General features: G+C 44.0%; 2 protein-coding genes across 5 annotated transcripts in view; one reads left to right on the forward strand and one right to left on the reverse strand.

Annotated features, from left to right (window-relative positions):
* The first annotated feature begins 21,276 nt into the window (after positions 1-21,276).
* Positions 21,277-59,728, forward strand: runx1t1 (RUNX1 partner transcriptional co-repressor 1). 3 transcript variants are annotated; one of them, XM_086136569.1, is made up of 11 exons: positions 21,277-21,449; positions 39,061-39,198; positions 41,505-41,746; positions 44,289-44,378; positions 45,641-45,822; positions 47,690-47,964; positions 48,214-48,311; positions 49,040-49,244; positions 49,584-49,652; positions 52,134-52,324; positions 53,031-59,728. In XM_086136569.1, the coding sequence occupies exons 1-11, from the start codon at positions 21,422-21,424 to the stop codon at positions 53,373-53,375; spliced, it is 1,863 nt and encodes a 620-aa protein (XP_085992695.1). In that variant the 5' UTR covers positions 21,277-21,421; the 3' UTR covers positions 53,376-59,728. The 3 variants fall into 3 exon arrangements, with proteins under 3 accessions (XP_085992695.1, XP_085992696.1, XP_085992697.1); XM_086136570.1 differs by having other exon boundaries at positions 48,214-48,302; XM_086136571.1 differs by having other exon boundaries at positions 21,347-21,424.
* Positions 59,729-70,541: 10,813 nt separating this feature from the next.
* gmnn (geminin DNA replication inhibitor) overlaps positions 70,542-72,089 on the reverse strand; it is a 2,770-nt gene continuing 1,222 nt past the window's right edge. For both annotated transcript variants that reach the window (XM_086137615.1, XM_086137616.1), the window contains exons 3-7: positions 71,990-72,089; positions 71,764-71,899; positions 71,612-71,694; positions 71,131-71,241; positions 70,542-71,037 (exon numbers count right to left, since the gene is read on the reverse strand). The exon at positions 71,990-72,089 is cut by the window's right edge and continues 2 nt beyond it. In XM_086137615.1, coding sequence (XP_085993741.1) covers positions 70,876-71,037; positions 71,131-71,241; positions 71,612-71,694; positions 71,764-71,899; positions 71,990-72,089 — 592 coding nt within the window. In that variant the 3' untranslated portion in view covers positions 70,542-70,875. The remainder of the gene's footprint in view (positions 71,038-71,130; positions 71,242-71,611; positions 71,695-71,763; positions 71,900-71,989) is intronic.

Raw genomic sequence — 72,089 nt, forward strand, 5'->3', positions numbered from 1 at the left:
CTCCGTGGTCACAACATGTCAAACTAGGAGGTATACCGGGCACTAACTCCTTGAGAAATATGAGCAGGGTGAGTATTTTCCCGTGTTGTCAGCGAAATGGAAGACTAACGCCTTCAAAATGACCATAAAATAAATCAACGCCTCCGTAAAGCGATTCAATAAAAAGGCAACATTCTAATCCTGCAGATTTACGGCGCGGTCGTGACATCGGACCGCATTAGTTAACCGTGTACATACTTGTCATGGTTTGTATTTTTTGACATATTGGACGAGGGAGCGCACATAAAGGGTTTATTTTTTATTTAAATTTTATTTATTTATTTTTATGACCAGCAGATGTGCCTGGTTTAAGATGTTGCGTTTAGCCCATCGTACGCTAGCGTTAAACTGCAATACGCGTGTGATGGATGTCCTTGCAAGATGTCCGCTTGCTCGCGCCGATGATGTTTGGCATTGGCTTTATAAGTCACGTTTATGCCGCCCGCCCCCGGGGAAGATTAGATCTTGGCTAAAGCTTTTATGACGTGCTGCGTTTTGTGTGACGGAAGCTAACTGTAGTGCAAGGTAATTTTTAAAAAGACGGTGATGTCGTGACAAGGATGCGTCTTTTCAACCAATTTGGGGATCAAGAATAACTTAAGAATTTGAGCAATTTTTCCACAAATTTACAATCTTTGTATAAATTTTGTATCATTTACGCTAACATCAATGGAACAAATTCCGAACGGTTACATTTCAGTCGCCGAAGTTTTCAATGACTTAAGAAGTGTATTTTTCCAGAAAAGATTCTTTTTGCTAACGTCTCGTCAATAGCATAAATTCCCAATTTATTATTTATCTTTTTTTGGGGGGGGGGGGTCAAATTCAAAGTTTTGATTGTTTGACTTTCGAAGCTGATGATTCTCACAATTATGTTTTATGCCAACCTCTCATATTGACGTCACGGGTGAAAATGATCCCAACCCGAAACTGGAAACACATTTTGCATGACTGTTGATGCTTTTTCTTTTTTTTTTTTAATGTCCATATTTGCCACTAAAGTCTTCTGGGATTTTTTATTATGTTTTGTATCGGAGAATTCCCAATTCTTGACTTTTTTTTTTCTTCAAAAGCTCTATTTTGTAAGATTACATTTTTAACTGCAAATTGTTGAATTTTTAGCCAAATTCCACACTGGATGACTTTGGCAGCATATTATGTATTTTTATTTTTATTTTTTTACTCTGTCTTGTGTTGTTGTCATCTGGCAATTTTCTGTTAAAATTCCCCAAGTGGCTGCGAACTTCGGGGGGGTTGAAATTTTGCGGTTCGTTTTTATGTTTCGAGATCAGCGCAGGTACTTGTCGCCGCTGTGCTATTGCATGTACAAATTTAGCAGTCACGTCAGTGTGACATGTTATTGAAGTGAATTTCCAGAAATGCAGCGGGTGTAATGGTTGTAATCACCTTATATATATATTTTTTCTTTTCTCTTTTGCTATGGAGCCGCTTGGCACGGTGTCATTTTTGTGAAAGGCAGCGGCAACTTTCAGTAGCCAATCAGCCCAATGGGCTGTCCACGGCTCCCGCCAGAGAATTGGCAAATTGCGGCCCAAAGTGCATCAGGAGTTCAAATTGCTCAATCTTTGTACATAATGCCGAGGCTAAGTCATTGTTAATAAACGCAAGCGGGCCTTTTTTTTTCCTTCTTCTTCTTCAGCCCCTATATTTGCGCGGCACAATGTCCGCCGCGAATAAAAGCCGCTACGGGAATCTTATTTGTGCTTTTTTTTGGGGGGGGGGGGTGCTCGTCTCGAGCGACACCAGCGTTGCGGCGTTTCTTGCAGGTCACTTCCTGCGCCGTTGGTTGGTGCCGTACCACCTTTGCGGTTAAACCATACAAATAGCCGTTCTCCAAAACGTTACCAAATTATGATGTAATTATTTTTTTAAATGGAAACAAAATGTGTGTGTGTGTGTGTGGTTTTTTTTTTAACCTTAAAAAGGGTTCAATCCTAATGACTTGTACAATGACGTATTCAAAAGTTACAGTTGCCAAATGGAAAGTCATGTCGTCAAATTTATACAGTCACATTCGTCGTCAACATGAAGCGAATTCTAGTGGAATGCTTATCGGCACTCCAGCCTTTTTTTTTATGTCCCTCATATGTAAGTAAACAGAGCGCTTGTTGCATAATAGCGACGTGGGGTTCCGGAGCCAAAATGTTGGGGTGACACAGGTGTTCCTTCTAAATGATGGAGCGCCGCAGCACCACACACAGATAGGAGATGGCAGGCAGATGGCGGCCTCCGGGCCCGCCGTGTCAGGCGAAGCGTGTCAATGAAAGGTTAGAGCCTGCAGGTTTGAAACCCTGCCAGGCTGGTGGCGGGGGCGGCGGCTGTGGCGCCGTACCCGGCCCACCTGTTTTTTACGCTCTGGGACATCTGGCGAATTCTTTTTTCTTTTTTAAAATTTTTTTATATACATTGAAAATTCTGAACATTTTATGGGAATCTTTCTCTTTCCGTGTATTTATTTTTTTATTTATAGATTTTTTTTGTGGGAGGGTTTATGCAAATATTTTTATTAATTTGCATTTTATGACAGGACTTAATATCTTCTATTTAGATTTGAGAAAAAAAAATTATGTAGCTGTGCAACAATTTTTTTTTTGTACCTTTTCAAGTACAGTCAAACCTTGGTTTTCGAACGTCTCTGTTATCAACCAAATCGGATTTTGACCAGAAAATTTGAGATTTTTACACCTCAGATTATGACCGAAAACCGTTTTTCGACCAAACTGAGCAAACCCGAATACACCACTCGACCCCTCTTGGCTTCCTTACACGAGGAAGTGATGCTTCCACGTGTAGCGTACATTGACGTCTTTGTTGTGATTTACGCAAATCGGACTTTTTAAAATTTCTGCATCGTGTATTAGCCCCGAATCATGGGCTAATAAAGTAATTTCGGATTTCGAACAAATCGTTTTTCGAACAGCCTTCTGGATCAGATTATGGTCGAAAACCGAGGTATGACTGTAGATAGATACATAAAAGATAAATTAACAGACTCAACATAAAATGAATGCACTTAACACCTCTTTCCATATTTGCACAATTCATTTGTTGTGAATTCCTTTCCAATACGAATGGAGAGGACTCCCCTTCAGCGGCATGTTAGCCAACAATGACTCGGCGCTTAACCGTGCCAAACTTGGCAAGCCAAAGCGCCTCGCAAATCTCTCAGGCCCCGAGGCTTGCCAGGTCCCGGACGCGTTTGCCAGGTCAGGCAGGCCGTCTGCGAGGCTGAAAGAGAGGGAGACGCGTCGCCGGCGAAATGGTAGCGTTTGGCCGGGGGATTGACAATGCGGCCTTTTCTCAAAGCCGCCCCTTAATGCCTCCGCAATATGTTTGGACCCGCGTATGCTTTTGCTCGCCGAGGAGCTTCGCAGATGTTACGGCATATTTGCGCTCCCACCCGCACTAAAAAGAGACATTACAAGCACCTCGGGGAACCACTGACAGTCATGATTGGAGGTGCTTTCCATGAGGTTTAAACGTGCCAAGTTTTGGGACAAGAGTCCAGATTTACTTTCATGATGAAGCCACTGAAATAGGCCGTTAACTATTATTAGGCAGTAAATAGTGTTTGTTTACCTCTGCGTGCCAAAATAAACCTTTCGCGCTTCATGTTGTGCCATCTTGAGTCGATAAATAGGCAGCATGTTCGCAAAAGTTGTTGAAATGGAAATGCTAACTAGCTTAGTAGCAACACGAAAAGTCAAATCACAAAATTGGCTGAATTCCTCACTTAAAGCAGCATTTCAACACAACAAAGATCTTTTACCAGGGCCTCGATATGCTTTGCTGCCAATATGTAAGTCGCAGAACTAAATCATTTCATGATCCAGAAATGCTAACGTTCTTAGAATAAGCTGAGCAAAAAGCGATAATTTTGGTCGCTACAATTGACATGGGCTTACTTGACACAGGGCTATTCTCCACACCCCAAGATGTCAGCAACATTTTATCAGGCAACCCAAAAGTCAAAAGAGTCAAATAATTTCTGGTAAACGCTAACTTCCTTAGCAGGAGCGGAATGAAAAGCAGCGATTTTTGTTAATTTTTCAACAGAATGCAACCAGCTCAGAAACTTGACACATGAGCAAAAAGGAAAAACCAGAAGCTCGCCGAGGGTGTTGACACGCGTTGGGGCCGTGAACTTGGCGTTGAATTCCGTCGGAATTCCGCTGCACGTGTTTGTCACCATTTGGATGGAAACAGACTCATCCTGGAGCATTTTTCCACCGACTCTGTTGAAGCACTTGGGCTTGATGGGAAAAGCAGGATTCGAGCCAGATTCAGGGCCACTGGTTGGACTGGAGGATGATTGATTTTGAAGGTCGATATCGGATAGTGGAATTTTTTCCCCGGGTTGAATGATTGTGATGTCTTCTGGTGCCCTGAAGGCGTGTTTCACAGAAGATTTCAAAGACGACACAATGTTGCTCGTCAACAAAAGAGATTGATTGTCGGCCATCTTGGTGGTGTAGGTGCCGTTTTAGGGCCACTTCCATTTGTTGTACGAGAGCCAACCACTCCCAAAATGGAAGCTAATATACTAAATGAAGGAACACGAAAAACTGTGAAAAGTGTAAATATTTGACAATGTTGGTGGAGCTCAGTGTCCAAGTTTGCCGATTTGCCATGAAAGTCGTCAAATTGTTGCCAACTCCAGCGCAGCATTTCCGACCCTGGCAGAGACTTTGTTTATTTATGCTTACATGCTCCTTGTAGACCCCGCGGCGCTGCAGCTGTCACTCTTACAGTGAGACCAAGACCCTCACTGTAAAAATCCTGCAGACAGAGAAACAATGGCGGTCTGTGACACAGCTGGTAAAGATCAAATGTTTAGCCCCAAGGATTTTTTTTCCGCCAGCACTCTTGACCTCTGACCCTCCCAACTAAAGGACTTTCCATGCCCACTGAGCTCTAAACGGCGGCGCCGAAAAAGAAAAAAAGCATTGTGTGTCGCTCACTTGAAAAGGGAAGGAGTGCCGCGGGGCAAGTTATCAGCCACTGCGAGCTCCCAACTCGTTGCCGGTGGCGCTTCCAGACTGCGTCCCGGCCTGACAGAAAGCAGACGGTGTCTGCCGGCGAAAAGGTGACTAGGGAGGGCGATGACGTCCAGTGTTTTGCTACATGCGCAGAGCCGGCCGGGATGCTGGGCAGCGATGACAAAGTGCCCTTGATAACAACCGCAGATGTGACATCGCAGGAGAGTCACGGGAAGTTTGACTTGGAAATGCCCAAGTAGTAGACTGCTGCGAACGGAAACCGACATCTCGGCTCAATTCATCCGTTTTAAGAAAGCAAAAACTTTTAAGGCATATGGGATGCTTCGGTCTGGTTTCTGCCGGCAAAAGTCCCAAAGGAAAATGGAATCCGCAAAATAAAATATCGCCAAGTGAAGTTGCCCCGCCCCCTTATGCGCTCCCCCAATCACATTTAGCCACCTTTGCTGCAGGAATCCACAAAACGTCATCGACTCAACACAAATGCGGACGTGCTACTCGCTACAGTATAATTGTTTAAAAAAATTTTGGGATTCTTGACGGATTCGTACAAGTTCCGACAGCCCGCGAGGCAGTGAAGGTGTTTTGTGATTGGATGAGCGAGCGCCGCTTGTACTCGCATGTTTTGTCGCATGAAGTCAGTCGACACAAGGGCCGCATTCCTGCGTTATCCGAGCGAGCCGCCAAGTCGGGCCCGTTCCGTCTGCTCTCCATCACGTCGCCGTCACGAGTTGGCAGCTCCCAAATTTGCCGGCCGGTCACAACCGTCTGCACGGCATTTCGAGCGCTCGGTGAGAGCAGCACTTGTCGCTCGTTCAATACAACCCCCTCCAAGCCGCAAATATTATCACCTTTTAATCCCATGCCTTTTCTGATAATTCCTTAATTTATTAATCGCAACATTTTCAACTAAAATCTGCCCTTTCGTTGCTGCGTTTCTTGTATTATTCCAATTTTGTTCTTGTGACACGACCTCATTCTGACTTTATTCTTAGCTCGGCGGCAGAATACAATCGTAATATTTTATCCCTGTAGCTTTCACCTGATGTGAATTTAGGAAAACTTTATTCTCAAAATTGGTCCCATCTGGATTTTTTTGGGGGGGGGTGTGTGGCCTATAGTGCTGACTATCAGCACAGTATGTCACCAAACGAAGGTTAAATAACGAGACGAAGCAAAAAAGATGGCGAGCAGCAACGTGGCCAGCCATTTTAATATATATTTCTTTTGGAAGGTGTCCTAAAAGTGCGTCACGGCGGCAGCTGTTTGGGCAGACGGCGTTCGCACGCTGTTGTTTTTGCATGCCGCCATACGGGACGCAGCGTGACCGCCCCAATAACCGACTGCTTGGTAACACTTGCTGCGCGGAGGCACGCCTGGCCAACTTCCACCGGGGGGCAAGGCGCACCCGCCGATGGAGACGCACCTCCAGTAATGACTTCCGTCTTGGCAACCCGAGCTGGCTTTTTGGGCCGAATGGCTTCTGGCGTTGACGTTTCTTCTCGGTGATGTAATTGTGCTTTGATTGCACTTTTCTCCTCTCGCCTTTTCAAACGCATAAAAACAAATCCAGTGGGATGCATTGTGGTCGCCTCCCACGATGCATCTGTGCCTCGTCCAGCACTTAGTGCACAGAATGCAATTTAGATCAATTACACCGCAAAAAATAAAATGTATCAGTTAAGAGAAGCTGCTGTAATGATGTCTGTTTGAATTGATCCTACATTTTATTCGAATAGAATAAGATCAAGTAGCTCATGCAACTCATCAGATCAAAACATCAACCTCCCAAAAAGTGAAAAAATCCCAAAATATAAAATGCACATAACGGCGGATAGGTTTGAAAAAATAAATAAATAGGCACATTTGCGAATGGTGAGCGATGAAGACGCAGGGGTCCTCTTCAATTGATGCCCACCCAAATTGGTTTGTCATGACCTAGAGCTGCCTCTAGAGGGCAGGAAAACACTTCTATTATATTAGACAAGGCTACGGCCGAACTAATTGGAACTCCTCCTCCTCACGTCAACACGCTTCAAGATGGAAGTAAAGCTATTGGACAATATATATTTTACCTGAGAACAAAAAAAAGGTTTTTCACCCAAAAGCGTAGGACCAAATTGACTTGAATTGTCAAAGCCAATTTCAGTTGATGTGGAGTTCATGGTGTGGGGGGCTGATGGGAGGTGTCCATCTGTCCGCTGTCCCAACTGAGCCTTACAAGATGGCCGCCATCACCTCACTTGACTTTTTTCCTCCATTTGCAGATGCTGGCGTCAATCCTCATCTTTTGTCTTTTTTTTTTGTTGTTTGTTTGGGTGTGGGAAGCGGAATGTTAATTTTGCATTCGTGAACATGGATCCATTTACATGTCGGCCTGTGGTGTAAACGAGCTCCTGGAGATGCTCCAGGTGGCCAACGAGGGGGGTCGGGTGGTGGTTGGGGGGAACAAGCGAGAGTGGAGGAAGAACAGCAGGAAAGGCTGAAACAATCTCCTGACCTCTGTCGCCCCGCTAAGCTGTCGCATCAATCACACACAGAGAATGGGAAGTGGAGCGGGGGGGGGGGGGGACACACCGGTGGACAAGCACCTGCTAAAAGTCTACATTGGGCAGGTTCAGCTTCACACATATTTGAAGGAGGGTAAACGGCACCGCAGTCCAAATTTCGAGTTGTGAGCTTCCAGTGTAGTACCAAATTGGGCCACAACATGCCAGGCAGCACTGAGCCCGATACTGCCTAATTACAAGCATGAAGAAGAGGCATGAGCGAGAATATACCCGTGTTTATTATGTTGATTGTCATAGGTAAGGTGCTGCTTGATGTACCGGTAGTTGTTTGAAGAGTTCCTGCTACTGTAACATCGATGCTAATTTTTGTTCGCATTAAGCTAACAAACTGAAACAATATGCTGAGCATTTTCAATGTATAATTCTCTTTTTTTTCTTGTTGTTTTTACAGTAAACCAACTGGGCGGCACAAATTAAAACGCAGAGTGTCTTGTTTGGAGAACTTGGTGAGTGATTCTTTGTTTCTTCAAAGTGATCTGACATCACATATCTTAATTAAGAGGGAAAAGACACGAAGGAATGCTTTTTAAAAATGTCTGAATGACTTGGAATCTTTTTGGATACCTTGTGGTTTGTTTATCATTGCCTGTATTATTTTAAAATCTCAAACTATGACCCCAAAAACACTTCAATATCATTTCATACTCATTTTACAACACTGGCGTTATTTAATTTTGCAAGTGCAAGGATGCCGGGGCATGTATGGAGCCGCTTCACAACTCATAAAAATACAAATGACGACGTCCCTTTTAACCCCTGGAGGTTTTTGCCATGCTTTGGTAGGGAGCGGGGTGGGGGGGGGGGGTGCCAACCCGGCGTCCCCCAAGGCTCAACTCTCCTAAAACAGGCTGCCATCTTGCCTTAATACAGTCAATAATCGTAATGGCCACCGTGAAACGGCTCCACAGCTGGCAGGGGGGGGATAGGTGCACGCCGATGAATTAGACCAAGTGACAGAAGAAAGTGTGGAGGAGTGGAATAGAAAGGTGGAGGCTTTACGGCAAGGCAGATGGGACGATTGATGATGTCGGGAGGGAAAAATGGAGGAGGTGGCGGGGGGGTCTTAAAAGTGTAATATAGGCATCCCCCAAGGAGGAGATTAATGGCGTGCACCTCTTCAGCACGCTGGCACCGCCTCGTAAAGCAGGGCTGCACATCTGGCACAAACGGAGGTGGGGTGTGGGGTGGGGGGGCGGTGGTGAAGGTACGTGCCCATCCCTCGGTGCTCTGCTTGAATGTCTGCTGTACGTTGTTGAAAAACCTGGACGAGATTCATTTTCTGTTTTTGTTTTCAAATGGCGCCGGTATTTTCCGCCAGTGTTCGAAATTCACTCACGATGCGTGACAAGAATTTGAAGTCATCCTGAAACACAACATTTTCAACTTGTTACTGTAATCTCGGCTCAGGATGTTCAATACCACTTTTTTCACCCACAGATCAATACAAGTAGAAGTACTTAACTCTTGAGTATCCACCTACAGCAAGTTTTTATTTATTTAACAGAAAGAGCATCTATTACCCACGCATGCCATTTGCTTTCTGATAGTGGAATGGTCATAAGAGCCTGCCAATGAATGGTGTTGGTGACTAGTATCCACAGACTTTGCAAACACTCGATACCTTGAAGTAAGGACGGTCAGCTGAATACCGATACCTGGTATCGAGATTAGGCCATCCCTATTTTGGGCTGAGTGAATTTCTGACAAATCAGGAAATTCATCTGATCCTCCTGACCGCAGTTAAAAAAAAAATCAATCAGTAAATCCACCGAACCAAATGAGGCCTAAAATTTTTGACTCACCGATGCCCAGAATGAATAATACTTTCCAAAATCAAATGGGGAAGAGGTACAAAATCAACCAAATTTCTATGAAATGGCGCTTCACGTCAGGCCGAAGTGCCGCTTTTCTACCCGCTTAAACGGCACTCCCCCCCCCCCTTGCCTCTGCCGCCGCATTCCGACACAGACGGCGTCATTAAACGGGGGTGAGGCGGGGAGGGAAATTTATCTTTGATCAGCACCTTCCGCCTCCAGATTGTCATTGCCGTTGCTAGCGCGATAGCATCGCTAACGCGCCCGAGATGGATGGAGGACGGTGAGCCGGGGGGGGGTGAGCGTGCCGTCGAGGCAGCCGTCCGTCCTTTTGTTCGCCGCGTGCTACCGCAGCCTCCTGCTGGGAGGAGGAGTGCCGCAACGATCTTTGCAGAGCTCTTCAGGGGGAATCAGACATGCTTAAACGCAGACTGCAGACTGCAGGCTGCGTGTGCATGATGCACCTTTTGGCTGCAGTTCATTCTTTTTTTTTTTTGTTGCTTTTTTCCCCCAATGCAAAGGGCTTTGATCTCTTCACGTTAGCGCCCTTTCATTACTTTTCTTGGATTTTCTACACAACGCCTATCAGAGTATAACTTCACACTTTCGGTGAGCAAATTTATCACGGTTGTTGATATTATCGCAGTATTGCTCAACAGAGTTGATGTTTCACCAACGGTTTGTAAAAAAAAAAAAAACTAAGATAGTTTCACACAAAATGGCCGACTTCCAGTTCAATTTTGCGTATACCTGTAGGTGCGTGGGACTTTTTCATGTCCATTAAATTTCAGGTTGATTTGTGAAACTGCTGAAGGGGGCTCTTCTTTTTTTCACTTTCCGAATCCTTGAAATGATTTTTGGAATTTGCCAAAAATGACTGCTTCAAATCAGAATGGTCAACTTTCTGTCTTTTTTTTATTTTTGCTTCTGAGACTTTTTTTTGTGTGTCCTGTCACGACAGACCCAATGTCCTAACGATCAGAGAATCGGCTGGAAAGTTCGAGAAATTAGTTTCTCGAATTTTCCCAATCACCCAAAAATGATGATCAAATTTACTCCAAATGGCCCACGTCCTGTTCAAGTTTGGCCATGTCACTCACTGAAACTGTTGTCTGCGACTCATTTGTTTTCTAACTTAACACCACCGAAGGAATTTAGGAGGTCCTGTTTAAAAAAAAAAGAATAAATTACCCCTTTCATGCACCCTGTAACCTGACAACATGACAAGCTGTCCACTGGACTAACCGCTGTCCCTGAAAGGGTTAAACACAGCGCTCACTCCCACGCCCCCACCAAAAATCAATCCTCTGCACTCGCGTCCATCCTTGCGATGTCAAACGCGCACTCTCCCGTTTTCTATTGACACTCTTCTCCCACCCTAGCGGAAAGCATCTCATTCATATAGGCCAGCAACTCTATTAGTATGCTGAGAATTTATCACGTCATTAAGATGCATTGGAGGCACTAATGCTAAATGGCCCCCGCACAGCTCATCTGTGTAATGCATGGCAAAGCCCTTCACAATTAGCAAAAACAGGAGCACATGTGCCGAATGTTTGAGGGTTTATTGCTGTGGAGGGGGAAAAAAATGTAAATAAAATCATTTATGATGCACATAAATACGCTGTGTCACTCGTTTCATCCTGCTTGCTGTTATTTAGCTGTTGCTTATGATATCTGTCGAGCCCCCCTCACCTCTCCCCCATCACTACAAAAAAAACAAAAACATCCACATAGCTAACTAGCTAGCCACATCAGCCACCGTTTGACCGCCGAGTGGATAATTGCAGCAGGGATAGAAAAACGGGTGTGGGGTGGGGGATAGGAGGGAACAAAAGCAAGGGCTGGTACAGTACTCACTTAACTGCACCATTCTTGTGATACTATGCTCGCGGTAAATTGGGCCCCCAGGTGTGTTACCCTAAATGGCGGCAATACACCTTGATAAACAATTTTGAAAGCTTTCACAAGTTAACGAGCAAAGAAGCTCATGGAGAATTTTTTTTTCTCGATATACCGTATTCGCCCGAATATAAGACGGCCCTGATTATAAGACGAGCCCTTCTTTTTCGACACTCAAGTTTGGAAAAAAAAGACTTTTTGAACACCAAATTAATTTTTATACAGAAAATAATGACAGTACATCTGAAACAAATGATTCTAACAATATATTTGAGAGAAAAAGCATGTTATTTTGCCTCATTCAAATCTTAATATCTGAACACTTAAATATGTAAACTAAAGTTTAATCACATTTGTAAATGAATGGCTTCTGGTTTTGAAATGTAAATGATATCCTAACTTCTCCTCAACTGCCGGTTAACCTGGCCGATCTTTGACCCACTTTTCTCCAGATTGTCGCTACGTTTCTCCATTTTCTGTTATCTCTTCTATTATCCATCCATCCATTTTCCGAACCGCTTGATCCTCACTAGGGTCGCGGGGGGTGCTGGAGCCTATCCCAGCCATCTCCGGATTGCCAGCCAATCGCAGGGCACACAGAGACGAACAACCATCCACGCCCACACTCACACCTAGGGACAATTTAGAGCGTCCAATCAGCCTGACATGCATGTTTTTGGAATGTGGGAGGAAACCGGAGCACCCGGAGAAAACCCACGCAAGCCCGGGGAGAACATGCAAACTCCACACAGGGAGGCCGGAGCTGGAATCGAACCCGGTACCTCTGCACTGTGAAGCCGACGTGCTAACCACTGGACTACCGGGCCGCCCTCTCTCTTCTATTATTTTCTTCTCTTTTCTTTCTTACCGCTATTTTTTATTTTTCTTCTTCGTGCTACCGTTATTTTTATTTTTATTCTTCGTGGCAGGGGTTCGCTTTGGCCTGGGGAGTCAAGTTCAGCATTCGCTTCAATGATATCTGGCGCCATCTAGCGTCGGGAATGGGTATAATGTCTGGACCCGAATATAAGACGACCCCCACCTTTTCAGTCCTATTTCAATGCAAAAAATACCGTCTTATATACGGGCCAATATGGTGTGTGTGTATATATATATATATATATATATATATATATACATTAGCGACTCGCTATATACACAGCTTGGATGCGCAAAGTGTAAATTCTGAGCAGTTTGCACCCCCAAAAGAATTAACAGGGGAGGTCCCGATTTCTTCGGAATTGAAATCAATTTTCTCTTCATACCTGTAGGTCGTCCGGCACTTGGCACATTATATAAAAAAAATTATATAAAAAAAAAAAAAGATAAAAGGCGCCTATTAGCTGAGACTGAAGGCATTAGCATAAGGTGGTCTTTATGAATGTGTGCAGCAGGGGAATTGAGGAGAGAATATTTCCGCCCCCCCCCACCCCCCTCACCCTCCAACCACCCGCCACCCTTCGCCTTGTCTCTGCACTTTCTAAACAGCTGGAAGAAGGTCGCAGAGGGGGCAGGGAAGTTGTCGGTGAGCGGAGTGTCACGCTTGCGTGAAACTGCGAAGCCATCAGCTACATGTCAGGGCATCTGGTAGCACTAAAAAAAACACATCGAGTTAATATTTTATTGTGTATGATGTATGCTTCTGTGTGTGTGTGTGGGGGGGGGGGGGGTGCACCCCCCCCCACCCCCTAGCCAATGGTAAAATGCGGCAGACAGTTATGATGGGAAGATAAAGCCTTTTTTTGTTAGTTTTTGTTTGGAAGTCTTGAAAGACAGCGTTGAGTTGATAGTGGCTTTTGTGATTGCCAATATGGCATGACTCCTTCTTGTGACTGGCTCCAGATCAGCCCTGTTGAACCTCCCCGACCCCTCATGGGATGTAACTCTCACCCCTATCCCAACCCCGAGTCTCGCATAAATGCACTTGACGTCGGTCCTGATACCGCACCGACTCAAAGCCTCCGGCGAACCTGAATGACCAACACAAGTCATCAACATCAACCTCAAACGTTTCCGTGATTGGAGCGTGGCTCCCAGCCGAGGCTTTGAAGCCACCCGCAATCTTCAAGCAAAAGAAAGAAACGCCAGGCAGTACGTTCCCTCTCAAGTGCTTCTATTCGTCATAATTATGCGGTTGTAAAGATGGGGGGGGGGGGGGGGGGTGGAGACTGAAAAAGGCTCTAATCAATCAGATTTAATTAAGTGCAGTCAGTCGCATGAAACGGGCAGAATGGAATTAATAAGCACATTGTGGATTTGCATTTTAAAGTGTGTAAATATGCCAATGGCGGCAGCCTTGCCTGCGCACCTTTTCCACCACCGGGACAAAAGAGAAATTCTCTCTTGATTTGATCTGGCAGCGGAAGAAATGCGAGCGGTAGATGTCGGCCAGTGGTTTTAGGATTGTCGCGTTGAACAAACATACATATATATATATATTTTTTTAAATCAACATGACAATTGCAATTCATTCATTTCCGTTAAATGAGATCACCTTAAATCAGGGGTGTAAAACTCATTTTTTGTCGCGGGCCGGTGCAAAATCTCAACGTTATTTATTACCCATGACAATTTACCATTTCGGTACAGATTACAGCAAGACTCGCGATACAGTAGTTGACACACATGATTTGCTCCCGCGGGCCACATTAAATGATGTGGGGGGCCGCATCTGGCCCCCGGCCTTGACTTTGACACCTGTGCATTAAGTTGAAGGTTGCAAAAATCAGACCTTTCCAGTTTTGTGACACGCTTTCAAACATTTTGTTGGCTTTTTAACCCGAATCCAACCATAATTTGGAACCTAACTTGACACTTTCATTAGCCTCATCCCAACCTCACCCAAGCGTTAGCCTCACTCAACCTACCATCATTTCCACCTTCCCCAAATTTCCAGAATGCAGTGCGCCCAAAGCAGTTTTCTGTCGACTTGTTGACCAATCTGTATTATTTTCTATTTTTGACATCCATTCAACCGCTTCGTCGCCATTTAACGGCGGGCCGATTTGCAAACGATTGGTCTCCGGTCTTGTCACTTGCGGAGGATGCCGGTTTCGCCCGGCCGCCGCCAAGCCATAAAAGTGGCGCTCGGCTGTGCCAGGGCGCACGAGCACAGCGGCGTAGCATATGGGGCAGATTTAATCGCCATCATTTCATTTCCCGCTTTCATCAGCTCCGCGCCAGATAGCGCCGGTCTGGGAGCACCGCCGCGCTACCACCCAGGAAATATGACAGATAAGACCACTCGTGTAATAAAATAAACATATATATACTGTATATATTTTTTGTCAATCTCTTAAACAGCCATGGGTTTTTTTTCTTTGCGGTGGCACAGAAATGCAGCTCAAAAAATCCAAGAAGCAAATTAACTGTGTGTTGATTAGCGGCAAGATGGTTGTCAGCGGCATCTGGGAAAGCTGGCGGGAACGACGGCGATAACGTTGATGTGCCAGACAGTGTAAATCCTCGTTGCTGTGACCAATCTTATCATCTTTCTGTTAAAAGGGGCACACACACACAAGTGTGCATACTGCCTAATGGCTTCTGAAATAAACGGCAAGGTTACCCCCCCCCCCCCCCCCCCCCCGGACCATGATTGCTGAAAGCGGCCGCGTTGCTTGCGGTCCAAGGATGGCGGATGATAATAAAGGTCCAAACCCCGCCCACCTGTATGAAAGGCCATCACGCTAGCTAGCATTCCAAGTGGCCACGTGTCGGACGCTCCTTCGGCCTTGGAAAGAGAAAAGAGCGCTTTGGATGTTATTTCAGCGGTTTTCAAATGCTGTGCATTATTTTAGCAGGCGATTGTTTGTGTTGCGTGTGGGAAGGGAGGAAGGACGACGCGCTTTGCTGTCCTTCCATCCCAACACGGTCATTGAATGGCAAAGTGAAGCTTCAAGTTGGGGTTTCAAGCTTAGGTTAGGTTCATTTAAAAAAAGGGAAATATTTTTGAAAACATTTTTTTTTTGTGATTGTCCTCCTCCCTTCCAATGTATATTGAATTGTATTTTTAAAAAAAACTAATGTTCCATATTTAATGAATGTAAATGCACGGCAGAATGCGTTAATAGTCGGGTGAAAAGAGTCCCCCGTCTCTTTGTCAAGTGTTTTTCAGAGCTTTGATTGCAATTTGGCACAAAGAATGATTTCATTGGTGCTCCATGGTGGTCCAGGGTGGTCCCACAGTGACGGCTGTGTTGCCCTTTGTTGTCGCCAGTGTCTCTCGCATACATCCGAGCATCCGCGAGCATCCGATGGAACAGGATATGACACGATACGATCGGATGATATATGATCCGATGTGATCTCGTACGTGAAGCTAGGAATTGGCCGAGGTGCGGTGCGCTGCGATACGATCAAGCAAAGAAATGCTCCATCAATTTGCGGCGGTAGCAATCGGCAGAGGTCAAAACTCTTTCAAGACACTTTCGCATGCTATAAAACTTAAGACGACAGTAGATCCAATCCCATAACTCCTTTCATGTTTTGTCCTCCGCGCACCACAATGATTCTTCTGTGACAGGTTAATTCAGCAGGATTTTTTTCTTTTTTTTAATCACCGTCCCTGACTTTCTTTCTTTCTTTCCAATTAACCTTGCCAGGCCTTTCAATTAGAACTGGTCGCCTCGTTTTTTGTCTTTTTTTTAGGTCCCTTGTTTTTAATCAAGCATTCAAGTCAGGCTGAATGACTTGAGGACAACCAGGGAGGGGTTTAAAAAAAAAAAAAAGTTGTCATCACCTTGGCCGCAAATTGCCATCTCCAAAAGGATTTACTTACCCGCCTGCAAAGCAATTTTCTCCCGTCAAGTCGTGTCAGTTCTTTGTGCTGCCGCACAGGAATTTGGCCTTACAACACTGAATGTCATCCATTAAAATAAATGACACGGCATTTAGGTGTGTGTGTGTGGGGGGGAACTTAGATTAGTTGTAAAATATCATGACTTGTTTGATTCGAGCCAAAGGAATGTCAAGGTCCAAATGCAGCTTCTTATTGTTGGTGGGTGAGAGGGTGGGGGGCGGGTGCGTGGAATTAAAAAAAATTGTAAAACAAAAACAAAAAACGACACAAGCCCTTTCCCAAATAAATAATTAAATAAAGTGGAATGACGGAAAAACATCAAAAACGATTTTCACAAAGCAAAATTTGAACCGGCTTGAGCCCAAAAAAAAAAAAAAACCCCTCATTCGTTAGTTTGAGTGTCGGCATTATCATGCAAAAACAACAACAACAAAAAAAAATTATTTACTGTTTTAACGTCAAAACGTCCAAACCAATCCCCACAGCACAACATTTGTAGTTTATTTAGCAAGATTGTACAATTTAGTCACAACTACGAACTACATTACCATTTCCCACGAAACTAAACTCGTAGTTTAACTCGCAGGTTTAGATAAAAATTACATCTCTGACTTGCACGAAAAATTGTTGTTTAACAGGATTACGCGAAAGTTACAAAACTTGAATTAAGGCAAGTCTGTTTTCGGTGTGAGGGTTTGCTAAGTAGCAAGCTTACAGTTTGTGAACACAACGTGAACTTGTGTGAAACAAAACTCGAGCTCATTCGTCAGTTCCTTGATTTATGTGACAACCAAATCGTGTGAGTGAGTGACATCGAAAAGACTAAAGCCACTTCTGTGGGGGGTTTTTTTGGAGGGGGGGTTAGATGAAAAAAATGATTTGGTTAACAAAGTTACACAAAAACCATGGTATTAGCTTGCCATAGACTACTCAAATTTGAACCATTTTTAGTCCCTTCATTAACAGGATTACGCAAAAACGAGAACTGGCTTCCACCAAACTCTAATTTGAGTCTATTAGTAAACTAACAAGATCCCGTAAAATTCCTTAACTCCTTTATTCCACAAGACGTACTTGTACGTCTTTTTAAAATTAGGCCCCGCCTACCAAGGACGTACTTGTACGTCTAAGTCTTTTTTTTTTTGCGTCATAGAGAGGAGGAGGGTCTGATGCAAAGTGAATGAGAATAAGCCGTTTGCATTGTAAATCATGTAAAAAAAGCGACCAGTAGGTGGCAGTGGTGCCTCACGTGCTTGAAATGCATGCTTTTACAAAAAGCTCCTTTTCTCTGTTTTTTTGCCCAGGAATCGCCATTTTCATGAACCTTAAGCATTTTGTAATGCCGATTGCTGAAGAATGGAAAAAGATAGAAACATTTTTTTTCAGCTGAAAGAAGAGATTCCAAATTTTATTTTGTTTATATAGCATTAGAACCAAATATGCTGTGGGCAAGATCAGTCAAAATCAAAACGATGGGATTGAGGGGGTTGCTCCAGTGAAAATGGCTGCGATTGAATGAGTTAGAGCATAAACTTGTACTGAATGCTACGCTAGCTCAACCGTGAGAAAGTTCATCTGACATGATATGAAAATTGACGTACAACCATCAAAAAAATAAATAAAATACACCCACCCACACACAAACACACTTACACAAACAAACAAACAAAAAAGTTCAACAACAGGCTGTGCGGATACCGTTTCTCTCCTGACAATCGCAGCGAAACATCTTGACGGCCGGAGGCGTGAAGAGGATAGGCGGTGAGGAAACCTGTAATGGAAGAGCTAAGAACGGCTTTGTGTGTCTTTGCATGTGTCTTTACGTGTGTGTGTGTGTGTGTGTGTGTGTGTGTGTGTGTGTGTGTGTGTGTGTGTGTGTGTGTGTGTGTGTGTGATATAGTGGTGCAGGGGCAGCAGGAAACACACAGTGCCTGTTTTTGCTGCCGGGGGGGTTCCTGGAAGTCAAGCGCCCGGTGCGATCGGAAAGGCGCACGCACACACATGCATGCACAGGATATCTCGCCTCCGAAACGGGAAAAACATGCTGCGTGCGATACACATGCACACAGACAAGCAGACTTCCTGCATTTTGCCACCTACTGGGCGGCCACCTGTGTCATGAAGTTGTCGGACCCCCGCGCGCGAGGAAAACAAGCGCCCTGTTGACAGTAAACAAGTGTCATTCAAAGACGGTCCCGGGTCTCGTGGCCTGTGGCTGAGCGACCGTCGTCTGACCAAGGAGGAAAGCGAGCACGGTGCGGCTTCAAGATGGCCGTTTCCTGCTCCGTATACATTATAAAGAGGGAATGAGCGTTAAAAGACAACCGTAACAAGACTTTTCATATAATTCTGTGTTTTTAAAAAAAATAAAAATTCCGCCAATTCCTACCTTAATAAAAAAGTACCGTATTGGCCCAAATATAAGACGGCCCTGATTATAAGACCCTCTTTTTCAAGACTCAAGTTTGAAAAAAGACTTTTTGAACACCAAATTTCTATGCAGAAAATAATGACAGTACATCTGAAACAAATGATTCTAACAATATATTTGAGAGGAAAAGCATTTTATTTTGCCTCATTCAAATCTTAATATCTGAACATTTAAATATGTAAACTAAAGTGCAATCACATTCGTAAATGAATGGCTTCTGGTTTTTGAAATGTAAATGACATCATAACTTCTCCTCAGCTGCCGGTTAACCTGGCCGATCTTCGACCCACTTTTGTCGCTACGTTTCTCCATTTTCTGTTTTCTCTTCTATTATTTTCTTCTCTTTTCTTTCTTACCGCTATTTTTTATTTTTCTTCTTCGTGCTACCGCTATTTTTATTTTTGTTCTTCGTGACAGGGGTTCACTTTGGCCTGGGGAGTCAAGTTCAACATTCGCTTCAATGATATCTGGCGCCATCTAGGGTCGTGAATGGGTATAATGTCTAGACCCCGAATGTAAGACGACCCCCACTTTTTCAGTCTTATTTCAATGCAAAAAAACACAGTCTTATATTTGGGCCAATACGGTACTTAAATACAATATATCTCTCTTGAATATAATATGCTAATGCTTGATTTTGATTTAGCCCGCGACATTTTTCAAACCGCGCCAACGTTATCGTCGGAGGGTGCGCCTCGCCTGCCACCCCGTCGCCTGCAACCGCACTCTGCCCCGCCCCCAAACATCTTTGTCTGCATGCGGACGAGGCAACAGACGGCAAGATAGAGAAGAGGAGCGGCGCAACCGTTGCCGCTAATGGCGTCGTCTTCCTCCTTGTGGAGATGCGGCCGAGGGAACAATCCGCTCCGCCGGGGAGGCAAAAAAAAATAAATCTGCCCAATATTTCTCTGTGCATCTGCAGACAAAAGCGCTCGCTTGACAAGTCGAAGCATCTCGCTCGACCTGCGACGTGACAAAGAGATCAATCTGGGACATAGGGTGGGTATAAAAAGTCTACACCCCCCTGATGAAATGGCAGGGTTTTGCGATATTGAAAAAAAAAACAAAAAAAAGACAAGGCTAAATAATTTCAAGTGTGTTAATGGGCTTACGGTTGGCAGCTGCTTCTGAAAGTCGCCTTTGACTGACTCTGCGGACCAGATGATTTCCAGATGGTGAGGCCAACATGTTTGCCTGAGGTCACTCGCCCAGGCGTCCACATGCAGTGCGTGTGCGCGGGGCTGTGACGCGGTGCGCAGTGGACAGATACACACCAGTCAAAAACGTCCTCAAGCTTCCAGCTGGTTCTTGTCCGCACCAGCTTGGCCATAATGAGTGATAATTCCCCACTTAGACTTCCAATGTGATTCCCGAGCAGATGATGAGTGACGAAGCTCTCGGGCTGCGACCTCCCGCAAGGAAACACGTTAGGAAACGACGACGAGGTGCTAGCGTTGGAATGGTCAAAAATCCAATTCTCAACTCCACCCTCGGACTCATTTGAAAACATGAACGAGCGAGTAAGCGCTGGGGCGATACAGTTCCACTCCAGTCCTGTGGGGGGCAGTGCACATTACAAAGTTGGTGCCACCTGCCATGAAACGAGAAGTTAACCTTTAAACCTGTAGCTTTGTGGAAATAGTGGTAGTTTTTGCGCTATCCTGCAAATAAGACTTTAGCTTCTTCTTTTTGGCGCCGTTATCTTCATGAAACTCAGATATTTTAACTTTATAGAAATTGATTGGGGTGGGTTTTTTTTTTTGTTCATTCTGTCAATGCCATTTTTCCCTGATTATAAATAATTATCCATCCATCCATTTTCTGATCCGCTTTATCCTCACAAGGGTCACGGGGTGCGCTGGAGCCGATCCCCGCCGCCTTCGGGGAGTAAGCAGGGGACACCCTGAACCGGTTACCAGCCAATCGCAGGGCACACAGAGACGAACAACCATCCACGCTCACACTCACACCTAGGGACAATTTCGAGTGTTCAATCAGCCTGCCATGCATGTTTTTGGAATGTGGGAGGAAACCGGAGTACCCGGCGAAAACCCACGCAAGCCCTGGGAGAACATGCAAAGTACACACAGGGAGGCTGGAGCTGGAATTGAACCTGGTACCTCTGCACTGTGATGTCGACGCGCTAACCACTGGACAACCAGGCCGCCCGTATTATAAATAACTGTTTTTGCATAATTGCAATATAATATTAAATATATATGTATATAAAATAATATTATATATAATTGCACATTTCCCCAGTGTGGGACAAATAAAGGTTATCTTATATTATTTCTCCCCATAAAACGTCCTTATCAAATTTATTTTGATTCTTGCAATCCTTTTTAATTCTTTGTACATGGGTCGAAAACATTGATGGTGAACACTTTTTTAAATTATCATTTTATCTTTCTCATGATTTTTGCAAAAACTTTATTGAGGTCCAATCAGAGAGCGAGTCGCTGCTCTTGGCCCCGCCCCCTCGCCACCTGGCGTTGCGTGCGCAGCCTGTCCAAATCAGAGAGAGCACCGCTGCTCTGCCACACAAGCGCGGCGAGCGCGTGTGCCAAATTACCCCCCGAACGGGAGTCGTCCTCCTTCGTCGACGTTTGCACGGATTTCGGGAGCCTGCCTGCCTCCTGCCCCCTTCCCTTCACTTGTCACGCGCTTCCGCTTGCCTGCCCCCTTACAAACTCCCCCCCACCCCGACCCCCACTCCACCCATCCACCATACGGACTTTTTGGGAAGTACACGCCGTCGAGAGTGAGCCTCCGTCCGGCTGCGGGGCCCCGGAGCCGCCGGTGCCTTTCCCGAGAACCGCCCCGCAAATCCCACACCGACGTGCCGCATGGTGAGAATCTCCGACTCCTTTCAGTGTAAGTCGGGTTTTGTTATTGTTTTTTTTTTTTTTCCTCCGTCACGTTGCCACAAAATGATGACAGTTGGATGTGCGGAGACGTGGAAGGATTTGAGGTGTGCATATATGATGCTTCTTTCCAAGAAGTAGACAGCACCTGGCATGCTTGCTCCTGCACATTTGCTCCCAAAACGGCGATTTTCATAAATGCTCATTTAAAAGTCCCTTTTTTTTTTTTTTTTTTGCACGATGCGTTCTTGTATGGGTGTCACTGCGTGGGGCTGCCTCCCTCTATCTCTGTCTGTTTGTGTATGCCTGTACAGCAGTCTAACGGGTTCCCGGCTGTTTGGACCCCAATGGGAATATTGTTGATTTGTTTTTATACGCGCAGATGTTGTTGGTGTGATGGTACAATGATGCAGATGATGAGATAAATAGTTATAAATGGCGCCCGCCCCCACCTTATTTTTTTTAACATTGCATACATTTTTCATTTGTGCAGAATTGTTTATTGGCAACAATACTGGGAATTGTTTAGTGGGTCAGGCTATTACCTGGAGTGATATATATATGTGTGTGTGTGTGTGGAAAGGGGGAATAACTGAAAGGTAAACAAAGAGTGCAGGTTGTTACTTTGTGTGTGTGCGTGTGTGTGAGTGAGAGAGAGATGCGATGCAAGGACTGTGTGTATGTGTGTGTGTGTGTGACAGATGCGATGCAATCATGCTCACACACACACACACACACAGTGTATAAACAAGCTGGTGCTAGCCGAACACTGTCTTGCGGCGCTCACATCCCCTTGCAAGCATCCACTAGTGCCGCTTCCATGTGGCCATCTGCCTGGACAGCAACCCACCGCACACCTGGCACACGCTGCCCATGCAAGCAAGCCCCCCCCCCCCTGCGCTCCCCCTCCCCCACCTTATTGGGCCACGAGGTCAAACATGCATGCACGCACATGGCCTTGCAAACATGTTGTGGCTGCACGCCGGAGCGGCGGAGAGACTGATTATTTGTCTCGATTATTTCCTGTGGGAAGAAAGGCAAATTCTGAGCTTTCTTCATGGCAAATCCGACGAGATATGCTGGAAAATCTAAAATTTTCCCCCTAGATTTCTAACAACAACAAAAAACTACTTCTTTTTATATCACCTCGTGAAAAATGCCATTTTCCTACTAATTTCACACTTTTTTATCTGCAAAATCCTTTGACTAAATTTAGTAGGATTGTGTACAAAAAACAATCACCAGAATTCGTTGAAAAATGTCTTCTTGTTATTTTCACTGCACGATTGTGATGTATTTGACTTTTTGTTGTACCTCATGCATGTATGGATTGGAAGGACTTTGCCAAGTCTCGCAGTGTGTGTTATTGACAGGAGTGTGTGTGTGTGTGTGTGTGCGTGCGCATTTGTGTGACGGTGTCGATCAATACACCCATCGATGGTTATCAGCGAGAGAGTGGTGCTCGTCGCCGCTTATTGAATTTCATCAGCGGTGAAAGAGGGTGTTAAGGGCCTGGGCGTTTGTGTGTGTGTGTGTGTGTGTGTGTGTGTGTGTGTGTGTGTGTGTGTGTGTGTGTGTGTGTGTGTGTGTGTGTGTGTGTGTGTGTGTGTGTGTGTGTGTGTGTGTTATCGAGCTTAGAAGTGTGCCTACATGAGGGTCTTATTTAATGTCAAGAGTGAGCACAACAGCACCATTTTATTGGCGGGTGGGAATGTTAGCCGCTAAGCGCTAACGGTTAGTCCCAGTTTGCCAGGGCAAAAATCCCGCCAGGTAAGGTGAGTCTTGACTAATTTTCACGCAAGTCAAGTCAAGTATATGCTTTGGTTAAGTGAATAATAAAGCAAGTCGTGTAATCTTACTTATTTGCAGTTTGCGCTCAGTGTTAGCATGTAGCATCAACGCTATCTGGACTTTTGTATTTTTGACCAGCTCAAGCGAAGGCAGAAGTTGATCTTTTGGGATTTTCTTGTGGCAGATGACCGTTGATGTCCGACTTGTTGTATCTTTAAGCTCCCGCAAACCTTCAATGTGGAATCTTTTTCCCTGATTTTTATCCGAAACGCAAATCTCCAGTCCACATTTTCAAAAGCAGAGCGCTCCCACAATCATACACACTTCAGTACAAGTCATGTGACTTGAGTCTCCCACCACTGAGGTTAAATTTGTCGAAATGTGACAAACGGACTCGTGCGGTTCAGAAATGATGCGACAGATTATTTCCAGCTCCATAATGACCAATTTCTACCATTTGCAGTCCACAAACACATACGCAGCTCTCCCAAGGCGCTTTCTACAGACTGGGATTGAGTCGCACGCATTCGCTAATTAACTGTACTTTCTCGGACGCTTGCTCGCACGCACGCACGCACACACACACACACACACACACACACACACACACAGATGTCTGTCCTGTCCCTCTCGCACTGTTTATTTTCCTGCCTCCATCTGGAGTCTGCTGATATTGTAATCGCCCTAATACACATTGCCTTCCCTTCATACATACACACGCACACACACACACTGTGCCCATCCTGACAAGCCCCTTTTCTTATTTTCTTCTTATTCCAAAAAGATAAGCTGCTGGATGTGATTGTGTTAGTGTGCAGGTGTCTGTATGGTCTGTCAAAAAAGAGTGAAGATGTTACCTGGTATTACCTCAGTTCTGCACACAAAAAATTGGAGAGACAATGTCAAGAGTGTGGGAATGTGTATGTCTGTGTTTTGGGGAAGGATTCCGAGGTTTAACCCTTTCAGGGACAGCGGTTATTATAGTGGACAGGTTATCAGGTTACAGGGTGTATGAAAGGGTTTAAGGGAGCCGAAAACGCTCCTGACAATATTTCATTTTGTATTCTAGCCACAGTACTAGGTGATGAGCAAATCTGCATCAGGCCGATATCGGCCTTATTTCAATCTGCAGTACAGTATCGGTTACTCGATACTTAAAGGCCAAGGAAATCTGACGTAAAGTCCTCATCACCGGTAGTTGGTGCTCGACTGCGGTGTTTTGACCCATCGGCGAATCTTCACGTGGGTCGGAACCGAAGAAGGGTCTTTGTTTATAATCGTTTGTCAGGGTGTTTATTGAAATGTGATGTATCGATAGCACTCGTTGTACCTCAGTGAATGCTTGTACTGGTATCGGGGTAGAGAGAGGGGGAAATGAAATGAAATATTCATCTTTTAATTATCATTAAGTCATTTGAAAAAAACTTCCATTTATTTTTACCGATGAACAAAATTTTTTATGGATGTAAAATTCTTCAAAATTCTTGGTAGAACTGACTGCAGTCATTCTGGAAAAAAAAAAGTTATTTGTGCATATTTGTTTCATCAGCATTCATTGATGTTGAAAGAATAGACTTTGATTTTTCCACTAATTACAGTGCATGTTTTGTTCAAAAATCTTCAGAATTTTTGGTAGAATTGACCCCGTTCAAAAGGATGATTTTTACATCTAGGACATTTTAAAAAAAAAAAAAAGAAAAACACCACACCATTGATTCAGAAAAAAAATACAAATGCCATCACAGTAGGTAACATTTTTGGTCATCCCAAAAATGCAAGTGCTACACTAATTACAATGCCCTTTTTTTCCAGCCATTTAAAACAAAAAAAACACCTCACCGTCTACTGTTATTATTGCTTCAACATTTGAATCTTATTGAGATGTTTTTTTTAGAAATATGGAAGACATCCTTTTTTTTAAATCACCCCTGTAAAAATTCTTGTTTTTTTATAATTCTTCATCTGACTCCATTTGCCATGATAATTATCTTGACATCATTTCAATGTGCATAGTGTTGTCTCGTATTTTTTAAAATCAGCATTCAGACATTTTCTGGCATAAAGACTTTTTCGCAACAACAAAAAAGTCCCTTTCCCGCTCATCAATAGCAACCTGTTGTTGCACATAACATCAATACGCATTAGTGACCCCACTCTGAAACGGAATACATTTTTTGACGAAGGTGGCGAGGTGGCAGCGTTTTGTGTCGCCAGCATACAATAGCCACCAACTGTCTTGTTGACGCGTCTGACAGCCAGTCTCCCACGTGAAAAAAAAAGAAAACGGCCATTGTGGAAAGTGCTTGAAAGGAAAACGGGCGCAGACGTTTCGGGGACAAACAAAACGGTCAATTTTCTCTCCATGCAGTCGAGAGTTAAAAGCCTTATTTTGTTTAACTTCATCTAAACCAGGAAGTGGCGCAATTACAGAAGATTGTCATATCGGGAGGAAAGTGGAGCGTGATGCCCCACCAAACAAACAATTTAATTTGGTGCGCGTTGCTCTCCGGAAAAGTTGTGCTGAAAATAGCAAAACTCGTTCGTGTCAGTCGACAAGAATTTAGTCGGAAAGCTCAGTTATTTTTACATGATTCCATATTTTGGCACAATTACAACATGTAAAAGGCTGTAGCTAACAAATATTGGTGGAACTGATTATGTTTCCGATTAGCTCCTGGATTTGGATAAAAAAAGGATTTGAACAACAAAATGTGTGTATGAGGTGGAGGTCTTTTTAAAAGGTGAGGCCTAGCCCGGTGAGTGACGTGGGAGTCGGCGAATCAGAATGTAGACGTGGCTGTCGTGGCTTCAGACGAGCGGCTAGCTGCTAATTGGCTAAATGTTAGCCAGCCATTAGCTGGGCTGCGTGATGAGTCTGAAAAAAAAACGTTTCCAGGTTGAGGTTTTGCATCAAAATGTTTTTTGAATTATTCGATTAATCGGTTCTGCCTGAAATGTTTATATTACTTGCTAAAATGTATTTCAACAATATTGGGGGGGATATATTATTTGAAATGAAAAGAAATCGACAAAATCCTTCAAAATTCTTAGAAATGACTCCATGGTGTTTATTTAGTTGACAATATTTTGATGCAACTGTGTCTTTTTAATCACGATTCATTTATCCAGAGGGAAATTTTTATTCACTGTGCAAATAATTAATTTCTCAATAGAACTGATTTTTTTTAGTTGAAAATATTTTTTATGTGAAGTTGAAAAAAAAATCTGACAAAATAGACCAAGGAGATACCATTTATGCGGTGACGAATATTCCGTGTACAAAAACTCCCGCCATCGGACGATAAATCCCCGGCAAGTATTCCAGCGGGACGCAATGATGTCGAAGCGCCCGCCGACATTGCGACGTTTACAGCATTTTGCTTGAGCTACTCCCAGATTTTGAAAAGCTTCTTCGCAGGCGCGTTTGTCCGAGACGATTTTTCTCCATTGCGCTCGACCAAATGACTCCCGCAGACACAATAAAAAAAAAATTTCGGGTAAACCCGTCCTACCTCGGAATATTTTTTCAGATGTTGCGAGATGGTTTGGCTTGCGTGGCGATGATTCCTTAGCCATCTGTTTCCAGCCACGCCGCCACCTCTGCCTCTTTATCAACATCTGCTTTTGGCTAACCCCCTCCCCGGCCCTCCCACGCCACTTAACTACTGCTGCCTCACACATGTGCTAACCATTAGCATGTCATAGTATTGAGAAAGTGTAATAAGTTTCTGTCTTTCACTCGTTTTTTTTGGGGGGGGGGGGGGTTCGTTGTTTCCATAACTGCAAACAATTTAGTGGTTTTTAACACATCCCCGAATGAATACGACTTGCTGCCTGTGCCGTGTTAGCTGTTAGCGGCCTGAAGCCTTTACAGCTTGATCTTGATTTGAGATCGTGTCGCTTGCTAGCGCACCTGTTAAAAGCGCAGGACGACACACACCACCGCAGTTGACAAATCTCAGCTTACTTGGCGGTTGAATCGTCGGGTCTGAAAGTGATGAAGAAAGTTTGTTGCCTGCAGAAGGGCGACAAGATGTAGAACCTGGAGTTTTTGTGAAAGGCACCGGCCGTCCGTCAAAGCTGGCTTTTTCCCTTGAGTGAAAGGTACCATCGCAAAAAAGTTGGGCCCAAGTTTGCGCGCAGGTTAGGTTGGTTTTATTGATCCCAACCATACCCAAACAAAATTGATTCTGATACTACTGCCAAAAGCAGGAACTGTCTCTAATTGCTTTTGCCAGTGCCGCTCTTTGTTGTTAGGTCGGCAGTTAGCTTTATTGACACCCCCCCTCCCCCGAACCCCCATCTCACCGAATCTCAACTGCCTGTGATCAAGTTATTCTGATCATCATATCGGGTGAAGAACATTGTTGTTGTTGTCGATGTTGTTTTTAGTTATTGTCAGCAGCTCGTGAAGGAAAAAGAGGCACAGGGAGAGATGTGGAAACGTTTTGCAGGGCAAGCCGAAAGCAACGACAAACTTATGCCTTTTTTTTTCCACCTCAAAATCTGATAGTACACATGTTACACATCACTCTTTGTTGGATTTTGAACGGGGAAAAAAAAGACTGTCATTAGGGGACAATTGACTTTTTGTTTTGTTTTTTGTTGTTTTGTTTTTTTTGCCAGGGTGACTGAATATTTTGTAGCTGTGAGGCAATGTGCCTTGGTGATAAGTGGATCTACCAAAAAATCTGCTAATCGTTGTAAGGGAAAGTGACGTATTCCCTTTTCTCCGAACGTAACACAAAGTCACACATGGGAGTCCCAAAAATTGCGAGCGGAGCCCCAACGGGCTTGGAACGCAAAGCGTGCGAGAAAGCAGGCCAGCCGCCACAACCGCATGGAATGTTTCCACAAAAATAGCCGCCGCAATCACAGCGCCGGTGACGGAGCCTTGATGGAAAACAGCGCCGGCCCGGGCAACAGGAACCGGGTCGGCTACACAATGGGCCTTCAGAATGAGAGGAACCCAGATAGCCCTGCCGCTCAGGAACCAGAAAAGGAACCTGGAACAGGAGAGGATGGGCGCCAGGCGGGAACGCGGGCTGCTCAGGATGTGAGCATACGGATGGCGCTCAGGATGTTTTTTTTTTTTCCTGCCCACAGGCGATTTGGGTCGCGGATGCAGGATGGTTGATGGCACCGGGAAAGGCGAGCCTCCTCCCGGCTTGTCCTGGCCGTCCTATCTGGCTTCCTCAGAGGGCCCCGCACATGTGAAGGAAGAACGTTGCTCCACTTGTGCACTTTCCAAGAAGACGTTGTGCCGAATTTGTGCTCCAAGCTGAGGCGTGTCGCATATCAAGAGCTGGCAAAGCGAGACCAAACATCAAAAATGGATCCCCAAAAAAAAAAATCACCTTATTGTGAGTCTGCGGAGGAGGAGTGAGAAGCCGGGTTCAGATGGTCGGGGACCTGCAGCACACACGGGGGAGTCTTCACGCTTCTGCTCGCTTTGCACCACTTCGGCTAGCCTCGTGCACGGCGTCTTACCCAACACGCCGTGGAAATGCAACATTTATATGTGTGTGTGTGTGAGTGTGTGTGTGTGTGTGTGTGTGTATCCAACATCAGCCCCCACCAGGGAGAGCTGTGATAACCCCCCAACCCCCCCCTCCTTCCCCTAAATTGAGTCTCATCATATGTGTTGTATGTCTTGAAGCCGCTGTTTTTCCTTTCAACAGCCTGACGTGATACAATCAGCAGCGGTCGGGGGTCTGGATGGCGTTCTTATCCTATTTGCGCCCTCGCTTTATTGATTATTTGCCACCCCGGGAGGTGGCAAGCCCAAGCGAACAGCTCGCGGCTGGGCGACGCGTGAATACCAATGAGTGTGAGGGCAAAAAAAAATTGAAGACGTCATCGAGAAAGTATTTTCACGACCAAATGGCGCACCGCTTTATTCGGCGTCGCGTCCATTTTGGAGACAATTTAAGACTTTTAAGTGCGCCCTGTGGTCATGAAATTACAGCTTTTTTTTTTTTTTTTTTTGCGCTGGGTTAAAAATAACCAAATTTAAAGCTGCTGGGTTCAAGATAACCCACCAAGGCAAACAACACAAATGCCTTTAACCTGTATTGGGTTATTTTAAATCCAGCAGTTTGAATTGATTTGAAACTCATCACCGAGTCTTCATGCCAAAATTTGGTTGCCGAGTAGCAAATCTGGCATTTTTCGCTGCCAAGTCCCGTTTTGTTTGTCCTTGCGCACAAAGAGACACACATCCTCTCTGTCTTCTTTGTGTCTGTGTTGTTGTTATGATGACATTTGTCGCGGCTTCTCTTACGCCGCCGCCTCCATTACTGGCAGCAGAAGAGGCCACCGGGGAGCGTGTCGGGCTCGTTGGCTCGCAGTCATCTGCGCGCACCTTCTCACGCACACGGGCAGATAAACAGAGGCTTTTGCTGCCTTATTTTGTGTGTGTGTGGACATATGTTCCTCAAATGTCTGGATGGCACGGCAGAGTGCTGCGCGGTGGGCGTGCCGGTACCACCACAGAAGAAGAAGAAGGAGGAGGAGGGAGATGACGGGAAGTGGTTGGGGATCGATATCACGTCCATTAGTTGGCGCGGGTGCAGCTTCGCCGATGAGCTCGAGCAGCGGCGGCGGCGGCAGAATCCGCATCGCACGCAGACGGGCTTCAGGTTAGGCCGTGAAAGCGCTTCATTTTTCGTTGCTAATAAGCGTTTTTTGGATGTCACGTGCCCAGCTCGCGTGGAGTGTTTCCATGGCGACGGCGATTGTTTTTGTTGCAGTTTTTGGGGTGATGAAAAATAGGTGAAACGGAAGATGCGTATTTGTGGCGAAAGGCGGCTTTCGTGTTCGGACGGAGCCATTGTGGGCGGCCATTTTTGCAGAAAATTGGGTTCAAGTATTTTTATTGCAGTATTCTGATTTTTTGGGTGGAAATCTGGACCTTTTTTTTTTCCAGATTTGGTCTTTTGTTTGCAAAATGAAACACTGACATGAGAAAATGCCGCTTTTTTTATTGTCAAATAGTTTCATGGATTAAAAAAAAAACAACAACGATACATACTAAAAATTATACAAAAAAACAGCATTGCTTTTCATGTGTACGTGTACACACACTAAAAAAAAAAAAAATTGGAGGTGTTCGTCCATGGAAGCGAAAGCAAGGGCAAGCAAAATGCCAGCGGCGCGCAAAGTCGTGGCGTTGCACAGATGGCGAGCTGTCAGCGCCCTGGCGCCCGTGCGCCCGCCCCGGCGTCCCGCCTGTGCATCCATGCGTGCGCGCGCTCGCGCACGCGTCTGTGCCCTCCGAGCTTGCGGATGCGTGCGTCGCAGATGGCGCGGGCTCACTGGACGCCGACGCCGCGTGCCCGGCTGGGGGGGGGGGGGGGCACAGTTGGCGTCGCCAGCTACTATGCAGCCCCCAAACGCCAAACCACACACACTAAGTGGACCTGCTGCCAGCTGCACTGTGGCAACACTGCAGACACCGCAAGTGTTGCGTTTTTGGACTTTGGCTTTCGTTCGTTATTTGGTGGGGAAAAAAATAAAATTTCACTTTTTGTTCTCTGGCCAAAGACGATTTAATTAATTCTCGGGCGCCATCTCGTGGAATCTGGAGTTGGAATTGAATTATTTCACTTCGGGATGCTGTCGTTGATGTGACTTTTTAAAAGGCGGGGCCTGGACCGATGAGTGACGTGGGAGTCGGCGAATCGGAACATAGACATGGCTGTCGTGAGGTCAGGCTTCAATATTGTGTGACGTGCCAGATGTTTTTGGCACTTGTGACATCTGCACGCAGTTGCAACCCCTGATTGGGTTGCGTGTCAATTATTTGCAGATATTTCTCTGTTTGGTTATACAGTTGTCATTCTTCAAAGTCAAAAGCCTCCGACTTGAATCTGTTCTTTGTTGCCTTTCGAAATGACCTACGCTGCCTATTTTCTTTTCACCATGATGGATCAAAAGTCATTGCAGCGTTGGGACAGTTTTCAGGTTCCAGAAAAGACCATCAATACTGATTGCGCATGTTGATTACCTAGGGGTTTTTTTTGGTTTGTTTGGGGGGTTTTTTCGAATAAATTGGTGGCGGCCCAGTGGTCCAATGCTGAGCGCGTCTGACCAACGGAGCTCTCCACACAATTTACGTCACCAAGATGGACCCGGGAGGCGAACCGCCATTCTCATCTGCAACCATCTTATTTTCATACTTTTGGAAGACACAATGCCAAAAAACGTGTGATTCGAGAATTATCAACTTTTGTTGCTTTTTTCATGTCAATGCGGACTAGTCGATTTATCCACGAGTGGTTTCACCCCCCCCTAGTCTGCTGTGATGTATTAACTACTCGTCTTTCCCAGCATTCCCTTACACCCAGGCGCCGTCCTGCCTCTGCGACGGCTCCGGCAGTACCGCAGCACGTCTTTTGTGCTGCTGCTCCGGGAGTGTGCGAGGGAGGTATTTTGGCCGCCCATCTGTGCGCGGGTAGTTTGCCACTGTTTCAGCGCAAGGGGGGGGGGGGTCTGTGCCAGGCAAGCTGTTCACTGGCTGGCGCTGGCACGGCTCCAGAGAGAGTGGTGGCATCCATCTGTAGCTCTGCAGCAGTCGGGCAGCAGCAGGATGCCGCATCTGACCAACCAAGCCACACGAGCTTGTCCTAAACTTCCTTCGGCGGCAAACTCTCCCAGTGTGACTCGAGTTTGTTGCGCTCATCCACAATCAAGTCCACAAAACTGAGCGGTGACGTTTTTTTTTTTTTTTTTGTTGGTGTAAGTTGGCTTAGTGGTACGATAGTGGTACGATACCTCAAGGCTGGAGGATTTTAACCCATGTGTCACATCATTTTGTGCTCGCGTGTTTTTGCGGCTAGTATGCTAGCTAATATGATGGATGAATGTCACGCTAAGGTGGTGTGTTGATAAATTTAACTCCGGAATACATTCACGTAATGTATAGGTTTTTAAAAAAAGGACAAATGTTTTATACAGGACATTGACGACATGCTACTTTGGAGATGCATCGTGTTGATGCTTTATGATCATCTCCGTTTTTAAGTGCTTAGCCGTCACCTTGTGGCATCCACACACTGGTGTGAACCTCTTTTGATGAGTGGTGTACGTTAACTCGCGTGTTATTCATAACAGGGCTCTGTCCCTTTGTGTTTCTTGTCGGCGGGGTTTTTGGGGGGGGGGGGGGGACTTTCTCTGGTCTGTATGCGACCAAAATTACAGTCAATGCGGTTCCAATTGAAATGACTTTTTTCTCATTTATTGTTATTTTATTTTTATTTTTTTTGTACATTACTTTTTAAGAACTGTTAATCTTCTTTTTGCTCCAGGGCTGCCGCAGATGGCAACGACAGACATCAGACTTCACCTCCACTTATTTATTTGTTTATTTTGAGGCAAAACAGCAAAGGACAACTGATGTTCGACACTACATATGTTTTCTTGGCCATCGTGCTCGCGTGTGTGTGTCTGTGTGTGTATGTGGGTAGTGTTAAGACTTGTGTGTGTGTGTGTGTGTTAATATTTGTGCGATGGACCAGATGGCGTTCAGACCTTCAGCGTGCCATTGATGAATCTCGTTATGTCTTTTTGCTGGCTCGGCATAGTATAAACACTGCAGCAGGATGCACAAGAGTGTCAGGATTCGTTGGCTCATTACGCTCTCTCCCAACCTTCCCCACCCGCCCGCCCGCCAACGTCAAAATGTAAATAACGCCCTTATGTTGTGCCGATTTTTGGCAACCTGCCGATGGGATACAGCCAGCAGTGGTAGGGTATATCCGGGGAACCCAAAGCGTTGGCTCAATTTGATGGGTAAAATATTTTATGTTTAAAAAAATAAAATAAAAACTGTAAAGCATTCCGACAAGAACCTAAAACACAGATGGAAAAATTCCTGCACTTCTTTCAAAGAAAAGCATCAAACAAAGCGTCGAAATATGTTCAATTGGAAAAAATACAAAACTGTAAAATACTGGGCAAAAATCAATAAATAGATTAGCATCAAACCACATTAACTTGATTTAACTCGTTGCTGACACAATACAAAACCAGCACTGATGATGGGGTATTCTAATCCGATTTCACAAAACTCACAGGAATAGCAGCTTACGAAGCAGTTTTGACCCTCGCCGTCCTGTGCCGTATCAACTCCGACCACGAAAAGATTTGCCAGTGCGTCCCCTCGGATGCCGAATCTATTCCGAACAACAATTGAACATTTGAATTGGAAATACGAGTCATTTGATATGTTATCCTGGTTTTACCGCAACGATCATAACGCACCCAAAAAACAAAAAGGGGGGGGGGGGCAGTCGTGACGACACGCGTCGTTAAGGTGGAGTGTCATTTAAGGTTTGGTGGATCTGGTGAGAAAGCTTTAGCGTGCTTTTATATTGCCAGCAAACCCGGAGCGAATCCAATCCGGGGTGTGTGCGCGGTGGTGCGGGGGTGCGCCGAGGCTGGCGGTTGGGGCGCTGCATCCATGCATCTTCGTGACAGGTGGGCGGAGCTTGATGGGACACGCTCTGCATGCAGCTCCATCTGTCTGCTGTGTGTGTGCGGGTGTGTGGAAAACTCAAATCTGTCACCTGTCCCTCAGCTCGTCCTCATTGGCCAAAATATCGAGTTGAGTATATTTGGAGTTTTGGACAAACGAGGTTTCCGCCCGACGGCAAACATCTATTCGGCACGTGTTTGTTTCGATGCAAATTCGCACATTCTTTACATTCGGCATTCGATGATCAAAAAAATAAAAAAGTTGTCGTGTTTGAAACGATCTGTAGGCGACTAACAAATGTCACAAGGATTTTGCCGTTTGTGACGAGAAGAACAGAAGCGATGTCACAAGGCTTTGCCATCTTTGAACTGTCACTCGAGTTGAAAGATGAAAGAGCTGACGGTCCTTTCTAAATGCTGTCCACAGCGGTCGCCGTCATCGCTTGGAAAATTTTTGGCCCGACGCCGGCGAGCAAAATGTTGAGCGCTAATGTGAAAAGGTTCCGCAACTATGCTGGTTTGTGAGCATTTTTCTTGATTTATTCGGTCATTGTTTGGAATGTGGACTAACCGATGCAAATACAAACTGTCTTATGCTAAACCTTGAACAATATTCTCGAGCAAACGAAGCAAAATAACTCCCAACTAAATGAACATTTTCAAAAAAGATTGAAACCATGGTTTTAAATGTTTTAAAATTACCTGAAACATTTTTTTTACCCCTTGTTGGGAAAAAAAACTTGATGCTAATTAAAATAAAATATTAAAAATAATTACTAAATAAATATTAATTAATAATCAAATAAAACGAAAATAGCTGATAAAAACTCAACTAAAATGAGGCTTTTTTCGAAAACTCGCGAAGCTAACAAACCTACTCTAAACTTGAAATGAATTGATCGTGGAACGTCCAAATTCGTATAACCATGAGTATCGTATTTTCACGACCATTCGACGCACCGTATGGTTGGGCGCAGTCTCATTAATGGGTGCTATTTCTGTATTTTACACATAGACAAAACGCACTGTATTATTGGGCGCAATTTTAAAGTGGTAAAACATCCATCCATCCATCCATTTTCCGAACCGCTTAATCCTCACTAGGGTCGCGGGGGATGCTGGAGCCTATCCCAGCTGTCTTCGGGTAGTAGGCGGGGGACACCCTGAATCGGTTGCCAGCCAATCGCAGGGCACACAGAGACAAACATACGCCAGCTTAAACATACGGCATGCATGCGCGCACGCTAAAAACACGTTAGCTTGAAGCATACGGTAGCATGCCAAGACATACAGATACAAGCTAAAAACACGTTTTTAAAAAGGCAACGGAACTAAAACTGAGTTCCGTTGTATTTTATTTAGCCATTGTACAATGTACTCACGTTTTTCGATCAATCATCACCCAGAAATCCATCAAAGTCCTCATCCTCTGTATCAGAATTGAACAATTGTGCAAGTACCGGTAATCCATCAAAAACGCCGTGTTCCCTCTCGTTGTCAGTCACTCTCATTAGAAGAAATGATGCCGAAATGATGAAATGATGCCGGCTTTGCCAAAAACTCGAACAACAGTGCAAGCAGACACGTTCGTCCAAGCAGCCACAATCCATTCGCAAATTGTGGCGTAACTCGCCCGGCGCTGCCTCTCACTCTTTGTAAAGTTGTGTTTGCCATCGATCATCCATTGTTCCCATGCCGTTCGCAACTTTACTTTGAACGCCCGTTCGCAACTTTACTTTGAACGCCCGGTTGATGCCGATGTCCAGCGGTTGGAGTTATTTAGTCAAGCCTCCGGGAATAACGGCAAGCTCAGAGTGCATGCCAAAAGCATAACCGATGGCTTGAAGTTTGAACTGAGCTTCGTAGGCGTGTCTCTTAGTAGAATTTATTTTCGGGGGTTCTTAGAAACCAAAACCGAAGTTGTTTTGCAACAATGCACATAGCCACACTCTATACAGGTGTTGGTACCTGCTTGGGGCGTACCTTTAGCGTCCACTTACACGCCCACCCTTCACCCATTGGCGGACTTCTTCCCCGCATGCCTGTCCTCACTCACATCTGCCTTTTCTCTCTCTCGCTCTCCATATGTGTATATATACACGCCCACCCTTCACTGATTGGCCGACTTCTTTGCCGCATGCCTGTCCACAGTCACTTCTGCCTTTTCTCTATATAAACAGCGTGTCGGCTGTCAGTCAGGTTTTGGAACTTAGCGCATAGACAAGACGCTCCGCATCATAAGGCGTCCTGTCCATTTTGGAGAAAATTTTAGACTTTTAATGGCGCCTTATAGTCGTGAAAATACGGTACTCTTTCTTTCCTATATTTGTCTTTTGTCTTTGATGCTACATTATCTTCCAAATTAAAAGGAGCATTTGCTTGAAGGTTTCGTATAGCGTACCATTGATGTTTATTTCTTCAGGCCCGTCTATGGAGTTTCACATTGTACGTTACTTACGTTTGACCACATGTGGTTTGGTTTTAACAAAGGCTTTGTTTTATATTTCAACACCAAAATGTTGACTTTGCATTTCATTTGATCGCATTTGCATGATGATTTTGGGTGTTTAGGGGGTGTGCTGTGGGGTGTCCCATCTTGGGATGTTGAAATGGGTGTGCGACTGGCTGTTCTAGACTGTGGGGATGAATTTAAAAATACATAGACGTACAGAGGATTGAATGCCTGGATTATCAAAACCTATGAAAAAAAAATGTCTTGGAATTGACAGGAAGGTGTTCAGCTCCGTTTTTGTTTTTCCTTGCGGGTGTGCCGTTTTGGGAAATAGGGTAGTGGTGCGCAAGGCTGCGCTTCACAATTGCGTGGGGTAAAATGATTGCCTAAAATGGTGTGTTGGACATTTTGTGGAAAGGCAACATTGGTCTGTTTGTAACCTCATGCTCGGCGCACCTCCTCAGCACATTTCACATTAAGCGTCGATACCGATAAAACTGGCCTGTGCATTCCTGGGAGTGCGTCTAGTTCAGAGGTGGGCAAACTACGGCCCGCGGGCCGAATCCGGCCCGTTGGTCTTTTTAATCCGGCCCGCCGAAGGTCGGTCCACAATTCAGGTTCGATGTGAATGATTGCATTCATTTCAATTGGACTTGTAATGACAGGCATTTCACCGCCAGGTGGCGCATTGACTTGAAGTTGCAGAACACAGGGAGGGGGGGCGGGATCTTTTCGACCACCTAGGACCTCTGTATCGCTCTACTTCTACTGGTCTGATCACAACCCATCTGCAGAAATGCACAGGCTAAAATAGGTCATCAACAACACTGTCGTCATTTTAAAAAAGTATATTAATACAGTACTTTCATGCTTTTGTTCTGTTGATGTTTGATATGGACCGTCAACAAAAGCAGTTTTTTTTATTTTTTAATGTACCATAGCTCGTGCTGACCTGGCCCTTCTGTCAAATTTTAAAAGTCAATGCGGCCCCCGAGCCAAAAAGTTTGCCCACCCCTGGTCTAGTTCAATGGCTAACTAAGTTTTCTTTTAAATGGTCACGTTTTGATCAGGTTTTGAATTGGTATTCTTTTAAGGGGTGCACCATTTTTCAATGTTGGAGGTAGTGTAAAAGGCAGCCCTTCACATTTGTCAGTGTGTGTGCGCGTGTCTTGTTTTTTTCCCAAAATACAAGAGGGTCTACCAGCGTGCCAGGTTTCTTATTCGTCAGTTTGTGACCTCGGGCTCGGCGCACCCCCTTTACAGCTCCTTACAGAAAGGTCTTGATTGCAGAAGCGGCAGCCTTGTTTGGGGGCCTGAGTGATGCAACGCGCGTGTAACCTCGGCAACAACGTGTGCGACTCGCCTTTCTTGGGGCAAGAGAAAGATTTGGTAAACACGGACGAGCCTAAAAGCGTGGTGCGGCCAACGGCTGATGTAAGCCCAGGGACATCCTTGCTGTGATGCTCTGACGGTTCAGCCTTTGATAAATGTCTCATGGTGGATTTAAAAGAGGCTCTGCTTGTTCTACTCCAGTCTTTAGGGGTGCTGCGGTGTGCGCACCCCGTCTCCTCGGCACACACTTTGGGGGGGGGGAGTAACCATGATGTCATTGTGAATTTTTTTTCAACATCTTTTCCGAAACTTTTATCCCGCTCAGTATCGCGACAAGTCCAAAGATGCATTTTGAACAGCCTTTCTCAAATTTCATGTCCTCCTTTTCAAAGCACCATCACAGTCCGCTCTCCTGGACGCAACGCCCTAGAAAAAGAAACTTCTCGGTCACTGTGAATTTTTCTTAGCTTCAAATGATATTTTCGCAATCCTGATGCGCTCATACAGCGGTACCTTGACTTGTAAGTTTTAATGCCTTCCATGAACACATGGTAACTCAAAACACATTCCACACGTGGGTTTGACAGCAAAACGCGGAAATAGTCGTCGTGTTCCACGGAGGATAAAGAATTTATCCCTTGTACGCTACACGCAATTCTCTTTGCTGTACATTTAGCTTGACAGTGAACTTCAACGGTGCGTGCCAATAAACCGCTTTTGTTTTTGTTTTTTTGTTTTTTGACTAGCTTACGCAAAACAAAAAGTCGTCCAAGCGAAGATGCCTTGCATCGTGAACAACAATTCAGTAAGTGCGTTTAATGAACAGCTATAACCCTCCCACGGGATCGTATCCAACCGCCCGGCAAACACTTGCGGCCCCACGTCAATAATTTGAAGAGGCCGCTCTCATCCTTAATGGTGGCTTCCTTCCGCCCTTCCTCCGTGTCCATCAATTTCCCCGGCCGCAGCACTTTGGAGAAGTCGTAAAGCTACTTGGGCAAAGTCAAAGCGTTTTCCATTAAGGCTTGCCTGCGCACGTCGATAGCTGACCGGTCGGGGGAGTGTCCGGCGGCGAACGAGGCCGCTGCTATTAAATGGACAAGAGATGCGCGTTAAGCGCATCTCTTTAAGTCTTAACACGCCGGCCGTGCTGCCGCGCCAGCTTTGGTTTCAAGGTTGTTTAAGGTGTATTTGTGAATTATGCATGGACGGGGATGAAAATCGAATGTCATTGGTACCGCTTTTCAGCACAGTAACAGCCACCCAAACCTTCACCTTTAATAGACGCAAGGCGACGAGCCGAAAGCGAGCGACACAAGGCCGCGGTATTTTTTTTTTGTTGTTTTTTTTTCTCTGCATTCTCAAAAATGTAAGCACACCATCGCCGGTTTTATCTTTCCGCCCGTCCTTGCTACTTGATGCAAAAAGTGGCAAGTGGCAGCGCAGCAGGCAGGAACAGATGGTGCGGGAATGAGCGATCGCCGAACGCCGGCATATGCATCACTGTCACGACACCGCGCGTTTGCTCGCCGTCCGCCCGCCTCCATGACGTCCTTCCGTTTTTGGACAGGTGGCCTTGGGAAGCGCTCCACCATGCCCGACTCACCTGCGGATGTCAAGACACAGTCCAGGTTGACCCCGCCCGCCATGCCGCCCCCGCCCAGCACTCAAGGAGCCCCCCGAAACAGCTCCTACACCCCCACTACTCGTGAGTACCCCACTTTTCCACAGCCAGTAATTGGAGAGAATTCTGTGACTATGAATGTGTGTGGCTTGAAAAGGCGCGACTTGGCTTGGTGAGTGACGTGGGTGTCACGAATGAGAGTGTAGTATCTGTTGGTTTTGGGGCTGCAGCGTCGGAAATGGTCCCTAATGATCTCACTTTTTGACACCCTGCCCTTTACGATCTTGACGAAGGCTGCCAAAATAACACCTCCAAGCCAAATACCCAAATAACATCAAACGCTGCGACATATTGGCACCCCAAAATGTGCGTGTAAACCACAGTGGTAGGGTGTCAAAAGAGCAGAAATGAGACAGCTTTTTTATTATTATTATTATTTTTGTTCCAAGGCACCAAGGGTTCTTTCTCCAAACCATATGAGATTTTTTTGGGAGGGGGGGGGGGGGGGGGGGGGTCAGATATCAACCATCCTGGTATGATGCTGAAAGGCCATAGCACCATAACAATTTGTTCCACGTTTGTCTGCTTCACTTATCAAAGGCCAGTATTGACACGTTCCTGGGAGCCAGTAAATCAAAGCTGTTGGATTCCTCCTTCCCAATGAAAACATGTCGCAATTAAACATGGCGGATGGTGTGTGTGTGGGGGGGGGGGGTCTATCTATCGGAACCTCTTTCTTTCTTTGATTTGCCATGTGACTTCAATTTTTAGCAGATGTGACGCTGGAGCATCGCTTGTTTGGATGTCAGCCAGAGGGGGAGGGGCCTCTTCATCTAATTGAAAACACACACAATCCAGTCAGCCCCTGTACACACACACACACACACACACTTGAGTTTTCATGCCAAAATTATTTCCCCTCAAAAATCCTCAGTGGTGTTTTAAAAAGGGATAAAGATGCAACAATTTTTGATGCGAAAACGTACATTCACAAACTACGGCGGACAACTGGTTTGCACGTCCGCCTCACAGTGCAATGGTGCAGGGTTCGATCCCCGCTCCGGCCTTCCCGTGTGGAGTTTGCATGTTCTCCCCATGCCTGCGTGGGTTTTCTCCGGGTACTGCGGTTTCCTCCCACATTCCAAAAACAAACGTGGCAGGTTAATGGAACACTTTAAAACACAGGTGTCAAACCCAAGGCTCGGGGCCAGATCTGGCCCGCCATATCATTTTGTGAGGCCAATTAAGCATGTCAACTTTTCCATGATGCTTGCTCAAGTCTGAACCAAAATTTCAAATTGTCATATGAAATCCATCATAACATCGAGATATTTTTAATGTACTTATTACATTAATACAAGCAATGGCTGAACAAACCATTATTCTTGACTTCTGATTTCAAAACTAGTTATCCACCAATTTGTTGTGCGCTGAATATGTAATATGTGGAGGTGATTAAACATGTATACGGTTTTACAAAATTCACAGTCATAATGGCCCTCTCAAGGAAAGTGTAACTACAATGTGGCCCGCAAGAAAAATTAGTTTGACACCCCTGCTTTAAATTGTCTCTAGGTGTGAGGCCCACAACCCTCATGAGGAAAAGCATATCAGAAAGTGGATGGATATAAGATAAGAAAACCTTTATTAGTCTCGCAATGGAGAAATTCCCAATTCACAGCAGCAAAGTTATGAAAGTATACAGTATCGATATGTCACATTGCCGCCAAAGTTATCGTATTTTCCGCACTATAAGGCGCGTCGGAGTATAAGGCGCACCTTCAATAAATTTCCAAACTATTTTTATATATGGGGCGTACCGCATTATAAGGCACATGGAATAGAAGCTACAATAGTGGCTGCGGTTGCGCTATGCGTCCACTAGATGGAGCTGCGTTCAAAGAATGCAATACAAATTACCCCATGAGGATAAATAGAGTTTCCTGAATACAATACAAAACAGCTTTATTGACATCTCGCTTTCACAACCACTGCAGCTGCAACAAAGCGCTTGGCAGAACATTTAACTCATTCACTCCCAAAGACGCATTTAGATGTCTTTTCAGACACCACACATTTAATCCCAGCTCCTCATTTAAATTGACTGTACTTGAAAAGGGTCTGAAAATGGCTTCAGAAAAGTCTGAAAATACATTTAAATACGTCTTTGGGAGTGAATGAGTTAAAATACTACGTCCAAGAAATCACAATATTGATTGATATATAAGGCGCATCGGATGAAAGGCGCACTGTCGGATTTGAGAGAATTTAATGAACAATCATGGCGGAGCGGAAGCACTGAAGACAGCACTGAACTGAAACTTTATGAACCCGAAATGTGAATGTGATGAGTTCATTGACCCGGCCTGCCCTGCGCTTTTGTTTCCCAGTGACGAATGGCAGCAGCAGCCACTCGCCCACGGCGCTGAACGGGGCGCCGTCGCCGCCCAACGGCTACGGCAATGGGCCAGGCTCGTCGTCGTCGTCGCTGGCCAATCAGCAGCTGCCTCCGGCGTGCGGCGCCCGGCAGCTGAGCAAGCTCAAGCGCTTCCTCACCACGCTGCAGCAGTTTGGAAACGACATCTCGCCCGAGATCGGCGAACGCGTGCGCACGCTTGTCCTCGGCTTGGTGGTGAGTAACGCACGCGCGCTTCAAAGCAAACTTTGGAACCCCATCCCTACACTGGCTTGAAACCCCAAACTTTATTTGAAACCCTGATCTTGAAACCTTCCTTATAAAACCGAATCCTATCACAGGGGTGTCAAACTCATTTTTTGTCGCGGGCCACTTCGAAGTTACGGCTTCCCTCGGAGGGCCGATGCAAAATCTCAACGTTATTTATTACCTGTGACAATCTGACATTTCGGTACAGATTTCAAAAAGGATCATGAAAGTTGACACACATGATTTGCTCTCGCGGGCCACATAAAATGACGTGGCGGGCCGGATCTGGCCCCCGGGCCTTGACTTTGACGCCTGTGGTCTAACCCAACGTTAAAAACCCCACTTGAGTCCTAAGAACTGAATTTGAAACCCGAACCCTGGTTTGAAATCCTAACTCTGGACTGAAATCCTATTTGAAAAGCCCAACTCTTGCTTGAATCCCAAACCTTGGCTTGGATGCGTATTTTAAACCCCAACCCTGCCTTGAAACCCTACTTTGAAACACCAACTCTATATTGGAATCCCAACCCTGGCTTGAAACCCAAACTGTTGGTGGAAACCCCATTTTAAACCCTGACTAAGAGCCTTACTCTGAACACCTGACTCGAGCTTGTTGCAAGCCCTAACTCTTGCTTGAAACCCTACCCGATAAGTTTTTGGCGTTTATTATGCGCGGAGTAGAAGACATAAATGTAAATAAACATCAAGGCGACGTTGGCGAGTGCGAGGTGGGAATCGGACGCCGGCTTGCTATTTTTGAGCCGTCCTGGTTTGTCGCTGGTGCGACGCACCTCAGCCTCGCCGTCCCCCGCTGCCGCCTCCAAGGTAGCGGCGATGTTAATGAGGCGGTTTGCCGGCTCCGGGGAGGCGAGGCGAGGCAAGCCAGCCGCAATCTGGGCCGACAGATGCCACAAAATTCAGTCGTGGGAAATGAGGGCGCCAGAGGAGGAGCAGGCAACGCAGCTCCGTGTTTTGTTTCCCTTACCACCACCCCCCCCCCCTTCCGTCTTTGTGCCTCAGCGCGTGCTTTCCAATCACCATCTCCTTGTTGTTGCCGCTGAGGGAGGCCCTGGCTTGGAAATTGTCTTTGTTTGTCAAGCAGAATGAGCAATAAAGTGTTATTCACGTTAGCGACACTGAGGTTAGCGTAGCGGCTTCCAGTCAACGCCTTGCAACCTTGACCCCGAGTTCAAACGACTTTTCAAACGCGACACTTCAAGGGCTCATTTCAAACTTTGGCCCAGTTCTTCCAACATGAATTTCAAACATTAACCCCTTGTTTTAAGTCCCGACTTTGAAAACCTAACCCTAATTTCAAGCACATTTTGGATCCCTAACTCGTGGTTTAAAACCTTAATTCAAACCCTGGAGTGAAACCTTAATTTACCAGCATAACCCTTGTGTGAACTGCTAATTCAGCTTTAAAATGGCCATTTGAAATTTTCTGCCAGGCTTGAAAGCAGGGGCCCGATTAAATCAGCGCTTTTAAAATAGGGGGTGGGGGGAATTTACCAATTTTTTTTTGATGGCTGTTCTCGATTTTGATATATATATTTTTTTTAACTAACACATTACAACAGAGGTGTCAAACTCATTTTTGTCATATGCCACATTTTAGTTACCGTTTCCCTTGGTGGGCCGAAACCATATCAAGAAGTCAAAAATACCGGTTTATTCAACTATTGTTGCAGTTACTGTAATGAGGGTTTTGATAACAAGACAATGCTTACAATAGCTAGCTCTTATTTATTACATATGAGAATTTAAAAAAAAAAATTGGTGGAGATTTGAGCAAGCATGGAAGCTGACCTGTTTGATTTGCTTTCGCCGGCCATAGAAAATGATGTGGCGGGACAAATCTGGCCCCTGAGCCTTGAGTTTGACACCTGTGCATTACAACATGAGATATAATGACATTCAAGTATTGACCACCAAAATGTTGGTCGACCAATGCTTGACAATTTTTTTTTTGGTCCTACTCTGTGTAAAAGTCTTGCCTGTAACTCATTGTTGTTGGAAGCCTAAAGGGGCCATAAAAGAAGTGTTTTTATTGATTATAGATCTTTTTTTAATTGGCAGATTAATCAGTTACCAGAATTTTGTTCTGCCAAATATTGGAATCAGCCCCACAAAAATATTTTTTAAAAATCAAAACAGGCTTCATTTTGGGGCCTATGTCATGTTATCGTTTGAGCAAAGTGAACATCAAGTTTTGTCTTGTTTTTTTGTTTTTTTTAAAGGGAAAAAAAACAAAAGAAAGCAACAACCTTGCCAACATCTGATTTTCTTGCGGCGTGACTCGACTCGCTTGATTTATTTGTTTTTGTCAAAGAAAAGAAGATATTTGTTCCTCTCAACCCGTACATGTGCTTCCTGTTAGCGCGCGCACACGTACACACGTACACACACACACACACACACACACACGCTCTATTGCAGAGTACTGTTCTCACTTAATGTCTTCCACATGGACTTCCGTGTGTATGTGTGTGTGTGTGTTTGTGCGCAGAATTCCACGCTAACCATCGAGGAGTTCCACTGCAAACTCCACGAAGCCACCAACTTCCCCCTGCGGCCTTTCGTCATCCCCTTCCTCAAGGTAACGCCATCATCATCCTCTCCTTGGCATCCAAAAAGTCCCGACCGAGTAAGCAGCAGCATGCAAAATACCAAGTAACACGCGTTGACGACATTTGTTTTTCTTTTAAATCTGAGATACTGATAAACTTTTCTGTTTTGCATCATGGGTGTTTTTTTTGTTTTGTTTTTGTTGTCAATTGGAATGGCGCAACCTGTTCGAGGTCACACTGCAGAACAAAACATGAAATTATCTACAAAAAAAAAATGCTTGAAAATAAGTCATCAGGACATGATTGAAATTAGCATCAAAAATTCATTTCGTAACATTTCAAACCATCTCCGATGTCGGGTGGCGTTTTCAAAACATAAAATGTAGTTTTGCTTTTTGTTTCATGAACGTGACAGAAATCTGTTTTGCAATTTGAACCCTTTCGTGCATCAATAATGATCACATGATAAGCTGTCCACTGTAGTGACCGCCGTCCCTGAAGGGGTTAATCACCTTGATGATGAGCGAAATTCCAGCAAAAGCCGGCCGCCGTTTGCCGGCCGCTGATCTTTTGGGGGCGTCAGCGGCGCCCGATTGTCGTCTTGCGCTTCTTTCAGCAGATGGTTTGCGCATCAGCCCAGAAACCCTTTCCTCTTTTTTTATTTTATTTTTTTTCTCCTTCGTCTCCTCCATCGCTACATTAGCTCTTCTGTCACCCCCCCCCCCCCCCACCCCCCAAGTCTAAATTTAGTGGCTGCCCGCTGCGGGACCTTAAATGCCAGCGAGCATATGGTGGCGCAGTGTGTGTCTTGCATTTCGAGGCGCACGCAACAATGGCTGGATTTCCTGACGCTAATGTTAGCGCGGCGGGCTGAGCGTGCCCCCGCGTGGAACCCGATGCCGCAAGATTGCTCGAGACTCGGGCCAAACCAAAAACAACGCTTCCCAGGGGGGGGAGCTGCGGGGAAAGTGAAAGCAGATGATGGTGAACATCCGTCAAGACACATTACTTAGTTAGTGTCCCGTATGAACTCCCTCTGTAGTTTGCTCTCGCAGGCGACCTCAGAAGACACTCTTAACGGAGTCCCCCCCCCCCTTAAAGATATATTAAATGTCATTTTGCATGGGAACAGTGGCTCATGTCTGAACTCCCTTGGTGGTGTCCCCGCGTCGAGCAGAGACCTTCCGGCCGCGAGCAACCAGATCTCGAGTGTTTGAAAAGAAGGAAAAGCGGCGTCGCGCACGAATGACCCCAATGACACCTAACCTGATCTCCCCCCCCCCCCTTGCAGGCCAACCTGCCGCTCCTGCAGCGGGAGCTCCTGCACTGCGCCCGCCTGGCCAAGCAGAACCCGGCGCAGTACCTGGCCCAGCACGAGCAGCTGCTGCTGGACACCAGCACCTCGTCGCCCGTCGACTCGTCCGAGCTGCTGCTCGACGTCAACGACAACGGAAAGCGCCGCACGCCCGACAGGTGCGCCCCCCACCCGCCAAATAATACCTGATTGGATTATCATTCATACAAATGAGTACAATCTGTAATTTCAAAAAGTTAAGCATGTCTGACTTCAAGACGCAATCCAATAAAGATACACCCCACATTTCGAATGAAACTCCAGATGTAAAATATAAACATCAAGCTGTCATTTCATTCAAAAATGACTCAGAAACAAAATGCCCTTCACGTTGGATGTAAGAAACAAAAAAAATGTAGTCGTTTTCTCACTCAAAACCGCTGCAAGCCTTTGGGGGGGGGGAGTTTGAAATTTATGAACACTGTGAACCTACATTTCTCGAAAAATAAAACCATTTCCTTCATAAAAATGAGTATGCGGTGGGAGGGGTAAAAAAAATTAAACTTGTGTCAATCATTTAACTTTTACTCCCAAAATAGATATTTTGAAAACAAAATGTGATGGGTGGAGAGGGAAGCTGTGAATGATGGAGGAGGGGCCCAAGGGGGGGGGGGGGGTGGGCGAGGAGGAGCATATGGAGAATCATGGATGAGTATTAGAAGCCCATAAAAACAGCTCATTAACAAGTTCAATCTGTTCATGGGGGGGGGGGGGAGCAGTGTGGGGGGAGGGGGTGATTGCACCGTCAACACGCACACACACGCGCACCTGGCAACATTCATCTCTGCTGCAACAAAATCCACCTGATCTGATGAAAGGGACTTGTGGGAATATACCGTACAGTATGTGTGTGCGCTTGTACATTTGTGCGCGCGTTAAAAAAGAAAAAAAAAACAAGTTTGCGCGTTAACGTGAACAGACGGCGTTTCGTCGTCGGCAGGCCAGCGTTGGCGTCATGAACACTATTCGCGTCTCCACTCGGAGCCGATTTTTGACGTTGCATGAATACCAGAAGGCAAAACGACCAGTGAAAATGTAGATGGTCGCCGCGTCTATGAAACTCCCAAGCAAGAACGTTGAGTCATCTCATTTACGACATATAAGAAACCGCCGTGGCACAAAAATCATGATTTTACGACAAAAAAGTACCGATAATCATGTCGCACAGTAACCCCGTGAATTCACGCAAGCGCCATTTTCAGACCCTTTCAGACCCTTTTCAAGTACAGTCAATATAAAATGAGGAGCTGGGATTAAATGTGTGGCGTCTGAAAAGACATCTAAATCCGTCTTTGGGAGTGAATGAGTTAACGATCATAGCTCGCACGTACCGTAGTGCTTCCCTCGACCCTCTAGATTCCTGTTCTTTGCCCGTGCCCTCGGTGAATTGTACACGAAACAAACTCTGAATGAGAATAATAACGATAAAAGGTCGAGCGCAACAGCTCCGATCACAAGCTGCAATTGTAGACTGCTGAGCGCTAACAACTTCCGGTGACGCAGGTCACCCGCCACCGTAGGTTAAAGATTTACCTGCTTTATTTAATTTTTGAATTTTTTTAGTGAAAATGAGACTGATAGGATGATTAGGTTGCAGTTTAAAAAAAGAATATTACTAACATGCACAAAGACACACAAATCGTTGTTTGTTTTTTTTCTCCTGTACAACCCTCGCGATCGACTTGGGACCAGTCCGCGATCTACCGGTCGATCGATCGCGATCGACGTAATGCCCACCCCTGCCCAAAAGTAACACCATGAACAAAAACTGACCATATTACCCCTTTCATGCACCCTGTAACTCGATAATATGATAAACTGAACACTGCAGTTAAAATATATCACCACAAAATATTGTGATATAATAACTTCAATTATTACGAGCAAGTAATGCTAGCAACACAATACACTTCACTTCTGAAGACAAAAAAAAAAAAAAAAAAGTTAGATGTGTTTCTTAAAGTCACGGACGGCGGCTATGTCCAGGACCAAAGAGAACGGCTTTGACCGCGACGGCGGCCCGTACGGGCCCGACGTCCATCCGAGCAAGCGGCCGTGCACCGTCAGCCCCGGCCAGCGCTTCAGCCCATCCAACGGCATCGCGTACCCGCCCAACGGTCCGGGCCACTCGGCCGGCCCGCCGCCGCCGCCGCACTACCGGCTGGATGACGTGGCCGCCATCGCCCACCACCACTACCGCGACGGCTACCGACACCCGCCCGCCAATCACAGGGAGATCCGCGACAGGGCCCGATCCATCGGTAAGTGTCCAAATTCTAACCGTGTCGAAATAAAGGTCTTGACGACGGAATCCTAAATGACTTTTTGACTGGGCTGTAACCGCCGAGGCCGAGTCAACGGTTACCGCAGTTGCGCCACGCTTGCATCACTTCTTCTCCGAGCTCCCGTCTGAACGACCGGGAGTCAAGTTTTCAAAGAATCGTGCCTTGCCGCGCGCTGCCGGAGCCCTCGGCGAGCTTGACGGTGCCTTTGTGGGCGTCTCGTCGCAGGCATTCACGCGGGAGGGCGCCAGGAGGAAGTGATCGACCACCGGCTGACGGACAGGGAGTGGGCTGAGGAGTGGAAGCACCTTGACCATGTAAGAAAAGTAATAACCATTTTTTAATATATTTCCTCCCTGCATGTGTCTTTGACTCATCGTTAACTGACTCACGCTCTACTAATCACTTTTACTCCATTTGTAAAGTTGCATTGCTCTAACTTTCTGTTCGGTTTGAATGATTTGATTCCTTTTCCACGTGTGCATTTCATTTGCATCATGACATTTCTTATATTGGTTTCATTTATATAACTGGTTGCATTACAAAAAAAGCGTAGTTATTCTGTTTCTGAGAAATGTATTTTATTGGAAATATCGTATGAGAACAATGAAATGAATCCTTTTAGTTTGGTTTCATGATTTCAAAACGATTTAATGTCAAGTAACTTAAATGGCTCCTTTTTTGGGGGGGTCACCTGTTTATACAGTATGTGTTTTCACACTCCACACGTTCAACCCCAGATACTTATTTTTTGTCAATTTTTCCAAGCCTGAGGGTAAAAAAAAAAAAATAAATAAAAGGGGTCTAGAATTGGCTGGTACTGAATGAGTTAATTCGATGTATTTATTTTATTGAAAATAATATTTAAATAAACATTCTCATTATATATAATTTTAAGAAGGAACAATACCATTTTCCAACATTTATTTTAAGATTAATTATTGCATTTAAATCAAGACTCCGAAGATTGAGAATAGGTAGAAGGACTATGTTCATATTGCCCATAGTGGATGAAGGAAACTTGTGAACTTGGCACCCTTGTCGTGTCCCACAGCTGCTGAACTGCATCATGGACATGGTGGAAAAGACGCGGCGCTCGCTCACGGTGCTGCGGCGCTGCCAGGAAGCCGACCGTGAGGAGCTCAACTACTGGATCCGACGCTACAGCGACGCCGAGGAGCTGAAGAAAAGCGCCGCCGCCGCCTCGAGTGCTCAGTCTCGGCAGCAGAGCCCGGCAGCACAGGACAACGCCGCAGCGGGTCGGTTTGCGATTATTCCCGCCATTATTTGTCTTCAGGGGATAGATTTGCTCGTTCCTAAGTAGAATACGTGATCTAATTGAGTGCTGAAAGTGGCATTCCACAATCCTACATCTTATCCCTTTGTCTTTTCATGTATTTGTACGCTACCTGTACATAATTGCACGTTTCCCAAAAATGTGTTGAAATGGGTGTTCCTCAAGGCTCACATCTTAGCCTTTATTGTTTTCGATACAACCCGTCTTGTCAGATGTGATGGCAAACCATTGATTGATGTATATTCCATTTCATAATGGGCAGTGGCTCATGATGCATTTGTATGTGTTTGCCCCCCCCCAGACATTCACAGGGAGCTTCTGCATCGGCCCGTTTCCGGCTATGTCCCTGAAGAAATCTGGAAGAAAGCCGGTGAGTTCATGCACATTAGACACACATGGCATCGTAGGGCACACACAGACAAAACAGTCGCACTCACATTTACATCTCGGCACCGTTGAGAGCGCAGGTGTCAAGGCCAGATCTGGCCCGCCACATCATTTTCTGTGGCCCGAGAAAGCAAATCAAACATGTCAACTTTCCATGATGCTTGCTAAAATCCCGCCCTAAATTTGAAATTCTCAGATGTAATAAATAAGAGACATTGTAAAAGCATTTTCTTGTGACCAAACCCCCTCATTACAGTAACAAACAATAGTTGAATAGATTAGTTAGAAATGAATTGTTGATCAATTATTTATTGACTTTTTTAATTTGGTTTCAGTCATAACGGCCCTCCAAGGGAAACGGTAACTAAAACGTGGCCCACGACAAAAATGTGTTTAACACCTCTGCAATACATGGTCGTTTTTTGTTTTTTCTTTTTTTTTTTGCTGGTAAAAATGCCTTACAGTGCATGGTCGGTTTTTTTAATGTAATATACGCCTTACTATACATCACAGGTATCAAACTCAAGGCCTGGGGGCCAGATCTGGCCCGCCATGTCATTTTATGTGGCCCCCTCAAGCAAATCAAGCATGTCAACTTGCATGATCCTTGCTAAAATCTGTACCTAAATGTCAAATTTCATGTGTAATAAATAATGTCGATATTTTGTTAGAATTCTGTTTCCCTGTTTACACTCACCTGAACAAATTATTGTCGTTGACTTGACTGATTTCGAAACTAGAAACCCATCAATTTGCTCTGTACAAGAAATCATACGATGAGACGATGAAACATTTATTTGGTTTCACTGTCATAACGGCCCTTCGATGGAAGGCGTCACTCCAAAGTGACCCGCGACTAAAGTGACTTTGACACCCCTGATTTTGAGTGTTCCATTAGCCTGCCATGACTTTTTTCTTTCACTTGTAACATTGATTTTTTTTTTTTGCTCCTAAAAATACAATTTCATCTTTTTTTTTTCATTACAAAATACCCATATTTTCCGCACTATAAGGCACTACGGAGTAGAAGGCGCACCTACAATGAATGGTTGATTTTAAAACCGTTTTCATATATAAGGCGCACCGCATTATAAAGCGCATAGAATAGAAGCTACTGTAGTGGCTGCGGTTGCGCTGTGCATCCACTAGATGGAGCTATGCTCAAAGGAATACAATACAATACAATACAGCTTTATTGATATCGAGGTTTCACAACCGCTGCAGCTGAAAAACAGCGCTTGGCAGAACATTGAAAATACCACGTCCAAGAAATCAGAATATGGATCATCGATAAGGCGCATCGGATTTGAAGGCTTTTGAGAAAATTGAATGCTTTTAGGCGCGCCTTATAGTGCGGAAAATATGGCAGTCCTTTTCCTCCCAATAGTTTATTGAAACCTTTTTTGACATGGCCGTCATCTCCGAGCATGCATTTCCTCTTTTTTCTTTTCCATTCTGTTGTGATAAAATTCAATTACATGAGCGCATTTGTGGGAATCGCCAAGATGGAGCTGACTCATGACTTGATTTCTTTAGTGCGCCGGCCGCGGACGAGCGAGATTCCGTTGGCTGTAAAGATGAAAGAAAACGCTGCGCCCGAGTCATATGCATTTAAATTGAATCCAGTGTCACTTCCGTCGGCGGCCTTTCGGCGAGTAATCACAATTCCGCGCACGGCACTTCAGGCGTTGCGGGGGGGGGGGGGGTGATCCTCCATTTTGACGAGCACTCGTTTGACACGGAAAACAAACGCACAATTGGAAAAACAAGTGTAAGGCCATTAAGTTAAGCGACAGGCACATTTAGCCAAAAAACAGTGTCGGCATCTTTCGTATTTTTTTTTTTTTTACGCAGGGAAAATCGCCGCAGTTTCCTGCTTTTGAGTTTTGCCCTGTGGGGGAAGATTGCAAAATAGTTTTTGTTTGGTCTTTTTTTTGTTGTTTTGTTTTAACACAATGGCTAGCGAGGAGACAATGCATCTGCTCGGAAAATGTTTACAGTTGGTGATAAATATTCAAGCGCATTCCCCTGCTCGTCGGCCGGGCCTCGGGGACGGCACAATGGAAATGCATCATTTAAATAGAAATTGCCTGATTTGCATTCGCAATTAGTCCAGTTACAGGCTTGGTGGGAGCGAGCAGGGAAAGGCAACATCACAATTAGGACAAAACCTCATTTGATTTTAAGAAACGGAAATATTCCCCCCCCCCCCCACCCCCCAAAAAAAATATGAACGTGAAGATAAAATAAGATAATAATAATTGCCTGTGCATTTTTCATTCCCTTTTGACAAACTTTTTTTTTTCTCATGAGAACAACTAAACACTACAATGGAATGTTTACACTGAGTATTCAATTTTTTATTTATTTTTAACGATTAAACGACAAAAGTAACAGTGTAACAACACTGACAGTGCAACAAATTTGGAGGACTGACTCGGTGTTGTCGGCGCGCTCTTTCCAGAGGAGGCAGTGAACGAGGTGAAGCGTCAGGCCGTGTCGGAACTGCAGAAGGCCGTGTCGGAGGCCGAGCGCAAAGCCCATGAGATGATCAGCGGCGAGCGCGCCAAGATGGAGCGAACGGTCGCCGAGGTCAAGCGGCAGGCGGCCGAGGACGCCCTCTCCATCATCAACCAGCAGGAGGACTCCAGCGAGGTCAGAACGCGCAGCGCCGCGCACGTTCGATAGCTTAAATGAGTCCTTAAGTTGCCACAAAAATCAAAACAAAGCGCAAGAAATTCTGCTTAGCTTCATGCTAACTCAACAATCCAAAAAAAAAAAAAAAAACCCCACCATAGATGGGCTCATATTTCAGCTCAAACGGTACTGTGACACAGACAGACAATACTCATCGGCATATATTCTTTCTCCTCTGCCAAAAACGTCCCTCTCCATGTAAAGCTGTATGCCTGTATTATATTTCCCCCGCTATTTAATCACGCTATTGTTCCCTCTCCATCATCAACCAGCATGAGGACTCCAGCGAGGTCAGAACGCGCAGCGCCGCGACACGTTCGATAGCTTAAGTGAATCCTTAAGTTGCCACAAAAATCAAAACAAAGCGCAAGAAATTCTGCTTAGCTTCAGGCCAACTCACAATCCCCCCCCCCCAAAAAAAAACACCATAGACGGGCTCATATTTCAGCTCAAACGGTACTGTGACACAGACAGACAATACTCATCGGCATATATTCTTTCTCCTCTGCAAAAAACGTGCCTCTGCATGTAAAGCTGTATTTCTGTATTATTTCCCCCGATATTTAATCACGCTGTTGTTTCTGTATTAATTACAATCTTATAGAGTGCTATTGTACTTCCCAAAAAAGACCAAAAAAAGAGTCATGTTTGCGTGTTTCTGCAGAGCTGCTGGAACTGCGGGCGCAAAGCCAGCGAGACGTGCAGCGGCTGCAACACGGCTCGCTACTGCGGCTCCTTCTGCCAGCACAAGGACTGGGAGAAGCACCACCACGTCTGCGGACAGACGCTGCAAGCCCAGGCGTCGTCGTCGGTGGCGCCGCCGCCACCGCAGCAGCAGCCGGGGGGCGTCGCCGATGCCGGCCCCGCCCCAGAGACCCCCGCCCCGGTCAGCTCGTCAGCCTGCACGCCCAGCAGCTGCGTTGGCAGTCCGGCTGCGACCCCGCCCACCGCCCCTCGCTCGTCCACGCCCAGCACCCCGTCGTCGTCCTCCGCCCCGGATGGCCACTAGGGGGACCCTCTGTAAAGTATGCTCAGTTTATTTGGCTAACGGAGCAGTTGCGCGTGATGTGGGTCATATTGACCCCTCCCCCACCCCCCATTGACTTTAAGAGCAAAGATATTCTTTGTTGCCAATGAACGAATGGAAATAGACACTCGCTTTTAGCGTTCTTGCTACTCGTCGTCGTCAAGGGTCGTTCTTGTTCTCGCAATTGTTGTCGTGTTTTTTTTTTTTCTTGTAAATAAGAGCGAGCAGATAAAGCAGCGTTGTCCTGCCCCCCGACCCGGCAAAAAGCTTGAGCTGACTCAACCGTGGATGCAAGGCACTTTTTTCCTCACTGTCAAAACACTTCATGATACAAACCCAATTCCGATGACGTTGTCTTAAACATTAATAAAACAAATAAAAATACTTTGAGGTCAATACACTACATAGACAATATATTTAATGTTCCAACTGATAAACTTTGCTTTTTGAAAATAATCAATGACTTGGAATTTTATAGCTGCAACACGCTCCAAAAATGCGATTGTTCACGATGACGATAAGCAAAGTTTTATCACTTTGAGCACGAAACGTCTTTGTCTTTGCGGCGTATTCAATTGAATGGAGCTTGCGCACGATTTGAAAATCTTTTTTTTTCCTTTTCCCGTTGAACACAAAAGTCCCAGCGTCATTGGAATGTCATCACATGGCGTTGTCACAAATACAAAAACGCGAGTCTCATACGACAGACAAAAAAGAAAACGGCAGTGCCGTTTTCTTTTTGTGTGCCAAGTTGTTGCTGAAATCTGCAAGTACTTTTGGGAGCCTGGACGGCAAAACGTCAAAACGCCTCCTCTTGTTTCACATTCTAATTTATTCTCCTCATAGGAAAAACTGCTGTTGTGTTGTTGCTGGAATTGATTAAAATTGCAGGTACTTTGAATGATACCCCCAAAAAAATTCTCCCAAAGGGAAACTGCGGTGTGGTATAGTGCCACGTTGTCGCCGAAACTGATCTGGACATCCGGACATGAATACAACAAAAGTGACGACCATCCTACTAGAATTGTAACGTCATTTTGAAAAAGTAAAAACAAACCAAAAAAAAATCCACTCATTCGCCTTGCTGCTAAACAAAACCGGCTTGAGTTTTGGACACAAATTCAACCGAATCGGGTTGTCCCCATCCAGCGTAAAAGGCTGCACTGTTGCTCAGATTTCAAATTTGGAGTCGATGGTCACCTCAGACGGGGCTGGAGTTGTTTTCCATTTCTGATTGGATTACTCATTTCCTCCCTGCATTTTGGACCCCCAACCACCAATGGACAGACGGACGGAATATTCGTAAATGCGTGTGTGAGTCCCCAACCTCCTTCCTTACTCAGAACACCTTTGCAAGGATCTCTCAAGGTCCCAAGACGGAGCGGATGTCGGCCAATTTCAGAAACACAAACGACGTCCATGTTGGCAAACTGAGGAATACATCTCCACAAAAATGCAACAACAACAACAAAAAAAAAAGATTTTGGACATGCTGTTTTTCTGTCACTTGAGCAGGAAGTGGCAGAGGACTTGATTGGAATCTTTGCGGGCTCATCACGTCCGAAATTGGTCATCTTGGCTTTGCTCCGATGGCCCTCAAGATTTGTTTTCGACTTTTTTTTGGACAACGGACAAATTACGTCTTTAGCCCTTTCGCCGTCACAAAAAAAAGGATTTTCATCACTTCACGCCGCTTTCATTTTCATGTGTGCATGTACAGCCTCAAGTCATCGTTCTTTGCCGCGAAAAAAATCGCCTCCCAACTCTCAGAGCTGCTACTCGAATCCGAGCCAGAATCCTTTTCCTGAGAGCTAGCACAGAAAGGCTAAACTTTTTTTTTCCTACCCCCCAACACATGAGGGTTATCCGTTTTCACATTGCAGAATATAACCCCCCCTTCTTGCCCCCCCCCCCCCCCCCCCCCCGCGGATAGCTATGCTCTGCTATTCTCGGCATAGACAACGATGCATGACTGGATGTTTTGGTAGATGTTATTTTGTAGAAAAACGACAAAACTAGACAATTCAACAAAAAAATCGTAATGTAACAAACGACCTTTCCAAATGGCGTCCACTCTGATGGCTTTACAAGGCAACAGGTGAAATGCACATCAACACACACACAACAGCCAAAGATTGACACCAAGGACCAAATTATAATTTGCATCCCCCGACCACCCCCACAAAAAAAAAAAAAATCTCAGATTGCCTAGCATTTTGTTTGGGTGACTTTCAACTGAACATTTTGAGCAATAATTCTGAAAATGGTGGCAGCTTTTATTTTTTTTATTTAAAGATTGCAAATTCTCATTCCTCACTTAATTTTAGCTTGAAAGGGCCTTAGGTTTTGTGTTGGGGGTTTTTCTAACCTGTAAGGCGAATATGAGGGCAACACTGCTATTTGTTTTATTAATTAAAAGTCATGGGGATTTTTTTTATTTTGGACAATGTTCTGTTACGAGGAAAAAAAAAAGGCGGAAATGAAGTCGCAACGTTCAGCAGGGGCAAAAGCCTTAAAAACATGACAGGAGAAAAGACGTTGGAAAATAGTTTTGTTAGGAATTATTTTTATTTGACCTTTTTATAACATTTCCAGAGTATGGAGTCTTCAAATTATGATTTTGTCCCTTGTCATAGCACAATTTCTTTCATAACGTACCACCTTTTTCTCACTGTATTTGACACACAACATTGAAACTACCAAAAAAAAAAAGGTTAAAATACGGCTATTTTTGTAACAGCAACTTTTGACTATTCAACGCATTGCAATTTTCCCAACTTTTTTTCTCGCAACAGTTTCTTGTACTGCACCGATTTCTCATTGCTTTTTTGTAACGGGGAAGAAAAACCCCCCACCAAAATACAATAAAATAATTAAGTTGACTTTTTACAAGACGATAAAAAGCCCACTAGAACAATACATGTGACGAGACTAAATGGCACGAGAAAAATAGTTACGTGATGGGGAAAAAAAATTCATGTTTCGAAAAAGATCATGAGTAACTTTTTCTCAAAACAAAGACATTGAAATTTTTCTTGGTTAACTTAGTGGCACGTTTATACTTCTTCATAAACATGAGACGAATGTTTATTTACTCAGAACGATATACGCATCTCATCTCTTTTTGTTGTTTTTAAATCATTTGAGACAGCAAATTTCGACTATGTTTTGCCGCCACTCGGCACAAACGGGCCAGCCGCACACCCACACAAACACATACCCACAACAAAACGTGACCTCACCCATTTCTGCATCGCTGAAGGCTTAAAAGTGTCCAAAATGGTGCTTTGACGCCTCCGAAGCTGTTTATAACATGTCTGTTTTTTAGTCACAAAAAGTAGCGACAAAAGTGGGTTAAAAAAAATGTTTTGCTATTTCGCCGCTGCAATTTTCACACTACCTCTTTTCTGCTAGCTGTGGTCTCATCGTGCTCGGAATGAACAAAAACCAAATGGGCACAAAGGGAACAGGATTTTAAAAAAAAAATGAGGATGAATTAAACCCAAAGCTCATACAGCTGCGTAAAACCATATCACCACTCGCTAACAAAGCAGACCTCATAGCTAACTCAGCACAGTGGTACCTCTACTTCCGAACGTCTCTTCATACGAAATGTTCAAGTTACAAACGGTCTCAGCGGGAAAATATTGCCTCTTGTTACGAAAGAAATTTCAAGATACGAAAGGTAAAAATACAGTATGGTTTGCTACTCGCAGCTCCGAGTTTCCTGAACGCAACATAGTTACAGCCGCTCCGCCATTGGCTACTACCGAGCATCATCCTGGCATCCCATTGGCTAAGAAGGACCTCTACCGTATGTGTCGATGCGTGCAGAGAGATAGATCTGTGTATGCAGCGTCCTCGTCATTAGCCTATCGGGCCTTGAGGTGTTCGGATAGTTTTACGTAAATGTGAATCACCCAGAAAAAGTCTGGCGATCGCTCACCATCCTGATGTTTGCCTTGGAAATTTGCGAAGGATTGTTAAAAGCCGACAAAAGCAAACGTCCTTAGATCCGTTCTTTACAAAACGCCAGGCAAAAAAAAACACTTCTGAGAGGGAATATTGACTAAGGAGGGCAAAAAAACGATGACGCAGTTAAGCGTTCATTGATGTCATCATTTTTATTCTTTAGTCTTTGTTTTTTACATTATGCACAACTCTCATTGATTGCGCAACAATCTAATTGTAACATGCATTTGTTACATGTTTTGATGCTTGAGGAAACATTTGCGTCTGAATTTTGGGGCGGCTTGGAACGAATTAGGGCATTTACATGGAAAACGCGTCTCTACTTTTCTCGTTTTTTTTCTCGTTAAGAAATTTCTGCCAGAACCAATTTATTTCGTAAGTAGAGGTACCACTGTATAAATTCTTACTTTTTTTTTTTTGTACGAATATTTGGGTGACTTTTTTCACCCCACATGTAGACGCCTGTTGATGAATGCTTGTACAAAAAAAGGGGGGTCCGTGGGGAGGTAAAGGACTCAAAAGATTGTTATAAATATTTGTTATGTTGAGAAGTTGTGATGTTACAAGAAAAACAAAAAACACTTCAGTGGGCGTGCTCCAATGTGATCGGCTCGGGACAAGACTTTGGTGCCGATTGGGGCGATATGGCGACTTGCATACGCCTACTAAACTTTTCTTTTGACTAATCATGACAACTGATGAAAACGTCATCGGGACGTGCCTGCTTTTGATCGGCTGTGTTGTCCACGATTGGCACGGAATAGTGACACTCGCCGTTTTGTTGTTACTTTTGGCAAAGTAAACATGCGCATAAAAGACTTTGAATGCTCTAGCCGTCAACGGCTAAAATGAAATACCGTATTGGCCCGAATATAAGACGGCCCTGATTATAAGACGACCCCCTCTTTTTCAAGACTCAAGTTTTAAAAAAGACTTTTTGAACACCAAATTAATTTTTATACAGAAAATAATTACAGTCCATCTGAAACAAGTGATTCTAACAATATATTTGAGAGGAAAAGCCTGTTATTTTGCCTCATTCAAATCTAAAGAGCAATCACATTCGTAAATGAATGGCTTCTAGTTTTTGAAATGTAAATTACATCGTAACTTCTCAGCTGCCGGTTAACCTGGCCGATCTTCGACCCACTTTTCTCCAGATTGTCACTACGTTTCTCCATTTTCTGTTATCTCTTCTATTATTTTCTTCTCTTTTCATTCTTACCGCTATTTTTTTATTTTTCTTCTTTGTGCTACCGCTATTTTTATTTTTATTCTTCGTGGCAGGGGTTCGCTTTGGCTTGGGGAGTCAAGTTCAGCATTTGCTTCAATGATATCTGGCGCCATCTAGCGTCAGGAATGGGTATAATGTCTAGACCCCGAATATAAGACGACCCCCACGTTTTCAGTCTAATTTCAATGCAAAAAACACTGTCTTATATTCGGGCCAATACGGTAAAAAACGTTTTTTTCCCAATCAAGCCAATTGGCAACCGCGAAATGTTTATGTCACAGCCGCATATCACGCCCCCAAAACGCACCATTGCTTTGTTATTGGCGGCGCGGTGTGGGACAAGATGGATTCTCGCAAAGACCGCAAAGGTTCAGCTTGCAGACTTTATAAAGACCGAAGTCTTACAAATTTTCACTTTCTTTTCATAATATTTAAAAATAAATCAATTCGGCTACCAAAAAAATCTTGACAAGTTCTTTCGCCAAATATTTTAAGGAAAGCGGAATAAAACTTCAAGATTTTTTTTTTTCCTTTTTGCAAAAAGCCGTCGCATTCCGGGACGCAAGTTGCATTGCTTTCAGAATTTGGCTCTCCTCGTACAAGTAAATAATTGTGACATACCGTTTTCTGAATGTCTTCTACTTATTTTTCTTGTTGAAAAAAAAAAGTCCACGACTTAATTCTCATAACATCACAACTTGCATGTATTCCCCCTCATCAAAATTGGGCTTTGTCCTATTTCGGTATTTTGTTATTGTTTATTCTCATAAAAAGTTGATTTCTTCAAAAGTCCTCACCCCCCCCCCCCCCACCCCCCTCCCAAAAAGGTAAAAGGCCATAGCATTAATCCAGGAGGAGTTTTTGCGAATGGGAGGGTAATTTTTTAAATTTCTTAAAATGGGGATAAAAAAACAAAAAAGTGGTTGTGCAATACTTTGTGCTTTCGCGGTCTATGTCAGAACTGTGCTTTTCTTGTCGGTGTGGTTTTTGCGTTTTGCTTTTGTTTGTTCTTATGACGATTGCGTTTGGGGGGGGGGGCTGTCAACTCAATGGTCTTTCCGTCTGTGAAACTGCAGTATCATGACGCTATTGATGTTCTCTTTACGATGTAATAAAATATCTGACGGTGGTGTTGTTATTGTTGTTGGTAGCAGCATTCAGATTTGGAAGTACGCCGCAAGAAAAAAAAAATTAATACAATAGAATCTTCACTAAAAATGACAAGTAATGTTCAATCAATTGACAATTTTTGTCAATAACCTCTTAAAAAAAATCTTTAGAATTGAAATACATTTCCATAAAAAACGCCTGACGCCATTGTCGTTTTTTTTTTCTTCAGAAAAAAAAACTACATACTAATAGATACATAATAGTAATCTGCTTTGTATCATTCGTGTATCAACCATTTGAAAAAAAATTAACACCTTGCCTTAAATTAAATGACTACTTTTATAAGAAAAAAAAAAGTGCCACTTTGGAACGTGTAATTCCAAAATTGTGACCTGTACTTTGATGCAGTGCCAGATAAGCTACTTGAATTTTAAAAATTGCTGCCAAGCAGGTTCTGTCGTGACCAAATAGCGACCTTCATGCGCACAAATGGCAATGACGTAATTAACAGCCAGGTATAAATAACCACCTGATAACACCTCCTGAATAAACTCGTTTTTGATCCCCCTTTTTTGGGTTGGGGAATCACATGTCGAATTTTAAATGTGCATTTGGACAAATATTCTTTCTCATCCGGATTTGGCAGATAATAAATACTTGACGTGTAATAAACACTCCTTGCCATGTGTGCTTTGAATGGTACCAACGTGCCATTGTGCTTCTCTTTGTTCCCTTTTCGCATCTCGAAGCTCCTCGAGTGATGCTGCGCCCGCCTTCCCAAATGCAGTCGGCAAAAGGTTCACCCTGCCCCCTGCTGGCCACCGCGCACATCAATAATCCCGCGCGGCTCTTCACGCGTGAGCGACGCTGAATTTTACTGAGTGGAGGCTGCGTATTGATGGCACGTTTGTTTTCTTCCTCTGCTCACGAGGGCCTCTCGGTAAGCAATCGATGCTACTTTTTTCATGCAGGCAGTGCTGTGGGGGGGAAGGGGGAGGCTCCCCGGCATCAATCACCACTTTGACGTGTCGGAGACTTGAATTCGGTGATGCGTGTAAGAGAGCGTTGCAAGCGACAAATTGCCATCCCCTCAATAATTGCATGTGAAAGTCAGAGGAAAAAAAAAAAAAAAGGAAGTGGAACACAAAAATCTATAAAAGCACATTGGGGAAATGGCCACATTGGGGCCAGGATGTCGTTTATTTACTTCAATAAGTAACATATGCGTTTATTGAAAGTAAGGCATTATTCATTTGTACAAAGGCATTTTTGCGCGAATGCTGTATTTCATACTTCAAGGTAGGAATCAGTAACGTTCCATTTTTTTGTTTTGCTGAAGACGGGGATGAGGCATTTGTCAAGCGGTCATTATTTCTTTTTCTTGAAGACAAAAGACATTTCCCCCCTCCGAACACCCCCCCCCCACCCCGCCATGCTGATTTTCCACTCGGGGCGACATTACAGCCCCCCAGCACCCCCCCCCCTCCCAAATGCTAATTATATCAGAGGCGCAGCAAGACTCATTATCATATGCTCGGCACGTGGGGAATTTACAAGCGCTTTTGTTTCCCCGGTCCGTATGGCGCCTCCTTTGAGGATGCCGCCGCCGCCCCCCCTCATTTGCATAGATGTCAATCAAAGACGGCCAAGGCTGATCGAGTGGCCATCTTACGTGTGTCATCTTGGCCAGGTGGAACATCTGGCGAGGAAAACCCCGAGGGCTCCCCGGGACAATAGATTAGGTACACCTCCACTGACAAGTGACGGTGATCTCGGGGGGCCAAGACTTTCCCTCGTTAACTTCTATCGCGCAAGACGGTGGGATGATCAATCCGCTGGAATTTATACGGCCGATTTCGAGTTGTCGGGTTTATTTCTAAGTCTGCAAGGAGGCCGTTAACAGAAAAGGGGTGGACTTTTTGGGCCTCGTTCATAACGGTCGTCTTAATTAGCTATTGTGCCAGGTTAGCATGACTAACTTGCCAGGAGATATCGCATTACTAACGGTGACAATCGTAGACAGCGAGTGCTGGCGGGAACAAAGTGTCGATGGCCCGGCAAAATGCCAGGGAGAAGTCCAAGTCGGGGAAATTGAAACAAAATGTCACAATTATGTCCCGTAGCTCGTCGCTTCAATGATTCATCAAATAGGCGCTCGGCCTTTTTGGTTTCTCGTGCTCTCCACTACTAGCAGATTTCTCATGCAGTTTGCACGGGATGTATGGCCCCCCTGCTGTTAACCAGTCCAAAGTCATTAGTTTCTGGCTTTGCAATTAAAGGCCATGCATTATGCATGAGGCCTCCGCTCGATTGACGCGCGCGCCGTGGAAGGGAAATGAATTTTGCCTCGAATTAACTTCTCTCTCTCTCTCACTGACTCACTTTGACTTGTCGGAGCGAGTGTCCCCGTGCTTGAATAGAATCTCTGCTATAGGAAACGATGCTCTCGGATGTTTGAGTCTTTGCCATCATCTACTGGATGGGCCTGCACACGCATTAATCAAGAAAACGTTCAATTTATTGGAATGTATGAAACCCCTGGCATTATTGTTCTCCATATTGTACACTAGTATAGTTCATGTTTCGAATGTTTATATGGTGAACTTAGTCCAAGTTTGCATTTCCCCCCTTCGGGTTCAAATACAACCAAAACCCGCGCGTGTATTCCTCCACTATTTGGAAAAAAAGATATAAAAACAAACGTTTACCTTCCTTTACTCCCACTCAGTTTGGCTGACCCTTCAATGTGGACATCGAGCAAGTCAGTTCAACTCATTTGTGGAATTCACAAAAGCAGTTCTCGTTGACACAGTCAGCAAAATTGGTCTGGCCCAGCTCTGGGGCAGACACGGCACGTACACTCGGCCCACATACCTCAATGAATGACGGTCCTGCAGTGGCCCACGTCTGGCATCTATGATGTTGGCCACATTCGGCCCAGATCTGAGCCGCATTGTAAAAGCATATCTGGCACTACTCCGGCGCGACGCTGGGCCAGAACAGGTTCCTGATATCAGCCTGTATTAAACCTCAACTAAGCCACATCTTTCATGAGCCATATTTGACCCACATGACAAGCAGCCGAAAAAAAACGACCATGGATAGTAAGGCGTTTTTAGCCGAAAAAAAACGACCATGTAGAGTAAGGTGTTTTGAGCCGAAAAAAACGACCACGTACAGAAAGGCGTTTTTAGCCGAAAAAAAACGACCATGTATAGTCAGGCGTTTTTAGCCGAAAAAAAGGATCATAAATAGTAAGGCGTTTTTCGATGAAAAAAAGACCATGTATAGAAAGGTGTTTTGAGCCGAAAAAAACGACCATGTAAAGAAAGGAGTTTTTAGCCGAAAAAAATGACCAGGTATAGGAAGGCGTTTTAAGCCGTAAAAAAACGACCATGTATCTAGTAAGGTGTTTTTCGCTAAAAAAAAACAACCATGTCTAGTAATCCGTTTTTGGACAAAAAAAAACGACCATGGATAGTAAGGCATTTTTAGCCGAAAAAACCGACCATGTATAGTAATCCGTTTTTGGACAAAAAAACCGACCATGGATAGTAAGGCATTTTTAGCCGAAAAAAACGACCATGTGTAGTAAGGCGTTTTTAGCTGAAAAAAAACGACCATGTAGAGTAAGGTGTTTTGAGCCGAAAAAAAACGACCACATATAGTAAGGTGTTTTTAGCCCAAAAAAAAGACCATGTATCTAGTAAGGCGTTTTTCCCCAAAAATAAACAACCATGTCTAGCAATCCGTTTTTAGACAAAAAAAAACAACCATGGATAGTAAGGCGTTTTTAGCATAAAAAAAACAACCATGTATATAGTAAGGCGTTTTTAGCCGAAAAAAACGACCATGGATAGTAAGGCGTTTATAGCCCCAAAAAAACAACCATGTATATAGTAAGGCGTTTTTAGCCGAAAAAAACGACCATGTGTAGTGTAGGCGTTTTTAGCCGAAAAAAAATGACCATGTAGAGGAAGGTGTTTTTAGCCGAAAAAACGACCATGTGTAGTAAGGCGTTTTTAGACAAAAAAAAACGACCATGTTTAGAAAGGTGTTTTGATCCGAAAAGACAAACATGTATAGTAAGGCGTTTTTAGACGAAAAAACGACCATGTATAGTAAGGAGTTTTTAGCCGAAAAAAAAACGACCATGTATAGTAAGGCGTTTTTAGCCGGAAAAAAAACGGCCATGTATAGGAAGGCGTTTTTAGACGAAACAAACGACCATGTATAGTAAGGCGTTTTTAGCCGAAAAAAACCCGACCATGTTTAGTAAGGCGTTTTTAGCCGAAAAAAACGACCATGAATAGAAAGGCGTTTTTAGCCGAAAAAAAAACGATCATGCATAGCAAGGCGTTTTTAGCCGAAAAAAACCCGACCATGTATAGTAAGTCGTTTTTAGACAAAAAAAACGACCATGTACATATAGTAAGAAGTTTTTAGCCGGAAAAAACGACCAGGGATAGAAAGGCGTTTTTAGCCGAAAAAAACGACCATGTAAATAAAGTAAGGCGTTTTTAGCCGAAAAAAACGACCGTGTATAGTAAGGCGTTTTTAGCCGAAAAAAACGACTGTGTATAGTAAGGCGTTTTTAGCCGAAAAAAAACGACCATGTATAGTAAGGCGTTTTTAGACGAAAAAAACGACCGTGTATAGTAAGGCGTTTTTAGCTGAAAAAAACGACCATGTAGAAGTAAGGCATTTTTAGCCGAAAAAAACGACCCTGTATAGTAGGGCGTTTTAAGCCGAAAAAAACGACCATGTATAGTAAGGCGTTTTTAGACGTAAAAAGCAACCATGTATAGTAAGGCATTTTAGCCGAAAAAAACGACCATGTATAGGAGGGCGTTTTAAGCCGAAAAAAAAAAATGACCATGTATATAGTAAGGCGTTTTTAGCTAAAAAAAAAACGACCATGTATAGTAAAGCGTTTTTAGCCGAAAAAAAAAAGACCATGTATAGGAAGGCGTTTTTAGCCGGAAAAAAAACGACCTTGTATAGTAAGGTGTTTTTAGCCGAAAAAAAAAACGACCATGTATAGTAAGGTGTTTTTAGCCAAAAAAAACCACTATGTATATTAAGGCGTTTTAGACGAAAAAAACGACCATGTAAAGTAAGGCATTTTTAGCCGAAAAACACATCCATGTATAGGAGGGCGTTTTAAGCCGAAAAAAACAACCATGTAAAATAAGGGGTTTTTAGCCGAAAAAAAAGACCATGTATAGTAAGATGTTTTTTGCGAAAAAAACGACCATGTATAGTAAGGCGTTTTTAGACTAAAAAACGACCATGTATAGTAAGGCGTTTTTAGCCAAAAAAAAACGACCATGTATAGTAAGGCGTTTTTAGACTAAAAAACAACCATGTATAGTAAGGCGTTTTTAGCCGAAAAAAACGACCATGTATAGTAACGCGTTTTTAGATGAAAAAAACGACCATGTATAGTAAGGCATTTTTAGACGAAAAAAAAGACCATGTATAGTAAAGTGTTTTTAGACTAACTGTTTGCTGTTGTTTTTCTCACGTCACTGAGCTGGGTTTGAACTGGAGTTACGTGGACGGAACGCCGGCGTTTATTCCACTACACCACCAGTAACTTTGATTTGTTCTGCACGATAGGCATATTTGACATGCACTTTGGAGGGTTTGCAGGAAGATTACTATACTATGTAGTTTTTTTCCGGCGAAAAATGCCTGACTATACATGGTTGTTTTTTTTCGGCTAAAAACGCCTTACTATACTATGTCGGTTTTTTTCGGCTAAAAACGCCTTACTATACTATGTAATTTTTTTCGGTTAAAAACGCCTTACTATACATGGTTGGTTTTTTTTTGGGCTAAAAACACCTTACTATACATGGTCGTTTTTTCGGCTAAAAACGCCTTCCTATATACATGGCCGTTTTTTTCCGGCTAAAAACGCCTTACTATACATGGTCGGGTTTTTTTCGGCTAAAAACGCCTTACTATACATGGTCGTTTTTTTTTCAGCTAAAAACTCCTTACTATACATTGTCGTTTTTTCGTCTAAAAACGCCTTACTATACATGTTTGTCTTTTCCGTGCTAAAAATGCCTTACTATACTATGTCATTTTTTTCGGGGTAAAAACGCCTTACTATACTATGTGGTTTTTTTCGGGCTAAAAACCCCTTACTATACTATGTCATTTTTTTCGGGCTAAAAACGCCTTACTGTACTATGTCGTTCTTTTCGGGCTAAAAACGCCTTACTATACTATGTCGTTTTTTTCGGGCTAAAAACGCCTTACTGTACTATGTCGTTTTTTCGGGCTAAAAACGCCTTACTATACTATGTCGTTTTTTTCGGCTAAAAACGCCTTTCTATACTATGTCGTTTTTTTCGGGCTAAAAACGCCTTACTATACTATGTCGTTTTTTTCGGGGTAAAAACGCCTTACTATACTATGTCGTTTTTTTCGGCTAAAAACGCCTTACTATACTATGTCGTTTTTTTCGGGCTAAAAACGCCTTACTATACTATGTCGTTTTTTTCGGGCTAAAAACGCCTTAGTGTACTATGTCGTTTTTTCGGGCTAAAAACGCCTTACTATACTATGTCGTTTTTTTCGGCTAAAAATGCCTTTCTATACTATGTCGTTTTTTTTCGGGCTAAAAACGCCTTACTATATACTATGTCGATTTTTTCGGGGTAAAAACGCCTTACTATACTATGTCGTTTTTTTCAGAATAAAAACGCCTTACGATACTATGTCGTTTTTTTCGGGCTAAAAACGCCTTACTATACTATGTCGTTTTTTTCGGCTAAAAACGCCTTACTATACTATGTCGTTTTTTTCGGCTAAAAACGCCTTACTATTCTGTCGTTTTTTTTTGACTAAAAACGCCTTACTATACTATGTCGTTTTTCCGGGCTAAAAAATGCCTTACTATACTATGTCGTTTTTTTCGGCTAAAAACGCCTTACTATACTATGTCGTTTTTTTCGGGCTAAAAACGCCTTCCTATACTATGTTGTTTTTTTCGGCTAAAAACGCCTTACTATTCTATGTCGTTTTTTTCGGGCTAAAAACGCCTTACTATACTATGTCGTTTTTTTCGACTAAAAACGCCTTACTATACTATGTCGTTTTTTTTCGGCTAAAAACGCCTTACTATTGTATGTCGTTTTTTTCGGGGTAAAAACGCCTTACTATACTATGTCGTTTTTTTCGGGATAAAAACGCCTTACTATACTATGTCGTTTTTTTCGGGCTAAAAACGCCTTACTATACTATGTCGTTTTTTTCGGTTAAAAACGCCTTACTATACTATGTCGTTTTTTTCGGGCTAAAAACGCCTTACTATACTATGTCATTTTTTTCGTTTAAAAACGCCTTACTATACATGGTCGTTTTTTTCCGTTAAAAACGCCTTACTATACTATGTCGTTTTTTTCGGCTAAAAACGCCTTACTATACTATGTCGTTTTTTTTCGGCTAAAAACGCCATACTATACTATGTAATTTTTTTCGTTTAAAAACGCCTTACTATACATGGTCGTTTTTTTCGGTTAAAAACGCCTTACTATACATGGTCGTTTTTTCGGCTAAAAACGCCTTACTATACATGGTCGTTTTTTTTTCGGCTAAAAACGCCTTACTATACATGTTTGTCTTTTCGGATCAAAACACCTTTCTAAACATGGTCGGTTTTTTTTGTCTAAAAACGCCTTACTACACATGGTCGTTTTTTCGGCTAAAAACACCTTCCTCTACATGGTCATTTTTTTTCGGCTAAAAACGCCTTACTACACATGGTCGGTTTTTTTCGGCTATAAACGCCTTACTATCCATGGTCGTTTTTTTCGCTAAAAACGCCTTACTATACATGGTCGTTTTCTTTCGGCTAAAAACGCCTTACTATACATGGTTGGGTTTTTTTGGGCTAAAAACGGCTTACTATACATGGTCGTTTTTGTGGGCTAAAAACGCCTTACTATACATGGTCTTTTTTTGGCTAAAAACGCCTTACTATACATGGTCATTTTTTTCGTTTAAAAACGCCTTACTACACATGGTCGTTTTTTTCGGCTAAAAACGCCTTACTATACATCACTGGTGTCAAACTCATTTCACATGGTGGGCCACATACGGCCTCGGTAGATGTCAAGTGGGCCGGACCATTAAAATGATCCCATACTTTGCTATAAACAACCAAAACAATATCTTTTTCCTTTGTTTTGGTATAAAGAAGCACAAGAACATTTGGAAAATTTTGAAATTTAATGAACGTATCTTTTACAAAACATTTCATGAAGCACCTTACATTTCCTTCAACAAATGTGCAATTTACTGTTATCATTCACATATATGCATTGGAACTGATCCCATTGATTGTACAAACTTTAACAAGTAATTGGTATTGAAAAATATACTAATGCACTTTATGATTAAACAAGATTTATGAAGAAAGGAAGTTTTAAACCATATACACGTGCATATAAAATCTAAATGTAATCCCTTCCTGCGCCTTACAAACTAAGGAGAGTGCTATTAAATGTGTAAATGCGAGAGTGCTATTGATAGCGTCTGCTGTCATGGGTCTGTCTCAGTAACGGACTGAGGCTGCTGTTGTCTTCTTCTCTGGTCAAAACAGTGTCCCTAGCGGATCATCAATGATCTGCACCTTATTAAAAATATTAATTCTGTCTTTTATGCATTTTTTTTTCATTTTTAAATTATCCTGCGGGCCTGATTGAACCTCTCGTGTGTGTGTGTGTGTGTGTGTGTGATAAATGGAATTGCGCATCGGTGGGCAATTGTAAAACAAGGCTGTGTGTTGAAAAAATAAATCTGAAACTGCATTTAAGGGTGGCTCAATACTGGCTGGCCATATACGGGCCGGAGTTGTAAATCGATTTCTGGCCCAAATACTTCACTCCACAACTGGCACTCATCTGGTTTGCCAGAGTCAAGCCAGTGCCTCCTTTGACACTCCTGGGCCGTGTTCGACCCACATGCATTATGCCAGTGCCGACTCAAGGCCAGCTGTGCCAGCTTCATGCCGAATCCGGGCCAGATGCCTTTGCTGACTGGGGAGGCAGAGATGAAGGCTGCACTTTGCACATTTGTGCACAATCTGGAAGAAAAAAACTCACTTGCGGGCAGTAATTTTAGGTATTCAGTGAGTGCACACCGTTATCGCCATAAATGTCACGCACAAGCTGAAATTTGACACCAACTTATTCTCACCTGGTCCGAGGTCCTCTTGCTCGCTTTGGATTGAAAGATGCTGCATTCATTTAGTTCTACCAAAAAAAAAAAACTATCAACAGAAATTACGTTGGTCGTTTTTGTAAGAATTACAGAGGCAAAGTGGAGCGGCAGTTTCAAAGGAAAACACGTGAACGTAGAAAGCCGTCAAAAACAGCATCATCTTGCGACCGGAAATCCGCTCTTGTGGCCAACTGAAGCCAATTAGTGTCTAATCCAATCAAATGTCGGCAAAAATGCACTCTTCGTTAAAATGAACAAAAACGACATTTTTAATGGCTGCACAATAAATGGGTTCAATACAATTCCATTTGCCATTTTTCTGCACTCGATGAAATACCTCTTGCACACCTGTCTGCGATTGACCGGGAGGCCTGACGTCACGTCGGTCAATACGAGACCACTTTCCGTCTTTTTCTGCTTGCACATTAACAAAACAAAAAAATAATTACGCCCGGGCGGAAATGGTTTTCTTCAGATGTGTGGTTTGCGTCTGTGGGACTTCAGTAGAGGTGGCGTATTTTACAACATTGGTGCAACGCTGGCGCTATCTTGTGGTCAGTATGAGAACTTCTGCATAGGACAATTTCCGGTATTCCAACACATTTTGGAGCAGTTTTTCCATTTGTGTCTCGTACTTGGTATTTCATTTAAAATTAATGAGGCTGCTATTAGACTTTTACTGTCTCGTTCCAGAAAATCAAGCTGGATTTCAATTTTGGGGGTTCTCTATTAAAACGAAAATCAAGCAACGAGTCGTTTTTTTCTATTTTTTTTTTATCTGTTTCCAAATTTAATGTCACTTACCAAAAGAGACGCCAATCCGTGTGTCATTCGTTCGACAGCCACTGAAAAGCTAAGAACAGTTTATTTAAATGTCAGGGACACGCTTTACAATTATGAATTCTGTTTTTCATGTCAAATTGCTTAAAAAAATAAAAACTTTAAAATAGATCATGCACGTGCTTTCTGTGAGACGGATGTAGACATAGGAACACATTTTTTGAACACACTAAAGCTCTGTTTTAGAAGTGTGTTCAAGACTGGACTTGCGGACAGTCCCACCACTATCAAGAGACATTGTAACATTTGGAACTTCTCTTCCCCACAAGAACAATTATAATTTGATTCTCTGTCAAGCCAATCACTCAGCCCCATTTTTAAGTTTTCTAATAGAATTTGAGATGTAAAATCCCGAAGATGTATCAAGAGGAAAAGGTATGAATGCATTTGTGATCTACTGTCCACTCTTATTACAAGTGGATAACCTTTTGAATTGGAAATGTGACTTAAAAGTTAACTTACTTGCAACCCCCCCTCCCCAAACATTCAAAACTTCACAAAATAAAACTACACGATTATCACGGTAATGTGGGTTATTAAAAAAAAAATTTGTAAAAAGTCACCAAAAAAAATCATTGGGGGTGAGGGGATCTTGTGTTTTTGTATCCAACAGCAGTCAACAAGAAAGAGGCTTGTAATGTGTTCCTATTTGCTGTGCAAAGTATCATTGTCTATGTTCACAATGCTGGGTTTGGCTGAAGCAAGCAAAAGTTTTTGACGGAGATGTGCCGCTTTTACAGTTAATACATCCAGACGGTCTCATGGCAATTTTAATCATACCTTTGTGACCTCCCTGGTTCAAAGTACAACATTTTACAAACATGACATTGGACATATTGCGTAAAACATTTAAAAATGGCATGTAGATCCCCCTCTGCCCCCCCATAAAAATTTAAAATAAAATCCAAGCGTTTTTCACCAAATGCACAAAAACAAGTCATTGCTTTCACAAAGACTAGCAGCTGGGAAGGAAATGAAAAGGAATGAAAAATTATTTGCTCACACGTGTCTGAGGACACCACTCTTCAAAAGTTCAACAACTAAACTGTTTCATATGGAAAGGGGGGGGCGATTTATTTCACCGTCTCAAGTTTGTTCCTCAGCTTCTCCTGGACTGCAATCATTCTCGTCAGGTTCATCTTCCTCATCAGTTTCAGCTTCTTCCTCCTTTGCCACATCATCTTCATCTTCATTCAGTGCAAGGCCCTTGATTTCTTCCAGGTTGTTTGGTCCCTTCCCAGTCAGCCTCTGGATAGAAACACGAGCAGCTTTTGCTGTGACTCAACCATGCAATTATATCGTGAATATATTATTGCCGACCATAGCGCGTGAGGTGCATACCTCAATCATGTCAGCCATGTACTGTACGTGGTCGGCCAGCTCGCGCAGTTCGTCATTCTCGCTCTTCAGTCGAGCGATCTGCTCGTTTTTGGCCTCGATATCTTTGTGCAGCTGGTTAGTTTTCAAATTGTTTCATGAAAAAAATGTAGAAGGCAAAGGACAAATTGAGGTTGATGCGAGTGTGAGGAAAGATCAAAAAATAATTATCTGTCAAAGTGTCATTTCAGAGCCGAGTTTTCAAAATTTTCCGGAAATTTAAATGAAATGCCGTCGTAATCAAACTCTGAACCAAAAATACAAGTGAGACAAGTTTAGATGCATTTTTACACCACAAACTTATGTGTCACCAATCATTTCCCTTTTTAAAGTTGTTATAGTTCTAATTGGAACGGGAATACAAGCGCCAAATGATTGCAAAAAAAAGTGAATCAAAAGGTGAAATGAGCATCAGAAGGCGAGCACCTCAGCATTTTAAACTCACTTTCTCATTCTCCTGGAGAACATTGAACAAAGCCTTGCGACGCTCTTCTGCCACTTCTTTCCAGTAAGCAGGAGGAGGAGTTTCTACACAAACAAACAAAAAAAAAATTGTTTGCTTCAGAATTACTGTAAGCACACAAAATGTCATCTTACCTTTGATCATGAGCTCGTAGGCTTCGTTGTTTGAAGTGGAAACATTTTCGGTCTGTGTTGACTTCACTTCCATCTTTACCCTTTTCAAGCCTCTATCTGGCTGGGCCAGCCACTGTTTACGCTTGGGGATGATGCCCTGGAACGACAAAAAAGCCAAATTTACCTTTTGGCTTAAAAAAAACAACAACACTCATTTGCTGGAGGGGTTGGGGTGTGGAAAAATCACCTGTGTGGTCTTCCCCAAATCGCTGTTGACGGCCAAGGGCTGTAGGACCTGCAGCTTCGGCCTGGAAGAACTCATTGTGGTCTTCGATGTTTGAGATAAA

This window comes from Hippocampus guttulatus, chromosome 18 (assembly GCF_054856545.1).
Source record: "Hippocampus guttulatus isolate MCC_2025c chromosome 18, RoL_Hgut_1.0, whole genome shotgun sequence".
NCBI classification, from domain to species: domain Eukaryota; kingdom Metazoa; phylum Chordata; class Actinopteri; order Syngnathiformes; family Syngnathidae; genus Hippocampus; species Hippocampus guttulatus.

Coding starts and splice junctions, on each gene's coding strand:
- runx1t1 (XM_086136569.1), top strand. CDS start 21,422: ATGGTGAGAATCTCCGACTCCTTTCAGT. Junction 47,965..48,213: donor CGACAGGGCCCGATCCATCG/GTAAGTGTCCAA, acceptor GTCTCGTCGCAG/GCATTCACGCGGGAGGGCGC. Junction 49,653..52,133: donor AGAAATCTGGAAGAAAGCCG/GTGAGTTCATGC, acceptor CGCTCTTTCCAG/AGGAGGCAGTGAACGAGGTG.